Consider the following 72,089-nt stretch of genomic DNA (forward strand, 5'->3'; position numbering starts at 1 on the left):
ACTGGTGGTCCAAGGCAGCAGCGAGTCTAGTTGGGGTAGCAGCATCAGGTATTCGTACCTGAGGATCAGTCATGGGCAGCAGAGCAGCAGTGGAAGTGTTTGAGGACGAGATGGTTGCCGTTCGGCTCTGTCTGGTCGTCGTTATCAAAGGAGGAAGAATGTACTGCCATAGGGACGAGGTGGTTGTCGTATCGGCTCTGTCTTGATCGTCCGGCATTGGACTATGGTCCTCATTGTTTGAGGAAGTGTTCCTGTTTGCTTTGTGCATCCGTGTTATGCTGCTCTGCTGTTAAAATAATTGTATTATGCTAACCTGTTTTTTTTTACTGTTGATTGCTTATTATTATGCAGTTATTTCAGAGTTTGTTATTAATTGTTATTATGCTCCACTGTTATTTATTATACTTTTCATGTATTGCTGTTACTACTGTATGCTGCAAAAAATTTAGTGCTATTTTGGACTCTATTTTTCTCCTTAATTGTGTAAATGACTGTTAAACAGTATTTAAAGTTTTGATTAATTTGCCTGTTTTAAAGTCTTTATGTTAATGATTATTTCGTGTGTTTTACCCAGAACCTTGACTCACTGTAAATATGTAAATCTAATTTGTAATAAAACTAATATTAAGGTACTTTTTTTCAAATTTGTTCTGCTCCTCCCTCCTTTGTTTTCACCTCTCGTCAGTCATTACAGCCCAATTGTTGTTTTTTTAAAGAACCTGTCGATCTCAAAGGGATCACTAATCATATATGTATATATAATATATAAAATATATATATATATATATATATATATAATCATATATAAATATATATATATAAAAAATCAACAAATCTTATGTACAAATGGCAAGAAAGCTAACAGGACAAAAAAATAAATAAATAAATAAAAGCCTTGCCAAGAACGCGCTCCTATGTATAGGCCTACTTGACTCAGCTCCAGGAAGAAATGAGAATTTTCTCTTATTCAAAGAAAGAATGAGAATTTCTCATATCCAAGGTTCATTTTTATATACTGAAAGGACTCAAATTATCTCTTATTATAGAAAATAAACAATATTTTACAATTTTAACAGTATTACACGCAAAATTTTATCAAAGCTGACTTACACTCACCAAAAATTTACAATATAAGGACTCAAATTCTGAAAGGAAAAAAAAGTAAACACGCTCGTTTACATAGTGCTCGTATAAGAAAAACCTCGTTTTTACTGAATGAAAAACAGATTCGATTTTCTGAAGAAAAAAAAAATCAAATGGAGATTTACCTCAAATACACAAAGCTCATCTATACCTGTCAAAGGGGCCACTAATCAAAATTTACCTAAAATACAAAAAAACTGATAACCTGTCAAAGGGGCCACTAATCACTCTAAATATAATAAAAAAAAATACAACCCTTATGTAAATGACCAAGTCAGCAAGTAGTAAGGACCACCACCACGGTCATGCTTGATCGTCCGCCGGAGGAGAACTCGCCAGAGTTCCCAAGGGCGTCTCCGTCGCACGCTCGCCTGCTGTCGTCTGCAGGTGCCTCAGGGGATGGATGGATGGATGCAGTTGCCATAGACGAGAAATTGATTAACTTCAGGATCTATGGGAAACTTCTTCTTCTTTTTTTTTTCTTGGGCTTCTTCTCGCCGTGCCCCGAGCTATATAATGGTGTTGTTGTTGCTGCACGTACGCGCCTTTCTAAACGTACGGCTATGTACGTGCGTTTGTTGCACGACGTGTGTCTGTTGTACGGACTTCATAAGCGTGTCTGTTGTATGAACTTCATACGTGTGTCTGTTGTACGGACTTCATACGTATGTCTGTTGTACGGACTTCATAAGTGTGTCTGTTGTACGGACTTCATACGTGTCTGTTGTACGGACTTCATACGTATGTCTGTTGTACGGACTTCATAAGCGTGTCCGTTGTACGGACTTCATAAGCGTGTCTGTGGTACGGACTTCATAAGCGTGTCTGTTGTACGGACTTCATAAGCGTGTCTGTTGTACGGACTTCATAAGCGTGTCTGTTGTACGGACTTCATAAGCGTGTCTGTTGTACGGACTTCATAAGCGTGTCTGTGGTACGGACTTCATAAGCGTGTCTGTTGTACGGACTTCATAAGCGTGTCTGTTGTACGGACTTCATAAGCGTGTCTGTTGTACGGACTTCATAAGCGTGTCTGTTGTACGGACTTCATAAGCGTGTCCGTTGTACGGACTTCATAAGCGTGTCTGTGGTACGGACTTCATAAGCGTGTCTGTTGTACGGACTTCAGTAAGCGTGTCTTTGCGCGGACTTCAGTAAAGCGTGTCTGTTGTACGGACTTCATAAGCGTGTCTGTTATACGGACTTCAGTAGGTGTGTCTGCTGTACGGACTTCATACGTGTGTCTGTTTTACGGACTTCATAAGTGTGTCTGTTGTATGAACTTCAGTAGGTGTGTCTGCTGTACGGACTTCGGTAGGTGTGTCTGTTGTACGAACTTCAGTAGGTGTGTCTGTAGTACGAACTTCAGTAGGTGTGTCTGTTGTACGAACTTCAGTACGTGTGTCTGTTACACGAACTTCAGTACGTGTGTCTGTTGTACGAACTTCAGTACGTGTGTCTATTACACGAACTTCAGTACGTGTGTCTGTTGTACGAACTTCAGTACGTGTGTCTATTACACGAACTTCAGTACGTGTGTCTGTTGTACGAACTTCAGTACGTGTGTCTGTTACACGGACTCCAGTATTCGCAACGTAACAGATTCCGCTAAACAACAGAATTCACCTTTTATTTGTTTATTGCTTGTTGGCATAAATAACCGATGACAGCAGAATCAACTATTATATTCTCACAAAGCGTAGGAAACAGACAAATAAATTCCCTAGTGACAGTAACAGACATTTTGGGCCGGGGGGGGAGGGTGGATAAGCTCTTACAATAGCACAAATCTGCATAAACTCACTTCCTTTATCATGAAAATTCCTCTATTAAAATGACGCGGAGGTTTTTCTGATTCTTGCAAATATAACTATTTGTTTTTATATTATGGAAATACAGTAGTAATGAAACCATATGCAAGGTAACTGTATTGCTAAGCAATTTCTTTTGAGAAATGTGTAAATTTTCTATTGCTAGAAATTATATATTTCTTAAATGATGTAATAAATGGTCCAAAATTTTTTTTCAAGAAATTAATATTCTATTAAAAAAATTAGTAAAAGACACAAACTTTTGATTACATATATTATATATACATATATACATATATATATATATATATATATATATATATATATATAAACATTTAAAAATGCATTAGACAAAGCTAACACACTGACTAAAACACACGCGAATGCGCTTTAACCAAAGGGGGAGAAAAACCCCCTCATCCCCCAAAAAGAAAACATTCAACCGTTTTCCTGTTGACTCAGCCCCACCTCGAGCCCTTTCAAGCCTCGATCAGAAGGGCGCCTTATAGCCATTATTATTATTATCTCTGGAGCGTATCGCATTACCCTAGCTCATTAGGCCTATAGTCGTTTTCGAAGTCGAAGAGTTATGTCGTGTCGTGTTTTAAAGGTCATGTACGACCTCCCCCCTACCTCCTACCCTGGAGCAAGGGGGTTCCTAACAACCCCACCTTCCCGATCTCACCTGTTATAAACCAGTTATATTACAACTTGTTTAAAATATGACCGACTTACGGCCAGAAGCAACCTGTTGTGGGGGGAATCAACCTGCTGTGTGAGACTATATACGACCCAGCTCCGCCACGGCGTAAATCAACTTTCCGGCCGTAGAATCTTCAGGCTACTTATTCACGGTTGTTCTCTCTCTCTCTCTCTCTCTCTCTCTCTCTCTCTCCGGGGCAGATTATAAGTCGACCGTTTCCAAAGAAGGAACCATAATGACCAAACGACCGTTGTGGAGGAGAAGAAGAAAAAAAAATGGGGTCCCTACAAGAGACGATAGGGGCGGTACCGGGGGGTGGGAAAGGGATTGGGGGGGGGTGGAAGGGGGAGGAGGAGGGTGGACGAAGAAGGAACGGACCAGGGCGTGAGAAAGTCGAGAGGCGGAGACATATATGGATATTAATGCAGTCCTGCCTCAGGATCTCTCCTGTCTCCTGAAGGTGTATGCGGCGTCGGTATTATCCGAATCGAAAGTTGGCCTTTTTCATTATTATTTTTTTTTTTTGTCCGTGCCTCCGTCGTTAGCAACGGCAATAAAATAGACTAAGAATTTTTATCACGCCCTTTCTATGGACCAACACAAAAAAATTAATGTTTACAATCTCTCTGGTAAACGTACTACACCTGTAAGCGAGGGTGCATTCTCTGTGTATCACAGGAACTTGTGTGTTATGTATGTGTATGTGGAACGTTAGAAAGTATCTAGCTTCTATACAAAGTGTATAGGTAACGTTAGAAAGTATGCAGCAGCTTTTATACAAAGTGTATAAGGAACGTTAGAAAGTATGCAGCTTCTATACAAAGTGTATAGAGAACGTTAGAAAGTATGCAGCTTCTATACAGTCTGAGTATCAACGAAGAATGGAAATTTTAGACAGTCTGAGCATCCACAAGGAATGGAGCTTTTTTTGAAAACTCAGCATCTACAGAGAATGGATCTTTTCTGGAAAACTCTGAGCATCTACAGAGAATGGATCTTTTCTGGAAAACTCTGAGCATCTACAGAGAATGGATCTTTTCTGGAAAACTCTGAGCATCTAAAGAGAATGGGTCTATTCTGGAAAACTATAAGCATCTACAGAGAATGGGTCTTTTCTGGAAAACTCTGAGCATCTACAGAGAATGGATCTTTTCTGGAAAACTCTGAGCATCTACAGAGAATGGGTCTTTTCTGGAAAACTCTGAGCATCTACAGAGAATGGATCTTTTCTGGAAAACTCTGAGCATCTAAAGAGAATGGGTCTATTCTGGAAAACTATAAGCATCTACAGAGAATGGGTCTTTTCTGGAAAACTCTGAGCATCTACAGGGAATGGATCTTTTCTGGAAAACTCTGGGCATCTACAGAGAATGGATCTTTTCTGGAAAACTCTGAACATCTACAGAGAATGGGTCTTTTCTGGAAAACTCTGAGCATCTACAGAGAATGGATCTTTTCTGGAAAACTCTGAGCATCTACAGGGAATGGATCTTTTCTGGAAAACTCTGAGCATCTACAGAAAATGGATCTTTTCTGGAAAACTCTGAGCATCTACAGAGAATGGATCTTTTCTGGAAAACTCTGAGCATCTACAGAGAATGGATCTTTCAGGCAAAGTCTAAGCATCTACACAGAATGGAAATTTCAGGCAAAGTATAAGCATCTACAGAGAATGGATCTTTCAAGCAAATTCTGAGCATCTACAGAGAATGGATCTTTCAAGCAAATTCTGAGCATCTACAGAGAATGGAATTACTAGGCAACGTCTAACCATCTACAAAAATGGAACTTTTGGGCAGGGTCTGAGAATATACAGAAAGTCGAACTTTAGGGAGAAGTCTTAGCATCCACAAAGAACGGCATTTCTGTGCATCAATAAAGATTGGAACTTTTATGGAAATCTGACCGTCTACAAAATATGAAACCTCCCGGCAAAGTCAAACTGGCATATGACACCTTTTCAGAGCTGAAATTAAAAATGTTACTGAGTCTTAGCATAAGAATATATCCGATTCATATATATATACTACATTATAAATTTTGCTTAAATAAAGAAAGTCAAAACAATGCGAATTAGCATACAAAATATAAACATAATGAACACCAATCTTAAGAACCAACCCTGGGACCAAATTCATACAATTTACAAATGTAAAAGCGAAAAATGGGTATAAAAATCCTATTTACGAAAAATGGGTATCTCCATATTTGAGCTCAAAAAGTCCCGAGGTATGTGAACGATGCTCATTACAACTGGGTATATTTCCATAAGCAACTTTTGACTGAATAATCATAACCTAAGGCCACTGAAGATAAACAAACAAGTAAAAAATGCGCCGAAGTTTCTCCGGCGCAGTCGAGGTTTTTCCACAGCCGCTGCAACGTATAATCAAGGCCACCGAAAATGGATCTATCTTTCGGTGGTCTCGGTATAATGCTGTATGAGCCGCGGCCCATGAAACTTTAACTACTGTTCGGTGGTGGCCTATCCTTTATCGTTGCCAGAAGCACGATTATGACTAACTTTAACCTTAAATCAAATAAAAACTACTGACGAGGCTACAGGGCTGCAATTTGGTATGTTTGATGATTGGAGGGTGGACGATGAACATACCAATTTGCAGCCCTCTAGCCTCAGTAGTTTTTAGGACCTGAGGACGGACAGAAAAAGTGCGGACAGAAAAAAAGTGCTGACAGAATAAAGTGCGGACGGACAGACAAAGCTGGCACAATAGTTTTCTTTTACAGAAAACAAAAAAAGGCTTGTAGATAAAATCCCTTGTCACAAGCAATGAAAAATATTCTGTTACAAGTAGTTTTCTTTCTTGCACACGAGAGGATGAGCTGTGGAAGCTGGATTACTTATTAAATGCATTTTTATTGTTCCGTATAAGTAATAATTATGTTAGGATTCCAATTACAACAATTAAAATTGCAATAAATAATTACAAGTAATAACAAAACATTTACCCGTAGGAGGCCAGTGCCGTCAGTGCACCTCACGTGGTGCACTGCAGGCATTACTAAAGGTTTTTTGCAGCATGCCTTCTGCCCACCCCCCAGCTGCAACCCCTTTCATTCTTTTCACTGTATCTCCATTCACATCTTTCTTCGATCTTGCTATCCACCCTCTGATAGTGCAACTGCTTTGAAGTTTTCCTCCTGTTACACTTTTCAAACCTTTTACTGTCACTTTCCCTCTCAGCGCTGAATGACCTCATAGGTCCCAGTGCCTGGCTTGTGGCCTAAAGTCTATAATCCATTCCATTCCAACAAAACATCTGAAACTGGTTCATAAACGAAGCGAAGAGCAATAGGTGAATTTAGAACCAAATTTACATAAATATAATGTTACTTGAACAAATGAACAAGATTTTGAAGGAAAATATACTAGGTTAAATACAAGAATGCTGAAATATATACTTAAGATTTCTCGAGGTAAGGAAAAAAAAAGACCGTCTTGAAAAGAAAATGAAAAATAACTTGGTTTATGCCAGAAAAAAAAACCGCAATTTGAAAAAAAATAAAAATTTTAATAAACCAACAATACGGTTAAATATGCAAATAGGATATACTTAACATACACGGTTAATATCCAGATAGGAAATACTTGAAACAAAAGCGGTGATTTTGTGAACAGGCTAAACTGAAACTGAAAAGTGGCCCGCAATCACTTAAATGGATAAAAAATATATAGGTCAATACTTTCAATGTAAATAAAATAGGACTTAAAACTTCAGTTCAAAAAGCATTCACGAGTCAATATGTTTGTAATTTAAAGACATTATTTAGATGAATAGTAAAAACTGCAATGTAGTGAGTATACTTCAATTACTAATTCTTTTCATGTAACCATATTTTGATGTATATATAATATTACAAATTGTAAGAATCGTAGATGTAGATTTTCTTAATAAGAGAAAAAAAAGTCAGAAAATATGTATATTTTAAGTCTAAACAAAACAATAAAAACGATTACGCAAAACTTCGTGGGACTCATCACACCTGACCAATTTAGCCAGCTGCTCAATAATTAATCGGTCTTCGGCCTGACAGTGACGTACAGCGTGTCTACCTAACCGAATTCGCTGGCCCGGCCTCCTAAGCATCAATGTATGATTATAAATGAGGACGGGCAATTACATGCTTCAAAAATGCAAGATGTAGGACAGATAGCTACCTGATATACTATCTCATACTTCTGGTTTTTCATCGTCATCTTCTTATCTATCTAGCTGTCTGCCTACGTATACCTATCTACCCGCCTCCCAGAGAGAGAGAGAGAGAGAGAGAGAGAGAGCTAAAATAATACCTACTATTTATCAATTACAACATTCGTAATTATTTCCGTCACTGCATTAAGATACACAAAAACGATCTGTTAGCTTCCATTTAGTGAGGGTTGCAGAAACATGGCAAGGAAGTCAATTAATTAGAGAGCAAACAACTAAAAGGGCGCAAAGCTCATGAACCATTATGTCAAGACAGAACTCCATAGGCAAAAGGATCCAACATTTCAGTTTTCTGTCCGCCCTCAGATCTTAAAAACTACTGAGGCCAGAGGGCTGCAAATTGTCATGTTGATCATCCACCCTCCAGTCATCAAACATACCAAATTACAGCCCTCTAGCCTCAGTAGTTTTTATTTTATTCACGGTTAAAGTTAGCCATAATGGTGCGTCTGGCAACGATATAGGACAGGCCACCACCGTGCGGTGGTTAAAGTTTCATGGGCCGCGGCTCGTACAGCAATTCTGTTTTAACAGAAAGTATTTCACAGTTATATATATATATATATATATATATATATATATATATATATATATATATATATATATATATATATATATAGGTCCATATTTATTCATGTCCTAAATATTTTGTGACGAAAACCGGTCATTTTTTTTTGGAAATGTCCATTTCCGAGATTTTTGCACTTGCATCTGGAAAATTAAAAGCGCCAAGATCATCTTGTAACTTACATTACATTACAAATTGTTCAAGATTATATCCTAAGTACAAAATACTATCGAAATAATTTACGTGTTTACATAAGAAACAATGCTTACAATTCAAGGCTTTCCAATATAATATATGAGATTTTCACAAAAATACCAGCGTCAAATTGGATTGTCATAAAACTTTTCCAAAATCATTTTAAATACATAAACATTCAACCTCACCATTACCACCAAAGTTATTGTTTTAATAATAAAACTGCGAAGATTTCTATCTCACTCAAAATCTAATCACTAGTCGCCAGTCACGGGACCCTCACTTGGTATAACATTTACGCAAAAATATCCACACAATATTTTTGCGTAATCCTCCTGAAAACACACATAAAAAAAAACAAACTAATAATAAAAAAGTTTCTTTATCAGATGTAGTATCGTGAAGAACAAAAAAAACACAAACACACAAACACACACACACAAAAACAAGACAAAAGAAGCTAGCAAAAAACATTTCCTTATCAGATGTAGTATCCTGAACAGCAAAAAAAAAAAAAAAAAAAAACACCCACACACAAATACCGAAGATTAACTACGCACAAGATCAAAAATCTTTTTTTTATGAGCTGGGATTTCCAATAAAAAGCTTTTACTTTTCATTCAGATTAATTTACCACCTGTCAAGAGGCCATTTTTTTTTTTTTTGTCTGGGAATAATCAAATATAAATTTCACCTCAAAAAACCTTTTCGCAATACGGAGGCCCCGACGCCGTAAATCCCAATCTCCGTTTGAAATTCAAGATGATTATAAATCTTCGGTGAGGAAGCTAACGAAAAAACCAGTTTCTGGTTGGGGAACATTGTATAACAACCCAACAACAGAGGATCTTTGTTCAAGATGAACCCGAGGAACGAGACGGGGATTGAGGTGGGATGCTGGCAATAATAATAATAATAATAATAATAATAATAATAATAATAATATTATTATTATTATTATAATAATAATAATAATCATCATTATATTCATAATTATAACTATTTTTCTAATAATAATAATTATTATTATAATAATTATAATTGTTTTTATTACAATATCAAGAATAATAATAATCATAAGTATATTTATTTTCATTATTATCATTATAATAATAATAAAAGGCTCTATTTTATAATAATAATAATAATAATAATAATAATAATAATAATAATAATAATAATAATAATAATAATCACTATTTATCAAATGCAATGCTTTACACGAGCACAATGAAGACAAAGAAACGGCATAAAATATTTCTCGAGACAGAACTGCGTGAAACTGTGACATGAAAATAAAGACGAGTATATCAAAGTATATTCAACAGAACATAAATAAGCCATACTGAACAAATGAAAGGTGTATTCATTCTTCTTCGTTGTTAAAAATCAACAAATATACAAAAATTTTTTGAAGTACAAAAATATCGCATCAACAGGAACAGTCCTCATTCAACTAATAAGGCAGAAAATTCTTTTTGTTCCAGTCTGGTTAAAATATAAATATAGATTCAATGAAAATGCACAAAAATACAAATATTCTGTTTTGCTTTAGGTGAAAATACGGAATCAATATCAAAAGCATATATATTCCATTTTGCTTTAGGTAAAAATATGGAATCACTTCAAACGCACAAATATTCCATTTTGCCTTAGATAAAAATATGGAATCAATATCAAACGCACAAATATTCCATTTTGCTTTAGGTCAAAATATGGAATCATTATCAAAAGCACAAAATATTCCATTTTGCCGTAGGTAAAAATATGGAATCATTTCAAAAACACAAATATTCCATTTTGCCTTAGGTAAAAATATGGAATACAAACGCTCATGAATTGATAAAAATCCTCAAGCAGAGAGCATGCGAGCACGCACACCTCTATTCAGCTGTGAATTCATTCAAAATCCCAAAAACGACAACAGTTGTGTAACCAAAGATAAAATTCATATGATTATTGTCGGCGGCAATTTCACAGACCGACATTATCACGAATGGAAAACAGCAGGTGTTCCAGATTCTTCCTTATCAATCAAACCTATCGACAAAAGTCAAGATTTTAATCCGTGACGGTTCTTCATACTTCGGGGAAAATTACAAATGGACCCTCTCTCTCTCTCTCTCTCTCTCTCTCTCTCTCTCTCTCTCTCAATAAATCAAACTTATCGACAGAAGTCAAGATTTGAATCCATGACGGTGAAATATACTTTGGCGAAAATACAATTGGACCCCGCTCTCTCTCTCTCTCTCTCTCTCTCTCTCTCTCTCTCTCTCTCTCTCTCTCATAAATTAGCTACAGGTGACAAGGAAAAGTGAGACGTTGCGACGCCTTAGGACTAAGGGGACGTTGGTAGGAGGCGCCGTTATCAACACCTATGGTGAGATTCCTTATCTCAAAATCTAATCTCTCTCTCTGTGGACTGTGGCGGTCCTTAGGATCCTTGGACACAGGTGACAAGGAAAATTTAAACTGTAACTGCCTTAGGACTCGTTGTAGGAGGCTGCCGTTATTATAATGAATGAAAATAAATAAACAAAAATAAATAAAAAAAATGAAAATAAAGAAGTAAATAAATAAAAATAAATAAATAAATATAAATAAATAAAAAAATATATATAATGACGTTGTGCAACAGGAACCTCAAAAATTCAAGCGAAGATGCAATGCATTATTACCCTAAAACAATTCTCCTTCTATTTTGATAATTTACTTACGTTTTTATCTGTTTATTTATTAATCTGTCAATTTTTCTCCTTTCCTTAATAACTGATCTCTTCTTTCTGTATTTCCTATTACCTTCTGTTACTTCTGTCGAAGAACACCATATCCTTTGGAAGCCTGAATCTTAAGTCAGTGGCCCATTTGGGGTTCTGCCATATGAAAAAGGGTACATCTTCTAATAATAATAATAATAATAATAATAATAATAATAATAATAATAATAATAATAATGGCCTCTGTGGGCTTGCCCCATATGGATAGAATTCATCTTCTGAATAATAATAATAATAATAATAATAATAATAATAATAATAATAATAATAATAATGGCCTCTGTTAGCTTGTTCCAAATGAATGAGTATCATCTTGTGATCTTTCAAATGAACACCATATTCTTTGAAGCCTGAATTTCAAGTCAGTTGCCCATGTGGGCTTCTGCCATATGGAAAAAGGGTACATCTTCTGAATAATAATAATAATATAATAATAATAATAATAATAATAATAATAATAATAATAATAATAATAATAATAATAATAATAATGGTCTCTATGGGCTTGTTCCAAGTGAATAGGGTTCCTCTTCTGAATAATAATAATAATAATGGTCGTTGTGGGCTTGCTCCATAGAGTTCATTTTCTGAATAATAATAATAATAATAATAATAATAATAATAATAATAATAATAATAATAATAATAATGGCATCTGTGAGCTTGTTCCAAGTGAATAGGGTTCATCTGAATAATAATAATAATAATAATAATAATAATAATAATAATAATAATAATAATAATAATAATGATAATAATAATAATGGGCTTGTTAATAAAATAATAACAGCCTCTTTAGTCTTGTTGATATGAATAAGGATCATCTTGTGAATAATAATAATAATAATAATAATAATAATAATAATAATAATAATAATAATAATAATAATAATAATGATGATGGCCTCTATGGGCTTGTTCCATATGGATACAGTTCGTCTTCTGAATAATAATAATAATAATAATAATAATAATAATAATAATAATAATAATAATAATAATAATAATAATGATGATGATGGCATTTTCTGAATAATAATAATTGTTAATAATAAGGATACAGTTCGTGAGCTTGTCTTCTGAATAATAGGTTCATAATAATAATAATAATAATAATAATAATAATAATAATAATAATAATAATAATAATAATAATAAATCCATTTTTCCTCAGGCCTCCAATGCAAATGTTTCATTTCATGATGAATGCTGCCGTCTCGTGAGCTGACCCCTTCCACCACTTTCTAAAGCCACTCACTTTCCGATGATAATCCTTGGAAACCTGTTTCAAGTGTCAGAGTTTCGAACGTCATGTCGGAGGATAATAACTGAAGATTACACATCTCCTCGTTTCACATCTAAGGGAAGGAAGGCCTCTAATCTCTCTCTCTCTCTCTCTCTCTCTTTTCCTCCCAATCTGATCGTATCTGGGAGCTACTTTCTCGAGTACAGTGCTGTCATTGGTATCTGTGTCAATAATTACTAAGGCTAATGAGAGACTGCGAAATGGTAAGAGAAAAAAACCATATAGGGACATTATTACATCCACTGATTTTCTCTTTTTTCTCTTTGCCCCCAATCTGATCTTTATCTGACAGAGGGGAAAATAATAAAATAAAATATATTGCCACATTTTTCAGATCGTATCTGGGTGCCACTTTCTCAAGTATAATGCTGCCATTGGCACCTGTGCCAATGATATCTTCTGATTCATGAAAGAGGCTGCGAAAACAATAAAAAAAAATATAGGGACATAACAGCATCCACTGAAACACAAAGCCACTAAATATGCATCTGTGTTTATCTTTTTAATGATCAGATTGGCATAACCTCATATCAAACATTTGGCAGGGCATTCACAAGAGTCGGAAGCATTCAAACTGCAATGTGAAGAAACTATTTTTTTATATTAAATATAAAACTTGAATTTCACGAAAAAAAGTAGCAAGACGCTGATCTCGATGGAAACAAAATGAATCATTCTTATATGTCAAAAAACATGTGAGTAAATTTTTAAAAATTTGTTATAAATTGTGGAGATTTGGTTAACAGGGAAGTGGTTATAAATGAATATTTAACATTTGATATCGATCAAAAACGATGACCAAGACAAAACAAGAAAAGCACGGCACACGTGCACACACACACACACACACACACACACACATATATATATATATATATATATATATATATATATATATATATATATATATATATATATATATATAGTATATATATATATATATATATATATATATATATATAGTATCACTTGCACAATTGTTGTGTGCAATAATACAACTGATAACAGGACCTCAGTTAAATAGGATGGTATCCAGCGGAGATATACATTCAGAAAAGTTACAAGCTTTCCAGGACTAAAATGTCCTCATATATATGTGTGTGTGTGTGTGTGTGTGTGTATGTGTATAATGTATCTATGCATATAATCACCTCTGTAGCCTGTTTCCGATTCTAAGACACTTCAGCAATCTTAATCATCTGAGTCTACGGCACCTCATCAAACTAATTCCAGCCTGGCAGAGCCCAGGAGTTTGATTCCAAGAAACCCCAACTTATAAATCTATCCAACACCTCTGCTGTCTGACTCTGCAGTCTAATTCCAGTCTAGGACACATCAGTCTGATTCGCAGTCAACGGAACCTCAGCAGCCTGCGTCGTCCATCTCAGTTTACGGAACAGTACCTGCCATTTGCATGAGGAGGAAGCTCTACAGAGCAGGCGAAGGTGATAGATCAGACAAGAGAATCACAAGGTTTGAGGCACTGCCGTGTTATTTTTTTAGACCTTGGTGTTATCCATCGCCTGGGATATATATTTTACACTGGTTGGGGCATTTGTAGAACCCGTCACATATGGCAAGCTGCAAGCCGAAGTGATCTTTTGGGAAATCGAAGAAAAAAATTGCCAATTTTCCCTACCGTACCCCCTTCCACTCCGACGGCCGGGCTAGGCAGTCAGTTTCATACAATAACCGGCTTTTTTTTTTTTTTATCTCGCATCTCTCGAGAACCACCACCACCACCGCCGCCGCCGCCGCCGCCACGTAATGGCGTGTTAAAAGTAGCAGTTTACATGGTCGTTCAAGGGACGATTTTCCACTTTAATCTCGCGTTTGATCTACGACGCTCGCTGATGAAAGGGTCGAATCACAGGTGTGTGCTGAAGAGGTGGGGTGCTCGTTTACGCCAGACTTAGGCTATGGCGGTGTTATTTTCCCCCCCAATTGATACATACCTCCTCCAATTCCATCTCAGGACTTCGCGTGATGGTAGAAGGATCTTTTCCTCCTTTTTAGAGCCCACTCCTTTATTTTTCCTTACGTTTGTCTCTCCTGTCTTCCTCGATATACTCAACTATTCCTTACGTTTTCATTTTCCTTTATCACAGCCCATAATGGGCGTCAAAGATATACCAATATATGGCACTAGATCCCCGGGCATACCTAAATTATCAATGCCCTCTCTGTCTTCATTGCTAACCATAAGAGCTCATAGACTGGAACTACAAACGTTCACCTTACACTTCCATCCAGGCCAATTTTCAAGTTAGAATTGAAAACATATATATCTACACCTAAATTCATCTCATCTCATACCAAGCCCATCCATCCTATTTCATTTTTTCTCTCTCTCTATTCCCCCTTAAACGAAAAAGGGCCAAAGTTGTTGCTCAGGAGATAAAAATCACGACCTTCTCTTCCGTACGAATCTTCTCTCCCCATCGACCATTAATACGTGTTCTTTTCTCGTCTGCATCGGCCACGGTTATCATCAACGCTGTATTTATACCAATAGCCATCCTAACCATCACCTACTTGGCCCCTTATACGCGACCGCTCCTACCCCTATCTCGAGGCCAAGGGGAGACAGACAGCATTTAAGGGGTTAGTCGTAAGACAGAGAGATAGACAGACAAACAGGCAGGACGGACAGACGGCTATCGCTATCAGGGACGATCAACTTGCCACCTACAAGCTGTGATGATCACAGCCTTCAGCTTGCGGGTTTTGACACATGTGGGAAGATTTGTGTTTTTTTTTTTTACCACTTCTATCTCCTCCTCCTCCTCCTGTTTCTCCTCCTACTTCTTCTTTTCTCCTCTTCCTCCTACTTCTTCTTCTTCTTCTTCTCCTCCTCCTACTTTTCCCACTCCTACTTCTTCAACTCTTCCTCCTCTTTCTCATACTCCTATTTCTCCTCCTCCTCCTACTTCTCCTTCTCCTCCATTTCCTCCTCCTATTTGCCCTTCTTCTCCTTCTTTTCCTCGTCCTCCTCCTACTCCTATTTCTCCTCCTAGTTCTCCTTCTTCTCCTCCTTTTCCTCGTCCTCCTATTTCTCCTCCTGCTCCTACTTCTCCTTCTCCTCCTCCTATTTCTCCTTCTCCTCCTCCTTTTCCTCCTCCTCCTCCCATTTCTCCCTCTGTTCTTACTTCTCCTCCTCCTCCCCTAGTATCTCCTTCTCCTCCTCCTCCTCGTCTTATTTCTCCTTCTTCTCCTCCGTTTCCTCCCCTTATTTCTTCTCCTCCTTCTGCTACTTTTTTCCTCCTCCTCCTCCTCCTCCTACTCCATCTCCTTCTTCTTATCCTCCTCCTCTTCTTCCTTCTACTTTTCCCCCCCTACTCCTCCACCTCCTCCTCCTCCTCAACATCTCCCAATTGACGGACGTGGAGCCGACGTCTCTCAGGAACAACCCCCCCTCCCCTCCCCTCTCTCGAGATGAGAGTGATAAGGGCGCGACCTTCCCGACACAGTTCGACAGGTATAAAAAAGAAAAAAAAAAGGTAAATACCGGGCTCGCGATCATGGGGGGAAACCGCTGTGTTTGTGTGTTTTGAAAGAAAAGTGAAGCTATCATTACATGAAGCAATTCAGCCAATGGTCTTTCTTATTTTTTTTTTTTTTTGTCTTACCTTATATGTATGTTTGAACATTATTATTTATATATGGTTAGGAATCATCCAAAGGTCTTTTTTTTGGTGTTACCTCCCACGTGTACATTTGTACATTATTATTATTATTATTATTATTATTATTATTATTATTATTATTATTATTATTATTTGCAAGGTAAGGAATCAGTCAGAGGATTTTTGTCTTACCTCACATGTCCATTTGTACATTATTATTAATAATAAAATAAGGTTAGAAAACAGCCAAAGAGTTTTTTTTGTGTTACCTCACGTGTACATTTGTACATTATTATTATCATTATTATTTGTGAGGTGTACATTATTATTTATAAGGCAAGGAGTCTGCCAAAGGTCTTTTTTGTCTTACCTCACATGTACATTTCTATATTATTATTAATAATATAAGGTTAGGAATCAGCCAAAGGTCTTTTCTCTTTGTGTTACCTCACATGTACATCTGTATATTATTAATAATAATGAAAGGTTTGAAATCACAAGGGCACTCAAAGAAATTCGGTTTATCACCAGACACCGTCGGAACTGTCAGAATATACTTGTCTATAGCTACCACGACTTGACCCTAAGACCAACCGTAATATAATCTATTGAAAAACTCTAGTTTTGGTAATAGAAAAAAAAGTAACAAATGCGCCGAAGTTTCTTCGGCGCAATCGAGTTTTCTGTCTGTTTCAGCAAGTAACAAATGCGCCAAAGTTTCTTCAGCGCAATCGAGTTTTCTGTCTGTTTCAGCAAGTAACAAATGCGCCAAAGTTTCTTCAGCGCAATCGAGTTTTCTGGACAGCGTATAATGCTGTATGAAACTCTCAGCCACGGCCCATGAAACTCTTAGGCGGCCGTGGTGGTCTGTGTTGTTGCGGTGCCAGACGCACGGTAATGGGTATTTTAACCTTAAATAAAATAAAAACTAACTACTTAGACTAGAGGGCTGCAATTTGGTGTGTCTGATGACTGGAGGGTGGATGATCAACACACCAATTTGCAGCCCTCTAGCCTCAGTAGATTTTAAGGTCTGAGGGCGGACGGACAGACAAATAGTTTTCTTTTGCGGAAAACTAAAAAAAGATAAAAACTCAATCATTTGGTAATTTGTTTGGTGAAGTCGCAAGGAAGAGGGAGGACTGTAATCAGAGGTCTTCTCGAGACACCATCATATAACAACGGGAGGGGAAAGTGGGTGGTGTGTTTGGAGATTGCCCCCGCCGATAAAGCAAGGGTGTGGGGCCGGGGGGAGACCGGAGGACAGGAATTCGGGTGGCAAGGTCTTGGGGAGTGCAATGGGCGTGTGATGGTGGTAGCCGTGGGGGGGCATTGCAAAGGGTGTTGAGGTGTTTCGGTGCCGCCATTGCCGACACCGCTTTCTTCAGCTGTTGGTTGGTTAGAATATAGAATTTAGGGAAAAGGCCAGGCGCTGGGCATCTATGAGGTCATTCAGCGCTGAAACGAAAATTAACGGTAAAAAGGTCTGAAAGGTGTAACAGGAGGAAAACCTCACAGTTTCTCTATGAATCAATTGTTAGGAGAGGGTTGAGGAAAGTAAGATGGAAGATAGATAATGTGAACAGAGGTACAATAAAAGGAATGAAAGGGGTTGCAGCCAGGGGGGGGGGTTCTAAGGAAGGCACGCTGCAACGAACCTTAAGCGATGCCTACAGTGCACCGCATGAGGCCCACTGCCGGCACTATGCCCTCCCCACCCTTACGGCATTCTTCTTCTTCTTCTTCTTCTTCTTCTTCTTCTTCTTCTTCTTCTTCTTCTTCTGCCGTTGCTTCTGGTCGTCTCTATCTCCTCCGATTTCAAGGGCGCCCACCCAGCATCCGGTCGCGGAGTTGTCCCGCGCCCCTAACCACCGCCTCCAACCAGGACCACTATACTCCCTCGTCAGGCGCCCTCCAGATATTAGGAATGGTGATGCTGGGGTGTGCACAACATATTTACGACGCTTATTTTTTTATTCTTCGGCGTCTTGGGACTTCTCAGGAATTTTCTGCCATTATACTGATGGCTGGCTGCTGCATAGGCTACTAACACGGTGCTTATACCTTGGAACTAAGAGTCGATGCTGTAATGTCTATAATGAATATTAATGAAAGTATTAGACCGAATTTGACGTCATTAATACCCTGCAAAATAAATAATGCACAAATATATCCTATGAAAAAAGAAATGGCATTTTATCCAATTTCGACTTATCGAATATGTTCATGCAAAAACAGCCTGTCAATCATTTTCCTAGGCTCTTCTGATTAAATATTTTGATTACAGATTTGCAAATGAAGTGAGCGTTTATGACAGGTTTTATAACAAATTTATAGCTTTTTAAACACTGTCTTCCATCAAAGGAACCAAAGCGTCGAACTCACAAAGTATCTGTGATTTACAGGAATGACCTAATAATATATATATATATATATATATATATATATATATATATATATATATATATATATATATATATATATAGATAGATAGATAGATAGATAGATAGATAGATAGACAGACAGATAGATAGATAGATAGATAGATAACTTGAGCACAAAGAAAACATCTTCTGTCTGAAACTATCAATTTCAGAGAAAATAATTAATCGTTTACTGCTATCAGAGAAGTTTCGAACAAAATATCTTAACGTGACAAGATTATGCTGAGGTCTAAATCTTGATAAGCCACTTGAAAATAAGAATGAATTGAATATACAGAATTTAGGCCAAAGGCCCAGCACTGGGACCTATGAGGTCATTCAGCGCTGAAAAGGAAATTGACAGTAAAAGGTTTGAAAGGTGTAACAAGAGGAAAACCTCGCAGTTACATTATCCATCAATTGTTAGGAGAGGGTGGGAAGTAAGAAGGAAGAAAGAGAATATGAAAGGAGGTACGGTAAAAGGAACGAAAGGGGTCGCAGCTAGGGGCCTAAGGAAGCCGCGCTGAAGAGAACCTTAAGTAATGCCCACAGTGCACCGCATGAGGTGCACTTATGGCACTAGCACCCCCTACGGGAACGGAACATGAAGCACTACTTTAACAAACAAAAGCTGAAAATGCTAGTCTGAGCAAGAACACTTGAACAAAAACACAGCTCTTCGTTAATTTATGAATGAACTTAATGACCTCCAAGAGACGTAAGGGGCCCACAAACACCAAGTTTTTCATTAAAAAGACATTTGGCCTTGCTCCCAATGCCATCCACGTAACATCATCAAAAAACCCAAGATAAAAGAGACAAACCCATCAGCCATTTGTACCTGGGTATATGATCACGCTAGACAAGTTTTTCTAAGTTGTTCTAAGTTTTTCTGTAAGTGTCATATCCTGACCGGGACCTCTTGGACGAACAGTTATCCTAGTCTAAGCAATGAGCATCAGAGTAAAATACCAATATTCTGAAGGTTCACTCGACTGCTATGCAGAAGTAGTATAAAAAGAACTTGTTAAAGACACAAAGGTATTACTAACTAGAGCATCACAGTAAAATGCCAATATTCTGACGGTTCAATCGACTGCAAAGCAGAAGTAGTATTAAAAAGAACTTGTCAAAGGCACAAAGGTATTACTGACTAGAGTTTCACAGTAAAATACCAATATTCTGCCGGTTCACTCGACTGCAAAGCAGAAGTAGCATAAAAAGAACTTGTCAAAGTCACACAGGTATTACTGACTAATTGGGGCATTACACCTGAGTCTGGGAGGTACCGCATTCCTGCACTGCATGTATTCCTGCGCTACTGGAAACTTACGTACTGGTTTTTTTCTTAGAGACGATTAATAGCGCAGCTATTCAAGCGGAAAATTTGGAAGTTCACAATACTAATGCCAAGTTTAAGCAGTGGTAGTTTTTTTTTTGAAGTCTTGTAATGTGGTATATTAACCAATATAAGATAGCTTCGAACAATGGCGGCCATACTGCGTACAATCAAAGCAAAGATTTTCCATATTTAGCCACCAACGTTGATTTCCAGTCTTCCCACTTTTGCTACCTAAAATGCTGAAAAAGAAAATTTTTTCGGTGCATCTTTACTTAAACGAGTTTTCAGAGAGAGAGAGAGAGAGAGAGAGAGAGAGAGAGAGAGAGAGAGAGAGAGAGAGAGAGAGAAGAATTAAATAAATATCACACGCAAAGCTGAGTCGGCAAACTACCCTATTAAGCCAAAATTCAAAGGAAATTACTTTGAAAGGTCGACTTTCTATATACAAGTAACTCCTCGGGAAAATGCCCAATGAACGGCAGAAGCTCATGATGGAATTATATACGGAATGGCGATACGCATTTATATTTATATATATATATATATATATATATATATATATATATACATATATATATATATATATATATATATATATATATATATATATATATATATATAATGAGAAGACACACACACACACACACACACACACACACACAAACAAACAATCAGAGTTAGATTTTGCATGCAAGAAAATTCAGCGATTTACAAGTTTAAAAATAATTACAAGAACCAACCCACATGACGCATTAAGGAGTGTATTTAACAGCCCAACAACAAAACCCAATTCCACGACGACAACAACAACATAAACAACAACAACAACAACAACAATAAACGGGCAATCATCACTTCTCTCAATAACAATCGCCAGTATAACTGAAGAAGGCCAAGATCGGATTATATTCGAAGCTATCTATTTCGACACTGGGTTTAAAAAAGAACTCCTCAATCGCATCCACCTGCTCCTCCTCCTCCTCCTCCTCCTCCTCCTCCTCCTCCTCCTCCTCCTCCTCCTCCTATGTCCTGACCTATTTCTCAATAAGCCATTCTCTCCTTCAGTCCACTTTTATTTGGAACATCCTCTCACCTAAGTGCCAGTTTGTGACGTCACTGGCACTCGGTTTTTTTTTTTTTTCTTTACAACACGTGGAGGGATTCTCTCTCTCTCTCTCTCTCTCTCTCTCTCTCTCTCTCTCTCTCTTCCTTCTGTCTTCCTAGCCTTGTTTCTATTCAGTCTACTTTACCTATTGGCAACAGGTTCCCATCCACGCACAAATATTCATCGAATTATTATGCAGGAGTCAAGGAACACTGAACAATTTAACGAACTAAAATGGTGGTCAAATAAAAAAATTCGTTTTGGCTCTGGTTACTTCTAATCAATCTTTTTATTAAATCCTAACTTTCTTTGCCCGCACATGTTTACCTCTCTCTCTCTCTCTCTCTCTCTCTCTCTCTCTCTCTCTCTCTCTCTCTCGAACACCCTTTCCACACAAGTGACAGTTACACATAAAATCAAGAAGGAATCAGCAACAAGAAAGGCTCTTTATTTACTTGTTTCAAAATTACACCGGCGCGCGGGTGCGCACGCGCACACACATAAATATATACATACACACACACACACATATATATATGTATATAATTATACATATCTATAAGCGTATATATACCTTCAAAATATTTGCTGAACTCAAGTGTCTCGCACCATTCATATATCTAAAAATATATAAAATATATATCTCAAAATATATATAAAATATATACACAATTTCTGTATGGCTTAGCGTCTTTTATCTTCAGCAAGGATGGCTCCAGACTGCTATTTGTTCTATTTTTTTGGGGGGGGGATGAGGCTGCTAGCCCAATGCTATCTTCTCCACCCTAATAGAAGCCCCCAACGCAGAAAACATCAAGGAATCGAACCATTTTCACTTCTTCAGCACGTTCTCGGTCGCCCTTTCCTCCCAACTGATTACCTAGCAACGGGACCTACAGCTTATTGTGGAATCCGAACCACATTATAACGAGAAATGAATTTCTTTCACCAGAAATAAATTTCTCTAATTCTTCACTGGCTGGTCGGAGAATCGAACGCGGGCCCAGCAGAGTGTTAGCCGAGAACGATACTAACCCGTCCAATGAGGAACTCCTTTCCTCCAAAAAGTAACGATCTTTTGTTTTCTGTAAAAAAAAAATTGAGATGGCTTTGTCTGTCTGTCAGTACTTTTTCTGTCCGCTCTCAGGTCTTAAAAACTACCGAGGCTAGAGGGCTGCAAACTGGTATGTTGACCGTCCACCCTCCAACCATCAAGCATACCAAATTGCAGCCTTCTAGCCCTAGTATTTTTTATTTTATTTAAGGTTAAAGTTAGCCATGATCATGTGTCTGGCACCGCAACAGCACAGGCCACCACGGTTGACTGAGAGTTTCATGGGCCGTGGCTGAGAGTTTCATACAGCATTATACGCTGTACAGAAAACTTGATTGCGCCGAAGAAACTTCGGCGCATTTTTAATTTATTTATTTATTTTTTTTTTACTTTCCAAGAGACGCAATTACCTCAAAATAATATCGATTAACTTTCGATATTTTACTTAATTAAACTTTATCGTATCTGCATTTTCACACTTGATTCGTAAACTACTCAAAAGAACAGCTTCTGCCTTTAGTTCCCCCTACGCATTCCAAGTTTATTCCAATTCCTAACACCAAAATGACCAAGTTTTATTCCAAGACCAAGAAAGAACTATAGTGGTAGCAGAATGGCACCGCCTCACAATGATGTCAATTTGCCAACAATTAACGCAAACTTTTTCACTATTTGCGGACGTCATTCGTTTGACATTAGTGATTAATAGCACGAAGATGATATTTTCGTGAAGATACAATCACGTATGAGAATTAATCACTCAATGTAGACATAACCATATAAAACATTTTCCCAAAACCTCATAACTGCTCTACTAATAATCTCGATACAATTTTACCTCTTTCTCCCCCTGCACCTACCCCCTCCACCAATTCCGCTTCCCTGGCAACGTCCAATACCCCACGGATCCCCTATCCCCCTCTGAGGGGGTACGGGGGGGGGCACGGAGCGGGAGACGAGGTCCCTATTCAACCGACACACGACAACAATCCCTTATACTGCCGCCTCCCGCACGTCGGCCATCTGCTTGAGACATTCCTGCACTTGCCGCCTGAGAATATTCCCATTCCCAGACTGCGCATTCCCATCCGACCCGGTAGAGTCATACCCTTCCCCTCCCCCACCCCTCTCCTCCGGAGGAGGGGGGAGAGAGCCGAGCCATCCACTGGCATTACTGTGCAGGCAACCGTGAGATTGCGTGTGAGTATTCAGCATCCTATTTCTTCTCTCTTTTTTTTTTTTTTTTTAATCCATAAGACTTACGCTGAGTTGATGCTATTGACAATGGAGGAGATTGAATCTACGTCTGGCAAAAGATGTGTTTGCTTTGCTCTTTGTTCCTTTTGTGTTTTATTTGCTTAACAGGCGAATACGACGGGTCTGAGGTCCCTTGCTTGAGGGTGCATTCAAACTAACTGTCATTTATTTCGCGGTGGATTCAAACTGACTGTCATTTAGTTCGCATTTATTTTGAGTCATTGTTTATTTACATCAATAAATTTATATGTTCAGTTTCACTCATTTCAGGTTTTCTTATAAGTTCATTTTTAAGTTCAATTCATTCACTTAATAATTTTACGTATTCATTTTTTCTAATTTAATCTGGTAACTTTATAATATATATATATATATATATATATATATATATATATATATATATATATATATATATATATATATATATATATATATATATTACATATATATACTGTATATATATACCCGTTCTGTTCTTTGAAAACATTCTGCACAGGTTCATGACATTTACCCTGATTGTTAATAATAATAATAATAATAATAATAATAATAATAATAATAATAATAATAGCAACTGTAATCCTTTAATAACGATCGAGCTTAACTATTAGCAAGACACTAGCTAATTATGAAGTTACTACTATTGTCAGGAGCATCTAATAATAGTGACACACTCTATCTTTCTCTCTCTCTCTCTCTTTATGTTTGCGTGAGCAGTTTCTCATTTCCAGTCCTCCTTTAAACCAACTTTTCCCCTCAGACTTGATGGGAAAAGAAAGGACACTTGAGAAGAAGAAGAAGAAGTAAAGTGTAAAAATTCAAGGAAAGTTAACGGTCATAATATACACAATCAATAATTACCCAAATTACACTTTCCTTGTGTCACACAAACCCTTGTAATGGAATGGAATGGACTATAGAGTTTTGGCCGAAGGCCAAGCACTGGGACCTATGAGGTCATTCAGCGATGAAACAGAAATTGACAGCAAAAGGTTTGAAAGGTTTAACAGGAGGAAAACCTCGCAGTTGCACTGTGAATCAGTTGTTGGGAGAGAGTGGATATAGCAAGATGGAAGAAAGATAATATGAACGGAGGCACAGTAAAAGGAATGAAAGGGGTTGCAGCCTAAGGAAGGGACGCTGCAAAGAACCTTTCGTAATGCCTACAGTGAACCCCGTGAGGTGCACTGACGGCACTAACCCCCACGGGGACAAACCCTTGGATCCTTATCATAAAAATAAACAGGGAATCAATTTCTCTACGCATTTGTAATTTAACATTTCGTCCCCGTAGGGAAGGAGTGCCGACAGTGCACCTCATGCGGTGCACTGCAGGCATTACTTAAGGTTCTTTGCAGCGTCCCTTCGGCCCCTAGCTGCAACCCCTTTCATTCCTTTTACTGTACCTCCTTTCATACTCTCTTTCTTCCATCTTACTCCCACACTCTCATGACAACTGATTCATAGTGCAACTGCTTTGAGGTTTTCCTCCTGTTAAACCTTTCAAACCTTTTGCTCTCAATTTCCGTTTCAGGGGTGAATGACTTTATAGGTCCCAGCGCTTGGCCTCTGGCCTAAATTCAACATTCAATTCAATTCAATTTCGTGTTCTACGAGTAACTGCCTTGCTCTTTACTTCACGAGAACCATTAATATCACCAAAATGCTGCGGACATTTAGTGTGTAACATGAATTATGAATTTTTGTAAGACACGTCGGACCTTTTTCTTTTATTTTCACAAATATTAAGTCCCAAATATCGTTTAATCTCGAATTCAGTATACCTTGGGAGTAACTCACACCTGGGTAAAGTGGATGTGATATTAAACAATATATGTGGCTAAATATTTGTATATATAAATATATATCTATATGTTAGCCATCTTTTAAACGTATTCTTATAATTTTTATAGTAATTTTGCTGTATTATGTTGAATTTATTATAAGAATTTTATATATATATAATATATATATATATATATATATATATATATATATAAATATATATATATATATATATATAAATATATATATATAATATATATATTTTTTTATGTATATATAAAATATCTATATATACATACATATATATACATATATATATAGCCTCTCTCTAACACACACACATATATATACACATAATAAACAAACATCTGTAAAACATACCTTACGTATCATATAGTAAACATACATATACTGTATATATTACAACAGAATATGTTTATGTTTAGGTACCCACAAAGAAATGTTTACATGTGCGCAAGTGAACTCTGAGAAAACGACAATACTTCAAGTATTATAGATCATATGCTTCTAATCAAGATGTTTCTGATGCTTATAAAAAGCAATTGTAAACTGTAAATGTAATTTTATTACACGTCGGCCAAGAATTTCGATAAGCTTCTTAAATATTACCTTATTAAATCATCCGCTAAGCATTAAGCAATTACTGTTTCAATTTCTGTGTATAATATATATATATATATATATATATTATATATATATATATATATATATATATATATATATATATATATATATACATAGATATTATATATTTATATATATATATATACACATATAAATATATATAGAAATATATATATATATTTATATATTTATATATATATACATATATAATATATATATATAATATATATATATATATATATATATATATATATATATATATATATATATATATATATATATATATATATATATATATATACAAAGAATTGAAGTATACATCATAATCATTCTACCATAAAAACAAACGCCAAGACTTACAAAAACTTTTTTGAGAAAAGAAAAATATAAAAACAAAAAAATTGAAAAAAAAGAGAGAGAAGACATTTGAAAATTCTAAAAAAAAAAAAAACATAAAAAGGCAGATTCCTTGGGGAATCATCTGGTCAGAGCTATTGAAGCATTTCGCCCGAACCCTTTCCAACCTATAGATCTTCACATACATATTTTTTTTTTTTTTAAACCTTCCATACCACTTTACATTCAATAGAGCCACCGTCCGGGCCGCCTTTACATATGCAAATGGGATCCGGTGTGAACTGCAGCAGGTCCCTAGTCGCCGCCTAGCGGAACCCCACACCTTCGGGAGCCGACCAGATCACGAGGTATTCTCCCAACCACTTCTCCTTTTTTTCTCCTTCTTCTTCTTCTTCTTCTTCTTCTTCTTCTTCTTCTTCTTCTTCTTCTTCTTCAAAGGTACAGACAGGCAACAGCAGGGCGACCTGATCCTGACGACTCCAAGATGAAGATCTTTATCCCTTCTTCTTCTTTATGACCCTGGCGAGATCTTATATTAGGCGAGAGAGGTTTACGTCCGCTGGGGAGCTCCAGCTCCAGGTGAGCTGTATGGGTCGATGGCACTTCGCCTATCGTCGCTCCTGGTCTCCAATGAAGGCTCTATAAGCTCTATTCGCTACGGCTTTACAGCTCTAGCAGATTATTCAAGAAGTTACATTCCTGAGAACAGCTTTCTTTTTTAAGTGTAGTTACTGACATTCTCAGGGGAAACGTTCATCTTTTTTTTATATCTTTAATTAAATTCTTGAGCTAATACTTTACATTCTTTAGTAAAGCTTTTACATTCTTTAGCAAAGCTTTAGTTTGCGAGCTGGAAACTTTTAGTTTCATGTCTACACGTTCCTAAGCAACAAATTTACTTTCTTAAGCAAAGCTTTTAACTGTAATACCTTTAATTCTTAAGTAAAACCTCTCATCTCTATAATATCTTGGCATTCTAAAGCAAACAGAATAATTTGTGTACACACGCACACATATATACTGTATCTATATATCTATATCTATATATATATATATATATATATATATATATATATATATATATATATATATATATATATATATATATATATAAAAATGCCAAAAATTGTCCCAAAACAATCAGTGACTATACGTTAATTAACACTAACTGTTTCTTTCTTCATTTTAACAGATGTTATTCTTTAGTTTTCATGACCCCGGCTAAATATAAATTTCCAGAAAGAAAGTTCTTTTAACATTATTTAGTTTTATACCTTTAATAAAAATGTTCATGCATTAAAACTTTAATTTTTCAAAGAAAATCATTACGGAATAGATAATAAAAAATACACTTATATACGTCATAAATAATTATCTTGTGATATATGAGGCCTACTAAATAACCAGTGACTAAGGCCAAAAAGCTGACTCTTCAGTATTAAGATAATAATGAAAATAAGATTGATAATATATTTCGACAAAATAATTTGTGGATTTCACTTTTTAATAATAATCGATGGAGCTTACTTTGCGAGACTTTAAGCTTTTTCATGACAGTTGATTCTGAATAATAATAATAATAATAATAATAATAATAATAATAATGTAATAATAATAATAATAATAATCAACAACCTTAAACAGTCAGTATGATAAGGCTCGAAAGCTAAAATTAAGTAGAGTTCCATTTCAAAATTCTATGTATATTTTCATTTTACACGTCAAATGACAAATGTGACAAGATATGGAAATGATAAGATTATTAAATCTTATTTCAAAGCTTAATTCTAGACTTCATATTGATTATTCATGCGTACCGGGTAATAAAGAAAGCTTGAGTGCATGCACACAAATATATATATATATATATATATATATATATATACTATATATATATATATATATATATATATATATATAGTTAATTAATAGTGCGTGCATGAGCTTGCACAATGTGCCAGGTGCTAACACAAACTGATACGACGACTGCTTTTGAAAAAGGGAAATGAAAAACGAGTCAAATTGCCTCAGGCAAATCCTCCACCATTCAAATCAACTCCCTGAAGATATAGCAGACCTCAAGAGGAAACGCAAGATGGCGACAGATTCTGGGAACAGGAAGTTGTTACTAAACATGTGAGGAGGGGATCCTCCCCTATCCCTACCCTATAAACCCTTCCCCTCCTCCTCCTCCTCCTCCTACCTCCTTCTTACAGAACCAGCCACCTGCTACCTCTTTCCCACGATTCTGGGAATCTTCCCACGTCCAGAAGGATATGCACGTGAGGGCAGCCCACACAATCTTGCCCGTGGCAGCGCGCGTGGGGAGGCGTCGAATGCTGAAATTTACTTCTCGCTATTATTTTTTTTTTTTTTCGCGCGCGCGCGAGAACCTAAGATTGCGCTTTCATAAACAAACACAAGCAGTGAGTTTCCCTTTGTGATATCATCAAACAAAAGCAGTCAATTTCGCTTTATGATATCATCATATAAATCTTAAAAAATTTCTTCACTCTATAATGATTTATTGAAAGGGTATACTGCTTCTTCATTCAATATCTATATAGAGTCCTACAGATCCTACTGGTGCTGCTCTTCCCGCCAAGGATCTCAGGACATTTTCAAATTTAAACGAAAGGACCCAGCTGCGCATTTAAGCCCTGGGTGTCCTTTTTCCGCTCAACTCGACATCCGAAAATCAAATCTCTCTCATGCCGCGATGATGTAAATTCATGGGCCCCGTTTTATTGTACCCAGTTCTTCTTTAACTTCTATAACAATTTTTAGTTTGTATTAATATGTTTACAAAGTTCCGATGGCCCCTTTTACATTAAAAAATCTATTTTTTACCTCTATAAAATCTCAGTTCGTAACAGCGCATTTACAAATTTCCAATGACCAATGATATTACCCAGTCTATCATTTCACTTCTAAAAAAATATATTAATATTAATAAATTCATACATTTACAAAGTTCCAATGGGCCCTTTTATATTACACAATCCATTCTTTTACTTCTATAAAAGACTCAGTTTGTACTTGTATACATTGGCAAATTTCTACCGATAGATTTTCAATAATATATATTTTACAAAATCCTTCCTTTCTTTTTACCTAAAATATCCGTATAAGAATAGCGGCTATGTAGCGACAGAAGTTATATCCCGAAAATAAAGCCCAATAAATTACATAGAGAGAGAGAGAGAGAGAGAGAGAGAGAGAGAGCAACTCTGTTGATACATTCTAACTCCATTGATTTTATTTGATTCATTTTCGGTTTTGCAGTGTTCGCATTGGTGTGATAATCATGTCTTACTTTAAATTACCGATTTCCACATTTTATAATTCTCTTTCTATTTACTTATAGTTTAATTCCATTTATTTTTATATTCTTTAATTCTTATTTTCGCTGCTAATCTTTTTTATTCATTTCTCACTTTCATATGAAATTTTCACAATAGAAAAAATCTTAACTATCTTAGGCATCAATTATAATAATAAAAAATGTTACGGACTGCTCTATGAGCAAGAACCCGTGCTGGCATAAAACCAGCTCAGTCAACTCTTAACAACAAGATTATAATCATTTTCCTCTGACCCTAATAATAATACACCAATTCCTTAAAAAAAAATTTCCATTCCTAAAAAAAAATAAATAAATAAAAATCATCTTCCTTCATCCCAAAGCGTCTCTCGATCCGACATGCATCTGCCAGCACCTGCTATCTCCCCCTCAGCCCCACCCTCCCCTCCCCCACCACCACCACCAGCATAACACCCCTTTTTTCGGGGTCTCCATGGAACATTCCCTCACGGTACCTGGGAGATGCATATGGGTAAAGAGACAAGTTGCAAGTTGCGCAACACTTCCTTTCAATCGATGCAAAATCTTGAAGAAAAATACGGCATGGGGTTAGCTGATGTTTCTTCTGGGAGACTTGCCTGGGAAGGGGAATATATGCGCTCTTGGTTTACGCGCTTTAGAGTTTTTATTGGATTAATGACTATGGGAAAATGTATGCACATTATGTATGCATGTATGTATGTATGTATGTATGTATGTGTACGAAATAAAGACAAATTATATATCATCACGTTCCCATATTTTCGTGATTCAGTTATACGTATGCATGTATGTATGCATATAGATATAAATATATATAAGTATATATAATATAAAGTATTTATATACATATATATATTAATAATGTTTAAATACACACACACATATATATATATAATTTATATATATATATATATATATATATATATATATATATATATATATATATATATTAGATCTCTGTATTGAAATCAACATCAAATTCAAAGGTCAAACACAAAATAATGCGGAAATTTTCCAACAAAAAACTCGTAGTTTACGTAATTGCAATTCCAAAAAATTACTATAAATATACATATTCAAATCGAATAACTTCCCAGGCTTCAAGAATGGTATAGTGGTTGGTGTCGTGGCATGCCACTCAGATGTCGCGGGTTCGCTTCTCCCCCAGGGCGACGAAAGAAAAATCACTCTCCGTATCATGATCAGTTACTGCTGCAGTGTTTGGTCTGCGGTGGGAGGTTGAAACCAACATTCTTTAGAAGCTTGAATTTCAAGTCAATGGCCCCTTTGGTGGGCTTGTTCCATGAATAGGTTTCATCTACTGTAATAATAATAATAATAATAATAATAATAATAATAATAATAATAATAATAAGAAGAAGAAGAAGAAGAAGAAGAAGAAGAAGAAGAAGAAGAAGAAGAAGAAGAAGAAGTTATTCGAATACTTATTTTACCTACGCGTTCGAAAGGCTAAAATTATAACTGCGGGTGAATACAGTCAATTGTAAACGTCTTAATATGAAGATACTGTACGCTAATGCATCGAAAAGAAACAAATCTTATATATCAATTCTCATTTATTCTCTTTTTTTGTATAAGAGAGGTAACATACATCATGAGTAAAGGAAAATACATTCAATCGAATATTCCTTATTTTCCACAACCCAAAAGGATAAATATATTGGCAGGAAAATGTATTCAACCTACTTATGTTGTTGTTCTGCATCCAGGAAAGAATCAGTTTAATATATATATACACACATAAAATACATAATAAAACAATGTTTCTGGCTTAATATTTGTGAATCTAATTCTTGCGTTTATAAGTGACAAAATTTCATGTTTACACACATCTACAGTATATATATATATATATATATATATATATATATATATATATATATATATATATATATATACATAATACACACACACACATATATATATATATATATATATATATATATATATATATATATATATACACACACATACATACATACAAAAGAGAGAGATGTGAGGAGTACGTATACTGAAGACAAATGAAAAACTACTGTACATAAAAAGAGGAAAAAACTTCCCTAACCACGAGAGGCAAGAGCATCACCACCTGCTGCACATTCCAGGAATTCCAACGCCCGTTCCCAATCCCGATTTCAGTCTACAGACAATAGTAAGAGGGAGGACGCCCATCTGGAGCGGTGTGTTTCGGGATGGGTGGGTTGGGAGGCGGGGAGGGGGAGGAGTGGGTTAAATCTCGTGGCAGCGCGCGTGTAGACAATATGGTGGACAGGGTTGCCACGTACCACCAGACGCAAATGGCCATCGATTATAATCCTTTTTTGTTTGGTTATTTTTCGCAAATGATTTTGATGAGATTTGAATTTTTTTTTCTACAGTTAATATTATTTTTACTTATATAGAAAAGATGAAATGTTTTATGCCATGTTTACAGTAATTCGTCAACTTGTATTTAGTTAAACAAATACACTTTCACGGCCGCTTAGTATATTTTCGTTTCTTTTTATCTTTCCACACTTTTATTCTGTTTTCACTCTTCCTTCTAGAAAGGAACATTAACTCTCAGCACCACAAAAAGCCGAAACTAACTGATAGTTTTAATGAAATAACTGCATGAATATAACTGGTGTAATAAAAAAAATTTTAATTTCCCAAATTACTTCGCAAGTTATATGATGAAATCCGATAGATGCTTTTAGCACAACTGTGGAACAACGCTAAAAAAGGCTAGTAAGATAAATTACAAAATGAAAAACAGCAAAACAACACAAATATAAATCAATAAGACACATTACAAAATGAATAACAGCATCGCTTTGAAAACAGCGAAATGACTGGCCATGTGGACTTTAACCTATGCTGTAGTCAAAAAGATCTTCAGTAAAGGTAGGATTAAAAATGTGATTAGCTCTTCAGACCTAAATGCTAAGTAATATTCATTAACTGGTTTCGTATCATTAGTATTACTGCAAACTACATTATCTATTTATCCACATACTTGTATTGCTATATATATATATATATATATATATATATATATATATATATATATATATATATATATATATATACAAACATGTATATATATGTACATATATTTGTGTATATATATGTCTGTGTATATGTAGATTTATATAAATTTATACGTATATATAATGTGTATAAACGTGTATATTTATAAATGTATATATATAGTATATATATATACATATATATGTATATATATATACACACACAAGTATATATATTAATATACATGCATATATATTGATAAGTATATATACGTATATATATACTATATATCCAGTAGCGAAAGCAGATGTATCCTACACAGTCAAAGAAGAGAAAAATCTCCCTAACCACGAGGCGAGAGCACCACCACCACCTGTCGCACATTCCAGGAATTCCAACGCCCGTTCCCAGTCCCGATTCCCGTTTGCAGACAATAGTAAGAGGGACACCCAGGTGGAGCGGTGCAACCCCCTTGGGTGTGCGTCGGTATTTGGGGTTGGGGTGGGAAGAAGGGGGTCTTAATAGGGGAGGGAATTCTCGTGGCAGCGCGCGTGTTGACAATATGGTGGACAGGGTTGCCATTTACCACCAGACTCGATCGGTTATCTTTGACACTCGCAACACGACTGCACAGAACCGGTATTATTATTATTATTATTATTATTATTATTATTATTATTATTATTATTATTATTATTATTATTTATTATTATTATTATTATTATTGAGTTACTGATGACCCATTACAGAGACATGTTTCGAAGGTGAAAACTTCTGGAACACAAAATATTAATTATAACATATATATATATATATATATATATATATATATATATATATATATATATATATATATATATATACGTGTAAGTGTGTGTGTATTTATATACATATATACTTATGTATGCACATAATACACATATGTATGTATGTATGTATGTATATATATATATATATATATATATATATATATATATATATATATATATATATATATACAGGCATTTTGGACATCTAAAACTAAACAGAAAACATATGTGAGACTATTTTCTGCCATTTATATATGTCCAACGGTCAAGGTGCTTTTGATTCTCATCTTTAGACACTAGTCTGATGAGAAATAACTTACACATTATTAAGAAAACCCTTACGAACATCTGTATAAATGCTTGTTAACAAACAAGTTCTTCGTAACTGTGAAAGATTTCCCTATGGCGTCACACTCACGTGGAGAAATTTTAGGTACACGAAGTTTAAACTTGCAAGGAAATCTTAGATGATCACAAACGTTTCTGATGAGTTAATTTTACGAATGATTATTATGTCCTATAACCCCTAGAAACAGCATTTATTCATATATATAATTTTAAGTACTTACTCATATATAATTTTAAGGTCGTTTCTTCTCTCTTGACCGTAAATAGAAATTACATTTACATAATTTTAAAACTTTAAGTCACAATATTCCAAACAATGTTTAACGTCTTAATTTTTATCTACGCTTACATTATTATACTATATTTAGGTAATTTCAAAACTCTCACTCTGTTGAATTGAATATACAGAATTTAGGCCAAAGGCCAAGCACTGGGACCTATGAGGTTATTCAGCGCTGAAACGGAAATTGACAGTAAAAGGTCTGAAAGGTGTAACAGGAGGAAAACCTCTAAGCAGTTGCACTAAGAATCAATTGTTAGGAGAGAGTGGAAAGCAAGTTGGAAGAAAGAGAATATGAAAGGAGGTACAGTAAAAGGAATGAAGGGAGTTGCAGCTAGGGGCAGAGGAGACGCTCCAAAGAACCTTAAGTAATGCCTACAGTGCACCGCATGAGGTGCACTGACGGCACTAACCCCTACGGGGACATAACACTGTTAGCTCAGGATATATATATATATATATATATATATATATATATATATATATATATATATATATATATATATATATATATATATATATATATATATATATATATATATATATATAATCTGACAGTCAAACAGTTAAGTCTCTGAAGAAGGTAAAAAACTGATACATGGGAATACGATAAAAGAGAAATTCGAGAATGATTAAGAGTACCAATATATTATGAATGCCCTAGTAACTGTTTATCAAAGCATTCTAATATACTGCAGTCGAAAAGTTACTGGGCTACAGAAAAATAATATCAGAATTTCATTTCACTACACTGAAGGGTTAAGGTTACAATTAACTATATATATATATACACACAAATATATTATATATATATATATATATATATATATATATATATATATATATATATATATATATATATATATAGAAATCATCAACACACAATCACGTGTGGAACAGAAATAAATTTCTGACTCACGTCGGGGATCGAACCCAGGTCTCTCAGGTGAAAGCAAGGGCGTTATCCACTGGGCCCATACAAGTCTAAAAAGTTGGAAGCTGAGGCAACTGCACGAGGTGATTACCTGGGCAAGCTATCTGCTTGCATACCGGCGGAGTTTTCCCCAACTTCCCGACTCAGCAATGACCCAATGAAGGACATTTCGTTTCGAATTGTCCTTGAGATAATTCGGAATGAAAATGTTGTCTATTGGGTCATTGCTGGTCTTTGGGCTATTATATGCAAGCAGTTAACTTGCCCAGGTAATTCGCAGTGCAGTTGCTCTCGGTTCCAACTTCTTTTAGACTTAATATGGCCCAGTGGATAACGCCCTCTTGCTTTCCACCTGAGACCTGCTCCGATCCAATCCCCGACGTGAGTAGAAATTTATATATATATATATATGTATATATATATATATATATATATATATATATATATATATATATATATATATATATATATATATATGTAAATATATATATATATCTATATATATAATATATATATATAAAACGTCATACGCATTATACACATTAGTATGTGTACAGATTACACACACACACATATATATAAATAACCTATATATTTACATATAATATATATATATATGTATATATACAGTACATATACATACACATAAATACAGTATATATAATTGTGAGTATCTCAACGCTCCTACCAAAGACTGTCGGTGTGGAAAATTCCCACACTCACCCACCACCACCACCTGTCACGCATTCCAAGCATTCCAACACCGATTCCAGACAGTGATTCCATATGACACAACAATGGCGGCGGGGCACAGTGAGATAGATGCTCGTGGTACCTACCACACGTGCAGCTGCTGCAGAGTTGCCAGGTACTGTTTTATGTGTCGTCAATGTGGCCGCTTTAGACTTATAACAAAATTATGCTGCTATTTTTTAATTCAGTTTCCGTTATTACTGGCTGTATATAATTCTACATATGTATATGCATATGTATACACACATATATTATATATATATATATATATATATATATATATATATATATATATATACATATATCGCCGTACCAACACGCACTGAACACAATAATAATTGAAGAAAACGTTATACACCCCTGTACTGTATATATGAAATAGAAAGTGTCAGAATCAAGCGGTCTTCAGTAGTTCTTTTCTAATACTTTTTTATATATATATATATATATATATATATATATATATATATATATTATATATATATATATATATATATATATATATATATATAATATATATATATACAATATATATGTGTCTATCTATCTCTCTCTCTCTCTCTCTATATATATATATAGTGTATATATATATATAACATATATAGTGTATATATATATACTTATATATACATACACATAAGATCCATCGTGTGTGGTCTCGCACAAAGCATGTATACCTAATTCAACCTCCCTCCCCTCCCCATCCACCTCCCACCCTATAAAACCCCCAAAAACAACTCTTACGGGAAGATTCTACGGCATAACGAAATCAATCCGCTTAGGCGAGCGAGCGAGCGCTCAATTAGAACCATCCAGCAATGGCCGTTCCGACCGCATTCCGGATCGACAATGCTATCGATGGCTCATCAGGAGGCAAAATCAGCTAACCTGTTCTTGCCCTTCACAAAAGGAAGAATCATTCCAGGCATTGTCATTCCCGGAGAACCCCGGGAGGAGGAGGAGGAGGAAGAGGAGGTGGGGGTAGGAGGAGGAGGACAGCTGGATCAGAGCGTGTAAAGCACGTGCAGGTGTTGTTGAGTTGGGGAGGGGAGGGGTGTGGGAGGCTGGGAGTGAGAGTGGGGGAGTTGCCAGGTACCGCTAAGTCAGAGTGCGTTCGTGTTTGAAGTCCATAGTGGCGCAATTATGAAGAGGAACAAATATATAGATATATATAGACATATATATATATATATATATATATATATACATATATATATATAAATATATATATATATATATATATATATATATATATATATATATATATATATACTGCATGTATATATATATATATATATATATATATATATATATATATATATATATATATATATATATATATATATAGTGAGCATATGCGCCAGTGAATGTGTTTCATAAAATATAAAAGAAAAAATTCTGTTAAAAGGACTTTTTAATTTTAAAATATAATCTCGCCTCAGCCCTTACATAAAGATGAAAATTAGACAACGAACATTTCATATACAATGTGATAGAAAGAAGCGAATCGTGTGCTTGGGAAAACTGTAAAAACTGTTTTGCTACAAGTGAAAAATGAATTGAAATATACGATGCAGGAAAGAAGCAATAAAAATCTGACGAGAGAAAAAAAGGTCAAAATCATCATCCGGTAAGATAATCTTACATTCAAGAAAAAAAATTCTAAAAATATCACAGATCTCTTTCCCAACGAAAACATATGTAAATATATAATTAATATATATATATATTATATATGTGTGTGTGTGTGTGTGCAAACAAAAACTGTGCATGTATGTATCCGAAAGGACGCCACCATCTGAATAAATGTTTATCAAAATCCGTATTACTGGGTAGAACGTGATTCTTCTGGAACCACTCGTTTAATCAGAAAATGCTGAATACCGAAGGATTAGCGAGGACGCTCAGAGCTTAAGACTTCACTGCAAAATTTCTCTCTCTCTCTCTCTCTCTCTCTCTCTCTCTCTCTCTCTCTCTCTCTCTCTCTCTCTCTCACACACACACACACACACATAAATAACGAATAAAAACGTAAGCATTCACGAACAAATAATTGTGCACAAAGAATTCCCCTCTGAACAAACAGGAAACGACAATGTTACTGCATTATTGTAATTATCGTACAATATTAACATAATAATAATCCTGTGAATTATGAAAGAAACCCTCTATCAAGGTGATATCAACTATGTATGTATGTATGCAGTAAGTTATTATCATCATTATTATTATTATATTATACTGAAACAGCCAAGAGCCATATAGCACTCACAGTCAATACTTTAAGCAAATGTTCACATAAAACACCTTTATTAAAATAGACAAGATGCTCACAGCAATCCAATTTAATATTTGTAACCAACCTCCACAAGAAGCATCTATCAAGAACCCTTCCACTCCAACCCCCACCCCCCCATTCCTCCCCTCCAAAAGTCGGTTAAAATCTTGCCGACGAGAGACTAAGATCCTTGCGGCTTTCAAAAGGGAACGGTTCCAGCCGACAAAAGGAGGAGCGAGGCACTCGTGGGAATATTCCCAGTTCCCGGTTTCGAATTCCCAAGGAGCCCGGGACAGATGCCCGTCACGTGTTGTCTCTAGGGGTGGTGGTGGCCAAACGCCGCCACCTCCCCCCCCCCCCAAAACACTAAGGGTAATCTCGAAATGTTTAGCGGTGTTTCTCTCATTTCAGAAGTCTCGAAAGATCGAGTGTAGCTTCTTGCGTTTCAAAGATGGTGGAGACGTTAGATGCTATAATAATAACAATAATAATAATAATAATAATAATAATAATAATAATAATAATAATAATAATAATAATAATAATATTGTTTTTACAGTGAACTATTTTCCCTTTTCAAGTAGTAAAGGTAAAATACATTTTTAACTGAAGGGCTGGGAAAGATACTTTAATTAAATAAGGATACATATAGCCATTGAAAATCACATGGATGAAGTTAGTTCATTACATACTGTAATAAAACTGGGCAAATGTGCTTCGTATTATTTCACACTTTATAAAAGTGGCAGAGGAACTGCATAATAACTCATGTTTTTTTACATTATAAGCTTTGCAATCTTCATATGTGAAATTACCAATGAAACTAGAGATAAAAAAAGTGTACACCTGAGATAGAAAATGAATTAATATAAAGTTAATTTGCTTCAGTTAATAGAAAATTAATTAAAATGCGGTTCAATATCCCTCAATTATATATATGTTTTAAAACAAATGGTTATTAATATATAAACTGTACCACTCAAGTAATCACATTGAAATTGATTACACTGAATCCTTGAATTAAAGAAAAAATTCTTATGGGAAAAACTTTAAAAGTACACCATTTATGCTATAATAATAATAATAATAATAATAATAATAATAATAATAACCAATAATAATAATAATAATATGTAATAACGATTATTATTATTATTACATGGTAATAAAATTTCAAAGTCCTAAAAATACTTAATGATGGTAAAAACATAGCAACAAAAAAGTGACTCCTAATAATAATAATAATAATAATAATAATAATAATAATAATAATAATAATAATAATAATATTCTTTTACCTCAGCAGTGTTGAAACACTGAACGCACAAGATCTCTGAGAATGCTTCCTAAACACATGTCTACCCCATCTTAATTCCTAGGAATGCGGGCATCTGGCGACCAATCCAACGGTTCCCAGGAACCCCCTCGTTCCCAAGACACCATTCCTGCCTTGGCCGTCGTTTAGGGAGGAAAAATATTCTTTGGCCGATACATTGGGTACATCTGACCATGCCCAGCTGTTCTCTAACGCACGTGGTACTGATAATCACTGACGACTAGTCATGGGAAATATACTCTAATACTTGTGGGTACCTAAGTTTTAGATTGTTTGCTTTTTAAGTAGTATGTATATATATATATATATATATATATATATATGTATATATATATATATATATATATATATATATATGTATAATATATATAAAGATCAACAGAAAGGAAAATTGAAAATGGAATGGAGCGATTGTGAATGTTATCTACTACGACGAATTCTTGGGTTGATGACTTCAGAGGACACCGGATGACGAATTACCAGATATAAATTTTCGATGATAAAAAGCGAAGTGAATCATGTAAATGGATCGCCCAGGGATCTTTCTTATCTAGATCAAGTAGCGGTTCAGAGATAAATATATCACTACTTGATACGGGTGGAAATACCCTGGAATTTATTTCGGGTGGGAATACCCTGTTATTTATTTCGGGTGGAAATACCCTGTTATTTATTTCGGGTGGAAATACCCTGGAATTTATTTCGGGTGGAAATACCCTGTTACTTATTTCGGGTGGAAATACCCTGGAATTTATTTCGGGTGGAAGTACCCTGTTATTTATTTCGGGTGGGAATACTCTGGAATTTATTTCGGGTGGAAATACCCTGTAATTTATTCCGGGTGGAAAAACCCTGGAATTTATTTCGGGTGGAAAAACCCTGGAATTTATTTCGGGTGGAAATACCCCGTAATTTATTTCGGGTGGAAATACCCCGTTACTTATTTCAAGTGGTTATAAATCCTATTAAAACAATTTTTATGTCATTTTGATTTAAAGTGCCAAATATTCGTTCGATAAATACGAAAAAATTGTGAATGCGCATTACATACTTATAGAATATATACAACTGAATATAGAATTTAGGCCAAAGGCCAATTACTGGGACCAATGAGGTCAGTCAGCGCTGAAACGGAAATTGACAGTAAAGGGTTTGGAAAGTGTAACAGGAGGAAAACCTCTAAGCAGTTGCCCTATGAATCAACTGTTAGGAGAGGGTGGAAAGTAAGATGGAAGAAAAAGAATATGAATGGAGGTACAGTAAAAGGAACGAAAGGGGTTGCAGCTTGGGGCCGAAGGGACGCTGCAAAGGACCTTAAGTAATGCCTACAGTGCACTGCATGAGGTGCACTGACGGCACTAACCCCGTAATATATCTCATTAAAAGATACATAGCAAGTATTATTAGTGTCAGTAATTCACATTTCATTCTACGGATTCTGAAATACGAGTATAGAAGAAGTATACCTTAGCTTAACCAGACCACTGAGCTGATTAACAGCTCTCCTAGGGCCGGCCCGAAGGATTAGACTTATTTTACGTAGCTAAGTACCTATTGGTTACCTAGCAACGGGACCTACAGCTTGCTGTGGAATCCGAACCACATTATACCGAGAAATGAATTTCTATCACCAGAAGTAAATTCCTCTAATTCTTCATTGGCCGGCCGGAGAATCGAACGCAGGCCCAGCAAAGTGCTAGCCGAGAACGATATCAACCAGCCCAACGAGGAACTTTAGAGATATAGTACATGAATTACATAACTATACCTCTGTAATTCCAGTATGCACCTCATACATTTGTAGCATATGAGAGACCTATTGCAATACTGTTGTTTTCATTAAAAAAAAGAAACATAAGCCAATAGGCCTTTCGCGTTAACTCCTGCCTTTTATCTTCTGTTCTCAGGCCAGATTAATAGTGGTTAGTGTCGTGGCATGCCGCTCGGACGTCGCGGGTTCGCGTCTCCCCAAGGGCCATGAAGAGTCACTGGCTCTGTATCATGATCAGTTACCGCTGCAGTGTGGGGTCTGCTGCTGCGGTGGGAGGTTGAAACCAACATTCTTTGGAAGCTTGAATTTTCAAGTCAGTGGCCCCTGTGGTGTGCTTGTTCCGTGCGAATAGGTTTCTAATAATAATAATAATAATAATAATAATAATAATAATATACTGCAAAGGTGGACGAGAGAGAGAGAGAGAGAGAGAGAGAGAGAGAGGAAGGTTAAACCCCGCTCTCTTGAGAAGTCAGAGATTATGGTCAGTGGAGAAATGGCGAAGATGGAGAGATTTCCAAAGCACGAGAGAAGGAGGACACAAACGCACAACAGCAGAATTCAACAGGATAAAAGTGGAAAGTTATTCCGTGGTGTGGTTTCCCTACACCGTGAGTTTTCCGCACACACAAAATCTTCTGTATGCGGAGATTGTCATATACATCTGAAGTCATCTTGAGTATGAGTGTGAGCAGAGAATATTTTCCTTCGATTTATTCTTAGTTCTCAATCGTATTATTTTTATTGCCATAAAAATAAAATTATACAAGCACAGAAGTACTGTTTTTTTAAACTAAATAAAAATGATGCAATAATTACCTGTCAGTTGATGATGATGATGATGATGATGATGGTGTGTGTGTGTGTGTGTGTGTGTGTGTGTGTGTGTGTGAGAGAGAGAGAGAGAGAGAGAGAGAGAGAGAGAGAGAGAGAGAGAATAATTATCTGAGAATTTATGTTTGTGTGTGTGTGTGTGTGTGTGTGTGTGTGTGTGTGAGAGAGAGAGAGAGAGAGAGAGAGAGAGATGAATGATTATATGAGAATTTCTATGTACGTGTGATGTATGTAAGAGAGAGAGAGAGAGAGGAGAGAGAGAGAGAGAGGGAAACGTATCAGAGGAATTTACAGTATATGTGCCTGTGCGTGTGTGGAAAGAGAGAGAGAGAGAGAGAGAGAGAGAGAGAGAGAGAGAGAGAGAACGAAACATCCACCACCAACACTTCCCAAGCAAGAGGCGAACAATGCGACGTGGTAATTGGTCGGTCCGCGGTGACTGGTGTTATGGAGCACAGTAATTTTACACGAGGCGCAAATATGTGTGTGAACAGTAATTTGCATACTGATTTGAGTTGGGTGGGTGAGTGGGTGGATGCTTGGCGAAGTTGATCAGTGGGCGTGAGTGCATTGTTGCTTTTCACGTACGTAAAAAAAAAAAAAGCAGTACATGATTCGCTTTCAGTAGGAAATCGGAGGGAGGGTTTTTTGTAATCAATTTCGCTCGACCGTATACTGCATCGAATTTAGTAATATTTATACAAAGAATTCGACTTCTAACCAACGCAATAGCTACAATAGTATTAACGTTACCTCTATAACTGATATTTTTCACTCCTAACGATAATATTAAAATAAGCATCGTGCGTATTTTAATATTAAAAAGTACTGAAGTTACAATCTGGAGACTGCACAAGTCACAAAACGGACAATAAATAGAATTTAGTGTCATTAATCAATTAAATAAATAAATAAATAAATAAATAAATAAATAGAAAGAAAACTAAACAGGTTAGACTGCTGCTGCACAAATCACAGATTATAAGATAAATTACACAATAATATCACATGCATTTAATTCCGACAAAATTCCCGTTACTTAGACCAATATCCCATAAATACAGATTGCACAGTCTTCGGTGCTACGCAAACAGCGCTTGGAAATACTCAGGCATATTTCAATGAGAGAGAGAGAGAGAGAGAGAGAGAGCAACAACCGTGAAATGAATGAGCCCTGACAAAAAAGAGGTCTACTGATAAGATCCAAACCACCGCCACGAACGCGTGAGAACCAGCAGGCAGAGAGAGAGAGAGAGAGAGAGAGAGAGAGAGAGAGAGAGAGAGAGAAAGAGAGAACCTTCAACCCCAATCAAAGAGGTTATCGCCGATCAGGACGGAAGTTATCCAGTTGGCTTCACCCCTTGCAAGAGGAACAAGTACAGTCTTATCAAGACATACACAAATCCACTCCCCAAAGTCTCACTTCTCGGTCCTTCCTCAACTAAAAAAAAACCTACAATCCTTTCTTAAACTATTTACACACCCACACTACTGTAAGACTAAGACTTTCAAGTCCCAAATTTCCAACGTCTAAAAACTTTTACAGCCCTCCTAATATATATAGGCCTATCATTTATATGTCTTTCAAAGCCTCTTTAGAGTCAACTCAAAAGTCTTTTCAGCAACCTAAAACACACACATCCACATACACAAACATACGCACAAACACATGACAGGTTTTCATGCCTCCTTGATCAGCAACCCCCTTTCCACATGCACAAACACATAAACACACACACACACACACACACACACACTCCACCCACAAGCCCTTCGGTCCTACAGCTCTTTTGCATGAGAATTTATCAGCACAAAAAACTGTTACATGGTAAACGGACCCTCCCTATTTTTTTCAATATAGACAACGGCCTCAGCCCGAGTCAGGGGAAACAGCACCGGGGGAAACATGGACACATGAATCTTGTCATGATGCCACCTATAAAAATCTATTTAAAAAAAAAAGGAGAAAGAGAGAGAAAAAGAGACCTATAAAAGCACGGACTAAGCAAGCACCTCCGCCCAGCATTGGCAGGTTGGATGATTAGTCAGTGGCGTGCCATCCATACGCATCCACACCCTCCATTCATTGCTAGCTCTTTGCACATTCAAGTGCACATCGACCTGTTCCGTCCCCTACCCCTGGGCCATCCATCCCCTCCCCCTCCACTTCTCATTCTCGTTTCTCTCTCTTTCACTCCCTCCCGTCCTCCCCTCTCTCTCTCTCATTGGCTCATCCGGTCACATAACACTAATTAATGCCTCAATTTCCGGCCGTGATTGGTAGGCTGTGTGAATCAGTGGACACGGATGGGGGAAGGAGAGAGAGAGAGAGAGATTGGGGGAGGGAAGGGAGGAGTCAGGGTGCGTTTTGGGGAGGGAGGAAGGGGATATGCTCATGAGGGTCGAACACGATTCTTCCGGTTGTTTTTATGCTGATAGCATGTGATTTCCCGAAGTCATGACCGGCCGAAGCAAGCAAGCACAGGTGAACATGATCGGTAGAACAGGTAAGTGTCCTTGTATGACCTCTGGAATTCATTATATATACAGTACATATATATACATACATATATATATCCGGAGGTTTATATATATATATATATATATATATATATATATATATATAATATATATATATAAACCCCTCCGGAAGCCATTATATATTACATATATATAAAAATATTATATATATACATATATATGACTCAGTTCACTGTTCACCAGACCACCCACCGTGACATACGAATCGAGGTCACATTTTCCGAACCTTACTCTGTTAAGTACCTCCTGACCCCTATAACGTCGAGGGTCAAGGAAGCTGTATCTCAGTTCAATGAAGACTCGGGTGTTGCTGTAATACTGGGTACAGAGTGTCCGTACACAATATAGTTTTTCTTTCTCTCATTTTCTTTTGTATTTACGTATTAAAAGTCAAAATTAGATTTCTCGGTCTGTTCAGGATCATTTTGTTAAGTCTATAATTTACAATATATGTAATTATTCGTCAACTGATCAACTCATTTTCTATCAACAGTGACATAATGACATTGTACATCTTTGAAATTCATTTGCCTTTTTTTGTTTAAGAACCATTATTATTATTATTATTATTATTATTATTATTATTATTATTATTATTATTACTCAGAAGATGAACCCACAGGGGCCATTTACTTGAAATTCAAGCCTCCAAAGAATATTATGGTGTTCATTTCAAGTCATAATCCACAATATATAATTACTCGTCAACTAATCAACTCATTTCACATCAACAGTAACTAATACTGACATTGTAAATCTTTGAAATTCGTGCAAAAGAACCTGTTCTGTTAAGAAACCAGTTATTGGACTAATCGAGCTGATTCGTAACCGCGTAATTACGCTGCACGTGTGATGTATAACGCCAGCTCATCTCCAACTAGGGCACACGTACACACGTGCACTCGCCAAAGTGCACAACGACATCCACGTGCAGAAGAGCCGGACAGCGCATGATAATGAAATCAGGGCATGACGCCTGAGGAGAATGTATGATGGGCCTTCCTCCTTCGGCGACAGAATATGATGTGCTTATCACCATCGCTATTTCAAATCTCAGTGCCCCCCTCCCCTCCCACCTTCCGTCCCCCCTTCCCCCATAGGGGCCGCCATTTCCACGGCACAGGCCAAAGACGAGAGAGCGATTATTTCGTCGAATAACTCTTGAAGAAATCCGCAAATACGACATAACGTAAATACGGCCATAAACATCGCGCAGTGGTGGTGGTGGTGGCGGAGACTTCTGGGAAGGGGAGGTGGAGGGAGAGATGTGGTCATAGGCTACTCCCTCCCCTCAGGGGTACCTCCCGAGCAACACCCATGTCCCGTCTAACTCACTTTTCTCATTCACACGCTCCGGCAGAGGCAGCAGCAACAGTTTTGGAAGGGGGCCCTGTGCTCTTCTAAAGGCTTTCCCATTCTCCTCACCTGTACTCTCTTATTTGCCTCGTTACATGCTAATAGCACGCTTGCAATATGCTTGCTACTCTTCCTATATAAGGTCTTCACAATGACTGTGTTACCAAAAGCGTAAAGAAAGTAGGCGCTCAGGGCGGGCCGCCAAGACATGATGCGAAACCATAAACCGATGTACGATGCCTTCGCTTTATTTTCGCCTCCCCAATTACCAAAGGGCGACCAATCTTACAATTTTATCTCGAACTGCCAAAGTTCATATGCCAACAAAGATGCGATAAATCATGAAAACTCCACGAAACAAGACTCATTCCAGAAGTTACAGCCATATTTCAGAACGTGGGAACGTCTGACAGTTAACACTGCCATCTTACAGGACGATTTTCCATTTTTTTTTTGAGTGGGTAAGCGAGCGCCCTTTAAATACAAGTACTTTATGAAGCATGCACGCATTCGCGACTTATCGCAAGAGGAAAGTGTAGACGAGAAATGTTATCAGCGTTCGGTAGTTTCTCCATTATCGTATGCAATAACAGTCCGTGGGCACTGGCAGTCGACAGTTGTTCTACATCCACGTGGAAGTTGTCAGTTACCGCTATCTTGCGCCATCACTTACATTTCATCTCACGGTGACGGCCGCTTAGATAAAGGGCGAAGACTCCTACCTCTAACTTAGAATAAACAATATCAGAAGGCTGCAAGTCGAGAAATAAGCAGGGTTAATAAAGAGGTGTAAGAATATATCATTATATGTATTATGTATATATTTTTTATATATACATGTGTAATTGTAATAGCCACAATGCCCTCTTAACTTTTCGAATTCGAGAAGTTAAGAGGGCATTGGCTATTACAATTACATATGTATCTGGTAAAAAGTGACCAGTTTATTCTACACACAAAAACACACACACACACATATATATATATATATATAGAGAGAGAGAGAAGGCATGTGTAATTATAAAATTACACCAAGTATATACGAGAAAAGATATAAAATAAATAAAAGTAGATGCGCACGTGTACTTTCCCTTCTCAGAGTCAAGTCCCGCAATGATAATCGCAGGTAAATAATACAATATTAAATTTGCTAACTCACAGGTGCTGTTTTTTCAGAGTACACACACACACACACACATATATATATATATATACATATATATATATATATATATATATATATATATATATATATATATACCATTAAGTTGTGATTCTTAAATACAAATTCATAACGAATAATATCAAACTCACTCACTATCTATCTCTCTCTCTCTCTCTCCATCATCTGGTGCGTGTTCCAAATTAGCCCGAGTTGAAAAAAAGAAAGAAAAAGAAAAAAAGCTGCGACATCGTTAAACTAAGTGACACCATAACAGCAGTCAGCCAGCCACCAACCGTTCAACCTGTAGTCCCACGCTCGCCACCCCAGAGAACACCCTTCAATAAAACGTCTTTACTAAACACCCTTTTTCCGCCTTCTTTATTCATTTCTATTCCTCTCGTTGCCACTTTCATGAATCTTGTTGGTGTGGCACCATTACGGAAAATGCAGTAAACTGTTGGTAAATATGGGGAATGAGCGGTAATAATAATATACGTACTGAGTGCTTCATAGAGTCTGGCACCGGCGAGGTGCCGCTTACCGCTTTTTCCTCCATCTAGGCGGGACGTCAGCCCGATCCCCGGGCCCGCTCGCCATCCTGGCCCAGTGCCAATACGCCTGGGAAAGCAATTCTCAATTGATACGTTTTCAAACGGCATCAAGCAGAATCGCTCTGGCGGCGATATAAATGCCGCATAAACCGAGGATATCGCGACGTATGGCAAAGAGCGGGCACGAGTCTAGGGTGCAGGTGTGTGCTCGGGCAGGGTGTGGGAACGGGCTGTTTCCCACGGTGCACCACATTCCGACAGACGACTGCCAAACTTCGCCAGTTCTCGCTCGTTTTCGTCTTTTATTTAAACCATATGGCAAATACTTTGAAGAGTAATGTATTGAAAGTATTCTATACGAATGTCTTAAATGATTCCTAACAATACTCGCAAAATCTCCGACCCGCACACGAGAAATACGAGGGAAAGTACCGATTATCGGGTGCGGAAATTCCCGCAGCGGCAACTCCCCCAGCGCGTATAAAAGTGGCAGAATCGAGCCAGGATACTCATACTCTCGCTATACTCGCTGGTAGCAGCTCTATCGTGCCTTAGTGATTTCTGTGCTCTACCACACAGCGACATTACGCCGACACTCGCCATGGCGTCAACTTACGAAGTGAACATTGAGGACGTGGAGCCTATGTCCCGCACTTACCAGTACCGCAAGGTGATGAAGCCCATGCTCGAGAGGAAGCGGAGGGCGCGCATCAACAAGTGCCTCGACGAACTCAAGGACCTGATGGTGGGCGCCCTGCAGTCCGAGGGCGAGACCATCACCAAGTTGGAAAAGGCAGACGTCCTAGAGCTGACAGTCCGTCACCTCCGCAAGCTCAAGCAGCATCACGCCCTCGCCCTCCCCTCCCACAACAATTCCCACGACAAGTTCCGCGCTGGATTTACCCACTGTGCAAACGAAGTGTCCCGGTTCGTGACCTCTGTGCCCGGAGTCGACATGCACGTCTCCACCAGGCTGCTCTCCCACCTTGGAAGCTGCATCAACCAGATCGACAAGATCTCCAGCCCGCAGCCCCCTCCCGCGGCACCCGCGCCGCCCCCAGCAGCGCCGATGACTCCCTCGACGACGCCCGCGAACATGGTGCCCATCACAGTGACAGTGCCAAGAGTTTACACCCCGCCCGCAAGCCCGGAGTCCAAACCCGCCCTTCCCATCATTGTGTCCCCGCAGCCCACGGCCGTCAGCCCTAAGCCCACCACGCCCCAGCAGCCCGTTCCCGTCGTGGGCGGGCGAGTGGGCGTGCCTGCAGGAAGTCCCGTGTGGCGGCCCTGGTAGAAGGACACTCAACGCCTGACGGTGCTGATTGCACCCCTTAAACGTACCTGAAGCGGCGTGCCCCCTGCAGTGCCTAAACTTGTAATTTAAATGTAGATTTAATACTGTGCACTATTCTGTAGAAAGAAAACATGAATCTATTTTTAGAAGCTACTCTGTAAAGCAGAAATAATCTATTCTATAGAAGCAGAACGACGTGAAGAAGAAGAATAAGAAGGGCCGTCTTGCGCTTGCGCTGTGATAGAACACTGTGATATTTGTCTTTCAAAACAAAGCCAATACTAAATACATAAAAAATTATTTATTTTTTGTTATGTTGTTAATAAAAACAGTTCCGAACTTTACCACAATCTTTCTGTTACTTCTTTTTTCTTTAAGTTAAGTTCTTGTAGAAAATAGAATTCCTGCCTTGATATTAAACAGAAAAATTAACACATTTTAATAAGAAGAGTAAAATCAAACTATGCTGGTATTTGAATTATATTGTTAAAATTTCTGAATGAAGAAAAGATCTGGTTTATATAACAGTGGAGGGAAAATCTAATTAATAATTTATATACTTGAGAAAATTAAAAAAATATAAAGTTTTCAGAAAATGAAATATAACAATCTTTCATCATGGAAAAAGTTATAAAAGGCTATATGCAAAATCTTCATAAAAATGAAGGAATTATGAAGGAACTTGATCCAGTTCATACAAATTACTAAATATTTATATCAAAGTATCTGGAAATGACGAAAATATAACTCAAGAGTTGTTTCAAAATGAGATTATATATAATTCAATCAAATTTCTAAATGAAAGAAAGGTTTATATAAGAAATTTAAGAGTATGATGCTCATTCTAAACATAGATATTGAGTTTATGAGAAATGGATACTTGTTTAAAACTGAGAAAAGGATTTTATCACGTATGTGGAAAATATTTAAAAGGAAAATCTTAAACAATGCTATATACAAATATAAATGACGACTAAGAAGTAATATTCACTATGTAAATATGTATTGCAATAGACTCTAAAGCATGGCAATTTGAAGAAATAAAATGAAAAATAGAGTTGACACACTTACGACCAAATATACGTAAGTATATTCCCAGCAAGATTTAAGTTATATGTTCTCTTAGGAAATTACCGTACATGAATACTGGTCAAGTCCATTTCCAAGCAACGTAAACCACTGAACAGGATGTCTGAAACAACAAAATAAAATATTTAAAAGGTATTAAGAGGAAAAAGTCAAAGTTTTATCAACTCCAAACCATCTACTACAAAAATTCATTCATGCGCAGTACTACTTTCACCCTCAAGAAAATGGTGAAGTTACTAAGTAATATTTCAATACAATTCCAGGGGCTGATGTCAGCCTGTCCTTAGCTTTCAAAATAATACCTTTTCATCCAAGAATATACTTGAGATCACACATCTGTAAATGTGTATTAGAGAGGTTTGCCATAAACAATACAAAATATCATTAATACAGAAAAAAGACTTAATTTCGTAATGTACTTAACACATCAACAAATGAGTATTAGCAAAGCCTGCCTAAAACGAATCAAAATATTAATAAGACTAAAACACTAATCTCATATACGGTAAAATGCTGTGTGTGTGTGTGTGTGTGTGTGTGAGAGAGAGAGAAACAAAAGCAAACTCTGAATGTCTAACATCCCTCGAGTGACCTTGGGCATAGTGGCTGGTGGCTCGCCTGTTGAATCATCTAATATCTAACTCGTCTTTGTAATAAGAGACGAGAATAGACACCAGGCCAACTCGGCAGTAGGCAGTGGAAGTACGGAGGAGGAGAAGAGAGGGAGAGAATTCCAAAAAATTTCGTATTTAAATGCCACCTATAGTAATGTTTATCAATCATAAAGATGCCAATATGGAAAACAAAGAGTGAAATAAAGAAGCATTCTTCTCTCTCTCTCTCTCTCTCTCTCTCTCTCTCTCTCTCTCTCTCCTCTCTCTCTCTCTCTCTCTCTCTAAAGACTGATAAACTTCACCCACTGAGTTTTACAATAGTAAGCAGCAGCACACACTCATACGTGATAAACATGATAAAGTTGAAATATAAAATAGTATGAAATCCGGCTCTCTCTCTCTCTCTCTCTCTCTCTCTCTCTCTCTCTCTCTCTCAAGACTGATAATCCTCAACCACTGAGTTTTATAACAGTAAGCAGCACACGCTCAATACGTGATACACATGACAAATCTAAAATATAAAAAGTATGAAGTCAGCTGGTTAGCAATAGAGGGCAGTATGACCATTTCTTATAATATATATATATATATATATATATATATATATATATATATATATATATATATATATATATATATATATATATATATATTATATATATATATATATATATATATATATACTATATATATATATATATATATATATATATATATATATATATATATATATATATATATAGGTATGTGGGCATGCATTAAAACAAGACCATCTGAGACTGCAAACCTTTGCCAAGGCTGAGTAATCCACCCGGCCCCCAAAAATCAAGGTCGCTAATCCACATCCGATTTAATACAGAATCTATTCGACTGTAGCCAGCAACAAAGATAAAATTTAGTAAAATTCTCCCAAAAAATCCACGCGCCATATTCTACTCAACACAAACAGATCGAGCTAAGAATATAGCCTCTTCGCGGTGGTTATAAATCTGAGTATAGCCTCTTCGCGGTGGTTATAAATCTGAGATAAGAAAGGGCATGCTAATGATTGTATACCTGTCCTCCTGACAGGAATACTACCTGTCCGCCTAAAAGGAATACACGATGTGGGAATAAAACCATAAAAATTCACAGGACAACAACTTCCAATAAACTTTACTAAAGGGACGATGAGTCGGTCATACATTATGCATAATGTTTATGCATTAGTGTGTCCTTGACTGGTAGTTTTTAACGAGTTTTTTTTTTTTTTTGCTGTTTGCTAAAATGCAAAATTTCTTTTGCTAATGTTTGTTAAAATGCCTTTTTTTTTTTTTGCTAATGTTTGTTAAAAGGCAAAATTTATTTTTGCTAATGTTTGTTAAAATGCAATTTTTTTGCTATTGTTTGTTCAAAGGCAATTTTTTTTTCTAACATTTGTTAAATGCAGAATTTTATTGGTGTGGTCGAAGGGCTAACGGAAGGAAAGCATGAATTCTAGGATTGCACTCCGAGGATGCCAGGATATTTCATCATATCGTCCCCGTTTTGACGAGCTGGCATATCCCATTTTTTTATTTATTTATTTTTTTATTTTTTTTTTTAGTTTTTGAGTTTTTCTGTCGAAGCGCCACAGTTTTTGACACTCTATAACACATCAAAATTTCAGCTGTCTGCGTTGTCAGATTTGCCAACAAAATTTCCACAAAAGATGAGGAAATTTGAAGCTGGATAATATCAAGATCTTCGAAGCCTATTTTCTCAGAACGAGGAAAAAAATGGCTTACGCCAGTTCGTCAAACTGTGGACGAGCTGACTAAGTACATGGCAGTCAAGCGATGCAGACATATAATAAAACCTATTTAGACAAATATATAAATAAATATATATACATACATATATGTATATAATTATAATGAGAGAGAGAGAGTTTCGAGTCCTAGGCTCGGACGGAGCGCCGTGGGAACGATCCGTTACTTGCGTCAGAATGTAATTACAATGTGTCAATTTCAAAACGCTACAACAGAAGTAACTTTTAGAAATGGGTGTCATGGTATTATAAAAAAATATCTAAGATGATGCAATGCTACTTTAAAATTAACGTCTAAGAAGAATGAAATGCCACTTTAAAAATAAATCTAAGGTTTAAATGCTACTTGAAAAATAACGTCTAGGAAGAATGACATGCTATTTTTAAAATAACGTCCAAGAATAAAAAGCTACTTTAAAAATAACGTCAAAGAATGAAATACTACTTTAAAAATAACGCCTATGAAGAATTAAATGCTACTTTAATACTTATACTTAACCTCTACGGAGGCTGAAATGCCTCTTTAAAAATAACTTTTAACATACAATGAAATGCTACTTTAAAAATAAAGTCAAAGAAGAATGGAATGCTACTTTTACAATAACGTCTAAGAAGAATGGAATGCTACTTTAAAAATAACGTCGAAGAAGAATGAAATGCTGCTTTTAAAATAAGGTTTATGAAGAATGAAAAGCTACCTTAAAAATAACGTCAAAGAAGAATGAAATGCTCCTTTAAAAATAACGTCTACGAAGAATGAAATGCTATTTAAAAATAACATCTGGCAGAATGAAATGCTACTTTAAAACTTAATCTCTACAAAAGCTGAAATGCTACTTTAAAAATAACTTTTAACATACAGCGAAATGCTACTTTAAAAATATTGCCAAAGAAGAATGAAATGCTACTTTTACAATAACGTATAACACAGAATGAAACGCTACTTTAAAAATAAGGTCTACGAAGAATGGAATGCTATTTTAAAAATAACGTCTTGGAAGACTGAAATGCTACTTTAAAAATGATGTCGAAGAAGAATGGAATGCTATTTTAAAAATAACGTCTTAGAAGAATGAAATGCTACTTTAAAAATGACGTCGAAGAAGAATGGAATGCTACTTTAAAAATAACGTCGAAGAAGAATGGAATGCTGTTTCAAATATAACGTCTAAGATGAATGGAATGCTACTAAAGAAATAACATCTAAGAAGAATGAAATTCTACTTTAAAAATAACATCGAAGAAGAATGAAATTCTACTTTAAAAAATAACTTCCAAGAAAAATGAAATTCTACTTTAAAAGAACGTCTAAGAAGAATGAAATTCCTCTTTAAAAATAACGTCTAAGAAAAATTAAATTCTACTTTAAAAATAACATCTAAGTGAAGTGCAAAGCTACTCTTAGAAACTGTTGAATTATAACTGATGAACGTTTACGATGGCCCGTTAGTACTTTTACAATAATATCACATGGTTCAATAGTACTTTTAAAATAACGTTTCAGGGAATAATGAATATGTGTATATTCTCAATAATAATAATAATAATAATAATAATAATAATAATAATAATAATAATAATAATAATAATAATAATAATAATAATATTCACTAAAACGAAAAATAACTAAGGAAAATATGCCTTCAGAATCTCGTTTAATAACAGCATTACTTTATAACGAATGTGATCATAACACCCATCTTGAGTCATTTCTCAACCTCACAAAGAGAGAAAATTAATCACTACTTGACGAAACATCAATCAAGACGATAGGCTTAATCAGTAGATTGCAAGATACAACGAAAACTGAATAAGCACCCGTATGTCCACATCATCTTACGCCACTTCAGCTATCTGTATTTATGCCAACATCATTATCATTGATGACAAATGAACTATACTAAATTGTACAAATTTGAAATCATAGTCAAAAGTAATTTGGAAACACTGGCAATATCTGTTGGCCACAGAGTGACATTCACATATTCTCCGGTATTCTATCAAGCTAAACTGATGTCTAAAAAGGTAACTGACTCAGGAAACTTGGTGAATCCAATTCTTGGGTCACTAATAAAAGCGACTGTTCTTCTCCACTCAAGTGAGTTTGGAGTAGCTGATAACTCATATACAGCGAGCGAGACTAACTGAATCAGCTGGGCCAAAGTACACTACCCTGCGGTACCTCCCACGTCAGAATCACGAGCAAAAATATTAGTCTTAGCATAACTAAATTTTACCTCTCTCCCTCTTTACTTACATCAAACAGAAGTAAGCGAGCGAGACTAACTGAATCAGCTGGGCCAAAGTACACTACCCTGCGGTACCTCCCACGTCAGAATCACGAACAAAAATATTAGTCTTAGCATAACTAAATTTTACCTCTCTCTCTCTCTCTCTTTACTTACACCAAACAGAAGTAAGGGTAACATAAGGTTGGGTCAACGCTCCCACTTCCTCTAATTTTGGCAGCTGGGCCATCTCAAGTGCCACATTTATTGGCCTTATGCCGGTGCTGACCATATAATCAACATTCTCAAACATTAGCTTGTGCCATAGCTTGGGCACCAAGGCCTCACACTAGCTTGGGTAATGAGTTCCTGCCTTAAAATACCATTGGGTACACATTCCTCTTTTCACTGTGTACTTGTGTAACAAAGCTACTAATCTCAGTATTACCTAATTTTGCATCTCTCTCTCTCTCTCTCTCTCTCTCTCTCTCTCTCTTAACATATACCAATCCATTCTGTGGAAACTTCCTGTACAATTAAATAATAATAATAATAACAATAATAATAATAATAATTATTATTATTATTGTTATTATTATATACTCGAAAGCCCTCGTTTGGTATATATCTTTAACATATATTTACATTAACACCACTGTGGATTTCTTCACTATTATTATTATTATTATTATTATTATTATTATTATTATTATTATTAATCTAGGAAGCTCTCGCTTTGTATTGCATATATCTTTAATATATATTTACACAGACACCATTGTTGATTTCTTCTCTATTATTATTATTATTATTATTATTATTATTATTATTATTATTATTATTATTATTATTATTATTATTATTCTCGAAGGTTCTCGCTTTGTATATCTTTAATATATATTTTACACTGACACCATTGTGGATTTCTTCACCATTATTATTATTATTATTATTATTATTATTACTATTATTAAATTATTATTATTATTATTATTATACCAACAAGTAATACCTCCACGTACACCGACAGAATCCCACAGTGAAAAAAGGAAGATCACACGACACTTTACGATGACAGATCACAACGAGTGAGACAGGAAGTAATTATGGAGGTGGGCGAGGTCAAGAGGTCAGGCCTTACCTGGTCTCACCTTGACCCTATGGTCACTGGCGGTTAATTGCGGCGTTCAGCACAATCCAGGAAAGGTAACTTCGACAGATACTCAGAAAGAATTTATTAATTTATTTATTTATTTATCTAGCTATTTATCTACTTGTTTATCTATTTACCTATTTATTTGTTTATCTATTCATTTATCTGTTTAATTATTTATTTATTCAATTGTTTTGACGTTTTATTCCAACTCTACCTAATGCCAGTATATTTTACATATTTTACTATGCAAAATTATGTTCTGATTTGTTCTTCTACCTCTGCATATATATATAAATATATAGTTCTTAACTTATTCATCTTAATTTCTGTTCATCTGTATTTTACTTATTTTACTACAATTATCTTTTCTTCGTTCTATTTCCTGAAATCTTGGCCAGCAAGTTATTGACATTACTTTTTTTTCTGTATGTCAGCATATAATAATAATAATAATAATAATAATAATAATAATAATAATAATAATAATAATAATAATAATAATAATAATAATAACGTCTAGACATGTCAAGTTTTCTATGACAGTGAGTAAATTTCAGAATGTAAGAATATATTCCGAACACCTAAACAATCATTGCTCCTGAAATACAAAAATCAGTCCGCATCACTTTTTATAACTTCACAAATTTGCTTAAGAACCAGTCACAGGTCAATCTCCAATGTTATTTCCATTTCAGCGCAGAGAACAACGTCGCTGGGTGGCGCAAACATCGTCACTTCCGGTTTTATCGTTTCCCCGAAAATGTAGGAAATTGCAACTTGACATTTCCGAGATATCACGAGGCTTTAGAGTTACATTACTGGAAAGTGACAATCAAACAAAATAATAAGTCTGCGTTACGTTCACTTTGGTCATCTAGATAATCTGGGGATTATTTTGTACCTACCCGAATGCAAATTCCTGAGATGTATGCTAGTATTGCACCAGCCCCGGTTTTTCTGCCATTGACCCTAGGTTAGGTTAAGTAAGGTTGGGTTAGGTTAAATGATCATATCTAAAATACAGTGGGTGTGGGAAACATAATGAGTTTATTTTCAAGAAAATTCTATGGTCAGTTGTTAAGATATGGCGTCCCGCTTTTTTCAAGGAAGGGTTCCGGTACTCGGTTGCATCACGGGAAAATGCTTCCCGAATAAGTTTGTGTTATATTCATTTTGGTAATCTAGATAATCTAGGGACTATTTTGTACCTTCCTGCTGTATTTCTTACACATCGGAAGGATGAAGAATACAGGAAATTTCATCAACATTACATGATATTAAAAATTATTCCTCTTAAACACATAATGGCTTGAGATAATCATCTCTTACGAAGAGAAGATTTGTTACCATGATAAACAAAACAATTACTTTCACCTTCCTTTAAGAAATAGGCTCCGAACTGTCTCATTCAATAAAAATACAAAATGGCATCATATAATCAAGAGAGAAATAAAAAAAAAAAAACACAAAAAATAGGCTACAATTATCCACTCTCGACCTGAAACTTTTCTACAGAAACTCGAACCAAACTGCAATTTAATTATCGACGCCGAACAAAATGCGGTACCAGTTCACCCACGTCTATAGATGAAACCTCTCCGGTCCTCTCTCTCTCTCCCTCTCTCTCTCTCTCTCTCTCTCTCTCTCTCTCTCTCTCTCAATACACTTGTCTATAAGGTCGATGTACTTTTCATCAGATTCTGATAAACAGGTCACAATCAATTTACGAGATCTATAAAGATGACTTTGCCAATCTAGCTGAAATACAACAACGCTAAATACGAATTATTCCATTTAAATGCGTACACTCTCCCCCCGCCCCCAACCCAAACCCCGTACCCGCCTCCGTCCACAGACTCTAATCTTAATATGCATTTTTGGAGTGGCTCTTACGAAGATGTCTTTTGTTTTATGTCCCTAGTTGAGCCAGGTGTCCTTTAAGAATGTGCATAACATGTGACAGTCTGGTCAAACAGCACGTGGGGGCAAGCTGGACATTCAAGGGACAATGTTCACTCTGGAATCCAGATGACATATGATCGCGGTGTGAGTGTGTGTGCATATATATAATATATATCTGTACATATAAATATACATATGCATATAAAATATAAATGTATATATTTATGTGTATATATATATGAAGTATATATAAGAACACTATTTACAGTACACGACGAAGAACCATATATTTCGACAGACATTCTTCAATCCTAATCAATCGGAATTTAAGGTTTTTGTCATGTATACAGTTTTTATGGGCCTTTTAAACTTCGTAGAACACTGTTAAGTTACATATACATTATACATACATATATATTTATACATATATATGTATATATATAAATCTCTGACTCACATCAGGATCGAACCCAGGTCTTTCAAATGAAAGACCAGAGCTGGCCCGGTAATTCCTGGGTACAGTTGTACTCAGGTTCCAATTTCTTTCATGACTTGTGTGGCCTGGTTGGCAGTGCTCTGTTCTTGCATTTGAAAGACCTGGGTTCGATCCTGATGCGAGTCAGAAATTGATTTCTGTTCCACACGTAATTATGGGTTGATATTTCTAATACATATATGTGTATGTATATATATATATATATATATATATATATATATATATATATATATATATATGTGTGTGTGTGTGTGTGTGCGCGAGTGTGTGTGTGTGTGTGTGTATGTGTGTGTATGGTTTGAGAGAGAGGGAAAAAATGTTCTAAACGCCAAAATTCTTCTTCAACGATACTATAAATATAATTAGCACCACTACAAACACACAAGCCAGTATTATCCAACGGCAAAACTAATAACAATCCAATAGCAGAAACGATAACAATGTAACAATCGCAACAATAACAATCTAACAATAGAAACAATCCGCGCAAATCCATGGCTCCCCTGAGCATGGAACCTCATTCCCCACCCCCTCAACCCCAACCCCCCCACAGGATGTGAAATAAAACTAAAGACAAATAAAAGACTAAGCTCATTTACTTGACAGATGTGGGAAATCCCTTTATGCCGTAATCGGAAGAGAGAAACAGATCTCAGGGCGATTATCATTTCCTTCGTCTCAAGGGCGAGGTGCTGCTGACGAAGAAGAAGAAGAAGAAGAAGAAGAAGAAGATGATGGTGATGGCGATGATGAGAGCGCCGGCCAAAAAATAAATAAATTCCTGAGTGGTCATTGAGCCGACGGGCCTGCCACCGCTCTTTCCTTATCCGTTTCCATTTCCTCCTCTCTCTCTCTCTCTCTCTCTCTCTCTCTCTCTCACACACACATACATACAAATCGTTATGATAAAGAAATAATCACCTCATATACGCTATTTGCTAAGCAAAATTCGGTGGATGAAAATCTTCTCTCTCTCTCTCTCTCTCTTCTCTTTCTCTCTCTCTCTCTCTCTCTCTGTAGCAAATACGATGTTTCTTATAATAAGAAAACAATCTCCATATATATACGCAATTTACTACAAAATGCTATGGATACAAATGATTCTTTCTTCTTCTTTCTCTCTCTTCTTCTCTCTCTCTGTAGCACATACGAGGTTCCTTATGATAAAAAAATAATCACCAATACGCAATTTACTACGCATTAACCAATGGGAAAAAATGACTAAATACAGGTCCCATGACTCATACGCTTCTTGTATCCAGAACTGTCATCGTCATTGTATGATTAAGAAGGCCCCCCAAAAAAAATAATAATAAAAAGAAAAAATATTCTTACCAGAATTATCGACCTATTCCCTTCATTGTATGATTAAGAAGGCGACAAAAAAGAAAAAAACATTCTTAACAGAATTATCAATCTATTACCTTCCATAGATAAAATTCCATATGTTCCGCTACCAGCGTATCAAAATAGTATTTCTAGGCAGAACACACTGTGACTAATTTCTTTCCAGGACTGGAGAGAGAGAGAGAGAGAGAGAGAGAGAGAGAGAGAGAGAGAGAGAGAGAGAGAGAGAGAGATTTATCAACAGAATTTTGCATAGTACACTGCGTATGGTTACGATTGTTTTTTATATATATATCATAAGGAACTTCTTGTATGTTGTAGAGAGAGAGAGAGAGAGAGAGAGAGAGAGAGAGAGAGAGAGAGAGAGAGAGAGAGAGAGATTTATCAACTGAATTTTGTACAGTACATTGCGTATATTTATGATTACTTTTTATATATATATCATAAGGAATATGTTAGAGAGAGAGAGAGAGAGAGAGAGAGAGAGAGAGAGAGAGAGAGAGAGAGAGAGAGGCCTTTCTCACTTCCTATTCCATCTTTGAGAGAGAGAGAGAGAGAGAGAGAGAGAGAGAGAGAGAGAGAGAGAAAAGGAAGGAATTTCGCAGGAATGGGGAATAACTGGAAGCCGGAGGGTAGGGAGGAGGAGGAGGGATGGAAGTCAGAGAAGGAAGGAGGGAGAGAGGGAGAGAGAGACGAAGGGAGGAGGGAGGGAGAGGGAGAGAGGGAGGCAGTGCATCAGACTAATAAGCATATCGCACGGCCCGCGCGCACCGGAACAAGCCACCGCGCTTGAGGTCTCTGGCAACTGTCAATTTAAGACGCTGTGGGAAAATCCTCACGATTCTGTCTATGGGAAACCACCTGCTCAAGACGTCGTGGCCTTCGGCAGCGCCTCCTCAGAGCCATGGCCACTGCGGCAACAGCAGCACCACTCCCACCCCACTTCCCGCCCCTGCCCTGTCCTGGGTCTCTCCAACACCCCCAACCCTCCCGCCCACGGGAAAAAAAGGGTAAGAGGGGAATAGATTAAATATAACGAGGAAGAGGAGGGGACAGGAATAAAGAGTAGGCAATTCCCCTCTCCCCAAAAAAAGGGGGAAAAGGGGAATAGATTATATATAACGAGAAAGGGCAAGGGGACAAGAATAAAGAGTAGGCAATTCCCCTCCCCCCCAAAAAAAGGGAAGAGGGGAATAGATTATATATAACGAGGAAGAGAAGGGGACAGGTCCCCTCCCCCAAAAAAGGGAGATGGGAATAAATTATACATAACGAGGAACAGAGGGAAGGGGAAGAGGACAGGAATAAAGTGTACGCAATTCCCCTCCCCCCCCAAAAAAAATGGAAGAAGGGAACAGATTATCTATAACGAGAGAAAGACGAGAAAGAGAGGTGGGGAATAAGACATGAGTAGTAGGCACTTCCGATGACTTATGCAAATTAAGTGTCCTTACTTAAAGCTCGTAAGTGCTGAGAAACCACACTACACTTACGTAAATGAAAGATATAAACGACCTTTTACACAAGTATGTATCAGTTCAATTTCTTCTTGTTGTCATGCTGTAATACCCTTAAATCATAACACAAACTTCTATAATGACGATCTTAATGAAATGTGAACTTTCATTACAGAATGTGAAATGTCATTATAAAATGTGAACTATCATTATAAAATGTGAAACTTCATTATAAAATGTGATATTTCATTATAAAAGATGGAATTTCATAATAAAATTTGAAACTTCATTATAAAATGTGAAATTTCATTATAAAATGTGAAACTTCATTACAGAATCTGATATTTCATTGTTAAATGTGAAACTTCATTATAAAATATACTTCATTATAAAATGTGAAACTTCATAATAAAATGTGAAACATTATAAAATGTGAAACTTCATAATAAAATGTGAAACTTCATTATAAAGTGTGAAATTTCAGTGCTGAATCAATCTGGGGCATATGACAATTGGTCACAAAAGAAGGTCGAAAAGCCAAATGGGTATGTAGGTTAAAATATATGATAAATGATTTTCCATTTTTTATTTTATTTATCACCTTTTCCTATAACATATCTCTCTTTGCAGACTGACCTTTATCGCTTTTAGAGTGTCACCCTCGTAAGAGGGTAGTACCGTCAGTGCACCTCATGCGGTGCACTGTAGGCATTACTTATGATTCTTTGCAGCGTGCCTTCCTTAGGGCCCTAGCTGCAACCCCTTTCATTCCTTTTTACTGTACCTCCATTCATATTCTTTCTTCCAGCTTACTTTCCACCCTCTCCTAAAACTGCTTTGAGGTTTTCCTCCCGTTACACCTTTCAAACCTTTCTACTCTCATTTTCCCTTTCTGGCGCTGAATGGCCTTTGGCCAAAATTCTATATTTCATTTCTTATACCGTGTCACCAACAATCTTTACAGAAGTTTAAGCACAGGGATTCTGATATTTCCAAGGTTGTGCCTTGTGAGAAACATGGACGTTAAAAATCCTTTCCTCTATTAGCTTTGATTTTATTCACATTTTTTGCGCAATATGCCGTCCTCGACTACACAACCGCTTGCACGCGTCGCGGGCCGAAGTTTCCTCGGCGCAATCGAGTTTTCTGTACAGCGAATAATGCTGTATGAAACTTTCAGCCGGTAGTAGTGTCCTGTTGTTGCGGTGCCAGATGCTCGATCATGGCTGGCCTTAACCTTACATAAAATAAAAACTACTGAGGCTAGAGGGCTGCAATTTGGTATGTTTCATGACTGGATGGTGGATGATCAAAATACCAATTTGCAGCCCTCTAGCCTTGGTAGTTTTGAAGATCTGAAGACGGACAGAAAAAGTGCGGACGGACAGTCAAATAGCCATCTAGATAGTATTTTTTTTTTACAGAAAACTAAAAAGAAACTAGCATCCTTGCTTGAGTTAGCAGCAACATCAACAATATTAATACTAGTACTGCTATTACTAATATCAGTAGTGGTATTCATAAAACGCGAATTACTTCTTTCTTCACAACGAGAAATCTTAATAACAAAATAGTATCAGCAACAGTTGTAGTACTGATAGTAGCTTCGCCATGTGTGAGAAAAAAAGAGGTTTTTCCAGATTTGAAATCTTTATCGATGATGATGATGATAATGATGACGGCAGAAGTAGCTCCCAACTGCTTTTTCAGAATAATAATAATAATAATAATAATAATAATAATAATAATAATAATATCAGATTTATTTACAAGATAAAAATTACTGTTTTTTCCAAAACAAATAATGGGAATTAATATAATAATAATAATAATAATAATAATAATAATAATAATAATAATAATAATAATAATAATAATAATAATAATAATAATAATTATCACAGTAATAATAATGGTAGCAGTAGTAATAGTAGTAGTGGCAGTAGCAGCCCTACTTTATAGAAGCGGGCCACTGCTTTTCCCAGTTAGCAGTGGACGTGAAAGAGGTTGCCAGAGTGATATGCCTGGACCAGCATCTTTTGCTACTTCTATCTGAGCCTGTTGTTAACCTCTCAATCGGTCGCCCCCCCACCCCCAACCAACCTCCCACCCAACGTTCATATTCAGCCATGGTTTCAAGCACAGTGGCCTGTGTTGCAGAAAATGATGCCTTAGCTTTAAATTGAAAATCGACCTCAAACACCCCCCCCCCCCAACCCCATGGTGGAGGGGAGACATAGAGGCTATGGACCAATTGTGATCCAGAGACTTCTCAGGCTTCTGAAAACCTTGTTTTCTTTTATTTAACACCTTCAACTGACAATATCTGCGTTATTTTCATTATATATTTTCATAATTACCACTATAACATCAATAACAAAAATTTCTTGCAGGTTCTACAACAATTTTTTTCCTTCATTACATTTTCAATGTATTCTTTCCTAAAAAGTTCAGTCATTCTATTTCGGAAAACTAAAATTGCTAACACCTTTAAACTTATAGTTTTCCTGCAGTTCCATACAACAGAGCATCATCCAGTTGACTCTGGAATTTTTTCAAGCGTGGTACTTCTACCTCCAATTCCCCATACATCGTGAAAAGCCATTTTAGTATCGTAATTTTGAGTTTACGTTAGAAGACCGCCTCGATGAAAGGTTCATGTGATGAAGTCATTGATACCGATATGCTTTTCACGCCATTTCTGAAACATTTCAATTTAAAATGGCTAGGTCTATTTGAATTTCATTTCTTCATAATACGCTTCCTTACGCTTTGAAAACAAGGAGCAGGTGAATTCAATATAATTCAAAGGAACATTGGCACGCATTTACCCCCTACAAGGACAGTCTTAATCGTACATGGTATTCAGAGAGAGAGAGAGAGAGAGAGAGAGAGAGAGAGAGAGAGAAAGAGAGAGAGAGAGATCTTACCATACATTTTCCTTTCGTTTTAAAGGAGGAAAGAGTATTTATTCTCGTAAATATTCCTTAGAGAGAGAGAGAGAGAGAGAGAGAGAGAGAGAGAGAGAGAGAGAGAGAGAGAGAGAGAGAGAGGGTTGCCATAACTGTTCTTTCAGTTTTGATAGAGAATGTATATTCTCGTAAATATTCCTAGGGTTTTGAGAGAGAGAGAGAGAGAGAGGGTTACCATAACTGTTCTTTCAGTTTTGATAGAGAATGTATATTCTCGTAAATATTCCTAGGGTTTTGAGAGAGAGAGAGAGAGAGAGAGAGAGAGAGAGAGAGAGAGAGAGAGAGAGAGAGAGTTACCGTAACTTTTCTATCAGTCTGGATAGAGAATGTATATTCTCGTAAATATTCCTAGGATTTTGAGAGAGAGAGAGAGAGAGAGAGAGAGAGAGAGAGAGAGAGAGAGAGAGAGAGAGAGATAAAAACGCAAGACGTACAGATTCAAATATAAGCCCTGGTGAGAGAAAAAAAAAAAAAAGGATTCATCAGCAATGCATTTTTAGGAATTCTGTGGGGAAAAAAAAGGAATCTGCAGGAAAGTCAGGTTCAGATATTTGAACTATGAATTGCAAACACTTGGGGAAAAGGTTAAGTCTAATCCAAACATGTTCTGAATAAACACGGCAAATGCAAATAGGTAGTTCCAGGGTTTGTTTTCGTTCAAGTAAATAACAAATAAAGGAAGACTAGACAGATTCGAAAATCTATCAGTATGTTGCAGTTTCTTGCCAAAGGCAGTGAAGTGTTTGAAATGTATATATTGTTTGTTTTTTGATTTTTCATTTTAATATTATGGTCAATTACTGTAAAATTTTATATAATTTTCCTTCCCCTCAAAAAGAAATTATTTTACTGCCTATGCGTCTCCAAAATATGTGTAAATACATACAAATGTATAAACACATGCACACACATACAAAATGTACATACACTAACACACAAAAACGTAAATACTCACAGACAAAAGCTTACACACTCACACAAAACATGCACACACTACCACACACACATTACATATAAAAACGTACACATACACACACTGGCATATAAAAACGTACATACCCACAGACAAAAGCCTACACATTCACACAAAACATGCACATACTACCACACACACATTACATATAAAAACGTACACACACACTGGCATATAAAAACGCACACAGAAACAACCACACACAAACTTAACACTCACCTAGGAACGGAAGTTCTCACACACACACACAAAATCTATGCGTAATCACGAATTCAGTTCGCACGTCTATTAAAAGGAAAACTCCCCCACCCCCACCACCACGCCCCATACACACTTTGACCTGCTATGCCACAAAGAGCGTCCCTCGGACTGTCCACCTGCAGAAGGGGGGAGGGGGGCGCGGGGGAAGAGCGATTGGAATAATAAATACGTTCGAAATAAACAGGTGGGGGATGGCTGGACCTTTTTTCAGGTGGTGAAAAGGATAACTCCATATTCATTAATGACTGGATTATGGAAAGGGCCTCTGTCTCCGCTGAACTTTGTCGAGAAGGTCACTCACTCAGACTATTAGTTTCTCAGGCCACGTTGTAACCCTCATTGATGTTCACACCAGCCTTCTAAACATCAGTGCAAGATTCAGTGACATGAATCAAACCCCATCTCTCTTATCCGGGCTTCGGATTCGCATTATTTGGGGAGGCGAAAAGTGGTTTTTCTTCTGATTTTTGGAAAGGGGTTTAGCTACCCCAAAATTTAAGTAGAAATTTTTAAAAAATAAAAGAAAAAATAAGAACCAGTCGACTGGCCTGGAAAAAAGGTGGCATGGAATGTCTAGCTACCCCAAATTTTAGGTGTAAATTAACAAAAAAATTAAAAGAACCAGTTAGGCTGGGAAATATCGGAGAGTGGGGCAATGGATTTTTAAAATAGGGGAATTCTAGTTATACAGAATAGGGTGGGACTAATTGTTTCTGTAGTCACAAAGGGATAGAAAATAGGGCCCAGATTTAAAAGGAAGAGAAAGACAGAAAACATGACGACACAGAAGCTGTCATCTATTTAAATCTTTCTTCCAAGCAATCAGAAGTGCTATTTAATTTTGAGTTAATTATGGATATTGTTGTGAGTGTTAGTCTTCTCTCTTCTTTCTTTCTTCTCTTCTTCTTCTCCTTATTTAATCTGTTTCCCCTTCAAAGAAAATTAGAAAAAAGGTATTTTCTTCAAAGAGGAAACAAATTAAGTACGAGAGAGAGAGAGAGAGAGAGAGAGAGAGAGAGAGAGAGAGAGAGAGAGAGAGAGAGAGAGATTCACATGCACTCACAACAATATCCATGCATGCAAGCGTCGCTGATCATGCAATCGATCCATAACAGACGTGACATAAGGTACACGACAGAGAGAGAGAGAGAGAGAGAGAGAGAGGGGGGGGAAGAAGGGATGGGTAGGAGGGGAGGAGGGTAAACTGATAAGGGAGGAAAGAGGAAAGCACACACAGAGAGAGAGAGAGAGAGAGAGAGAGAGAGAGAGAGAGAGAGAGAGAATGTTTTGCTGACGTGTGCAAATGAGCATCGACGACGATGACGCGGGGCGCCCTTTTAGTATCTCGAGTAGCTCGTCGCAGTGGTTGGAGGAGGCGGTGGCATGCAGCGCGAGACATTTAGAAGACCGGGAGAGGGGAAGGGTGGGAAGGGGGGAAGGAGGGGCGAACGGAGGCGGGAAAGAGAGCAGGGGGAAGGCGATCCCCCAGAGGGAGCCTGTGTGGGAATGTGTAACGCCGCCACAAGCATGGCTACCCGAGGAGAACCGCGTCCTTCCTCGAGCCAGCTAGCGCCGTGGGAACGTCTTGAGAGCTCCGCTGCTATGGGAACACACCTGCTCGCCGAGGCCAAACCCACGGCCTGCAAAAAGGGCGTGGGCGTTCAAAAAGGGGAACTGGGGAAGGGGTGGAAGGGTGGGGGCAGGGATAATGCTCGCTGATTGAATCAAATCTCAGGGCAACTCGGAAAGGGGTGTTGCTCCCTGATTTCTGAAGAGAGAGAGAGAGAGAGAGAGAGAGAGAGAGAGAGAGAGAGATAACAATAAAAAAAAAACACGCATCTCCCGGCACTCCCGGGGTTTTCCATAATGAAAAGACCCCTGGGCAATGTGATTCTCATCATCATTAATTGGATTATCTCAAGCCATGAGTCTCATTTCCAGGATTATTATTATTATTATTATTATTATTATTATTATTATTATTATTATTATTATTATTATTATTACGGCCGTTACCATCAATTACCAGCGGTCGACTGGATTCCTCAATGTGTCCTGAGAGCTTCTAACCTAACTAGAACTAGGAACCGTATTTTTGTCTCCATTGTACCGGAATTCTGTATACGACCCTAAGCTGACATAAATTGTTTTATTATTATTATTATTATTATTATTATTATTATTATTATTATTATTATTATTATTATTATTATTCAGTGAATGAAGAACTAAATGTATTATCCATTCGTGAATGCAGAATCAAAATACATTCATTCGTTTCAACTTTACCATTAAAACATGTTGCTGATCATCTCCTTGAATATATGACCCTATTATTATTATTATTATTATTATTATCATTATTATTATTATTATTATTATTATTATTCAACAGTGTACAAAAGAACCAAATACATTCAGTCACTTCAATATCACCACTGCAACATGTTGCTAACCGTCCCCTTTGAAAATCCCCGTTCACAAGGAAAATAAACCTGAAGACGAGGAAGCAGCGACGCCAGAGGGCAAACACAATCAAACGGGGTGACTCCTCCCTTTGAAGTGAGCCCAGAGCGTGTGTGTTTATATTGTATTACTGTACCACATACCTTGGAACTAGACTCATCACTAACATGAGCTCCCCTTACCACCCCTCCCCCGTCCCCTCTCTCTCTCTCTCTCTCTCTCTCTCTCTCTCTCTCTCTCTCTCTCTCTGCCATCCCTCCGTCTGGCCATCAGCATTCTCTCTCTCTCTCTCTCTCTCTGTGCGTGCGTGTGTTCCATCCCTCGGTCCGGCTTTCAACATTCTCTCTCTCTTTCTCTCTCTCTCTCTCTCTCTCTCTCTCTCGATTCGGCCATCACCATTTGCCTGGGCAGCAAAGGGAAAGGGAAAGGAGGGCTATCTCCTACTCTCTCTCTCTCAGACAGGACGGTAACCCCTAGGTCAGCAGTTGAACAAAAGGAGCAACCTCTTGATGGAGATCAGATGATCATCACTGAGGGAGGTAAACAATCTCCTTCGGCAATCACGTGCGTCTAAGACAGGCCAGAGGGTTAAAAATAATAATGATCACCTCAACTGATTACAATGAATCTTACGACCTGATAACGTATGGGGGGCAGAAGTATACGATGCTGATAAGAGCAGTTCAATTTGATATAGACTCAAAACACTAGTACTAGGTTTCAATCAAACCCGCTGAAAAAAATAATTCTTCTTCATTTTTCCTCTTCTTAAAGTCCTAGACTGCTGGTTCATCCCTCCAGTCCTCACGCCCAACGGGGTAACAGGTTTTTTTTTTGTCTATACCTATGCAAACAGTAAACCTTTTATTTTTATTTTTGCAGTTCATAAAAACATGTTCATGGCAGTGGTAAGGCACAATAAACTCCTACATTTAAAACTCTATACGGAAAAATTAAAACAATTCTTTAGGAAATAATAATAATAATAATAATAGACTTCTTCAGCCCGGACTGATAAGCTAATATCCGCCTTAAATTCTCCTTGTCTAAACTTCATTTTCTTCGAGCTCCCCCACCCCACCCCCTTCTGTCAGCTAGTATACTGGCTCTGTTCTATCCAATTCTGCTTAGCTAAGAACGAAGTTGACACCCATAACCTACTGTATATTGGGTCCATAAAATGTCTTGCTGTGAGTTTTATATAACAAACTTCACGAACCTTTTGACCTGCTCTCGACCGTTAGGCGTTGTCAATTTAAAACTTCAAACTTGTTGGAAAGTTGACCCTGAATAGGTCTCGAAATCTTTGATAAAATATATACATATATGATATTTAACAGGTAGATAGCGAAATGCACTTAGGGACATTTGAACACGGCGAAACAGTGACACGCCTACACTGTTTCGTCGTGTTTAGTACTAGCCCCTGGGCAGTCAAATGTATTTCGCCGTGTTTAGTACTAGCCCCTGGGGGATCAAATGTCCCTAAGTGCATTTCGCTATCTGCCTGAAATTTCAGGCAGTTCGTGAAATGCCTGGTTTCGCTATCTGCCTGTAACATATATAAAGATTTCACCCAAATACCGTTTACAGCCAAGCAATGAGAAAACCATTTATTTGATCAGCATTTGGACGTGCAAACAAAAACTAATCATATATCCACACCGACATATCCGCAATTTTTCAAACAAGCTCAGCAAAAACTTGCATTGATTCTCTAGGCGTCCCAGAGCAACAGGACTGAAGATCTATCAGTGGTCAACTTCAAATCATATACAAAAACAATCCTGACATTTACCCTCATAATAATAATAATAATAATAAATCAGCTTCATACCAATCTCGCAACCTACACATTTTTACGGTGGCGATGACCGTAGTTATTGCAACGCCAGATCATGTAAACAAATCAATCAATTAAACATCTTCAACTTATTCATGTCAATTTCAATGTTTCCACGTCTACAATTTGCTTATCAAAAGCAACACCATCCTATTTGCACCTTACCAATTTTACACATTTCACTAATTAGGCAACGTTTACTTCCTTTCATCCCTCATTCTTTTTTTATTCTCTAACGGATATCGAGAGAGAGAGAGAGAGAGAGAGAGAGAGAGAGAGAGAGAGAGAGAGAGAGAGAGCCTTATCACGAAACCGACACCAAACACATTTCCATAAGACTTCTTCAAGTTGCCGCCGGCGACGGCAGCAACAGAAGATCCTGGTGCCTTCAAAACCCTAGTCCCATGTCTTAAATCTACCTCATTTTCCCCTTTTCCTTTTTTTAACGTATTTTATTTTTTCTCATTCCGGCGTCTGTCATTCCTCCTAGCCCTGAGGCGGCTTACACAGGGGCTCGACCCCCAAGGAAGAAATATTTGGGGAGGAGGAGGATGGAGAACCGGAAGGAAGTGTGACTAAGACGCTGACGAAGGACATCTCATGGCTCCTGAGAGGAGACGGTCTACAAAAGGCAGGGAGGATAAATGGTGGAAAGGCTCTTCCTAATGATACAGTAAAGAAATATGGAGAAGGAAAAAGGAACAATTTAAATAAGTCAAGTGTTGACAGCTGTAGAAGATGCAGCTTGAATTTCAACCACTCTTAATAACTGTTCCCTTTATCTTACTTCACAACATTTGGTATATATCCGCAATGCCAGTGTCTTACAGCACACTAAGGATAGACTCATTCAACTCTTCATTTTTTTCACAACCCGGCATTAAATCTGCATAATTATCACTCACCATCTTCAGTCCTGTCGTAAATAATAATCTATTATACTTTGGCTTCCTAGAGATCAGTTAGTTCTGAGTGACAGTTTTAATTTCAAGACGACTGTCTTATTATACACTTCAACCAAATTCATCCACTTGATTTTCTTCTCAACCCAACATTAAATCTACGTAATTATCATTCACCATCTTCAGTACCTTAGATAATACTCATATATTATACTTTGTCCGTCTGTTAGCTTCCTACAGTTCAGTAAAATTTTATATAATCTGTGGGTTTCATTAAAAAAAAAATACATGTGCTCGCGAACGTGCATATAGGCATTTTAGCTTTAAAGGACGGCAACCATGGCATAAAGAGATTTGATTACTTCAGGATATACAGACCGCCCCTTCCCCATCCAACGCCCCCACCAAAAAAGGGAAAAAAAAAAGGGCCCAACCATATTTGAATGAGAACCTTTAACAGCGAACCATTTCCCGCCACAACGGACGTTCCCACCAGCACGAGCTTTTGGCGGGAAACGCGAAACAGGAATCCTTAAATAGAATACCCGATTCTCGCACCAGTTCCTCAATGGGAAAGAGGCTTTTCTACCTCCTACCTCCTTCTCCTCCTCCTCCTCCCCATCCTGCCTCGCCTGCCGGAAATATCTACTTCTACTACGGCATTCGAAAAACGGACTTGGTTTCCCGTGCCCGTGACAGTTAAGAGACCTAAATGAATGGAAGGGATAGAGAAATGCATAGAATTCCTAGGCCAATGACGTAATCCTCGATGGATGTTTGATGCGCACGTAGATTATTCGCGGATGCGAGCTTTTTTTATTATTTGATCTCTCGGTGTTTCCCCATACAGGACGAAGCAAAATGGCTTCTTCTCTCCAAGTCATATCCTGTTCGTTTAACATTATCGATACGAAGCCTTGGAAACGGAGCCCAACCTCCTTTTCCTGGCGTGTCTCCAAAAGCCAAGTGCAGGGTTACCTGTACACAAGATGGCGGGAGGGGGAACTCACACACACATAAACACTCGGAACATGGCGGAGGAGGGAGGGTTGAGGGTGGAGGAGGAGGAAGGACTGAAGGTGGAGGAGGGAGGAATTAAGGTGGGGGTGAGGGAGGAGGAGGGAAGGGAATGATTAAGGCACGCAGGTACCGCGGCCAGGCTACCTGTTGCTGTCAAGCTTCCTGTCTTGGCGGAGGTTCCCACGCTCGCACAAGCCAGGCATGCGCTTCGAGGCCGAAGTGGCCTGGGACCCCACGGATGGTGGCCCAGTGGAGCCCACAGGCGGCCAATACCTGTACGTGCGTTCGTTCAATGACGCGCACGCGCGTTCTGTCTCTGTCTACTCCCACCCCTCCCTTCTTCCCGATTCATTCAATACGCCTTATCCATCATCCATCGATATATTTACTCCTGAATATGCCCCAAAACGCCTTTTATCTATGACTGAAATATTTATGATTAATGTCTTGGCTCGAGAGGACTCCGCTGACCTCCATTGAACGCTCCAGACATCAAACAGGAAGGGGGAGCATAACGCGTGAGAAACTTTTTAAGACAACTGCTGGCATGACTTAGGGAATTATTGAAGCAATCGGAGAAAACACCCGGGGGTTGTGTGAATGTCGGGACGTGTGC

The 72,089-nt window shown here is 37.0% G+C and overlaps 1 protein-coding gene across 1 annotated transcript; it reads left to right on the plus strand.

Annotated features, from left to right (window-relative positions):
* The first annotated feature begins 47,881 nt into the window (after positions 1-47,881).
* On the plus strand, positions 47,882-49,302 carry LOC136838463 (enhancer of split mbeta protein-like). The gene has a single exon (XM_067103416.1). The coding sequence runs from the start codon at positions 48,266-48,268 to the stop codon at positions 48,956-48,958; it is 693 nt and encodes a 230-aa protein (XP_066959517.1). The 5' UTR covers positions 47,882-48,265; the 3' UTR covers positions 48,959-49,302.
* Positions 49,303-72,089: the final 22,787 nt, after the last annotated feature.

Source organism: Macrobrachium rosenbergii, chromosome 5, assembly GCF_040412425.1.
Source record: "Macrobrachium rosenbergii isolate ZJJX-2024 chromosome 5, ASM4041242v1, whole genome shotgun sequence".
Lineage (NCBI taxonomy): Eukaryota > Metazoa > Arthropoda > Malacostraca > Decapoda > Palaemonidae > Macrobrachium > Macrobrachium rosenbergii.

Coding starts and splice junctions, on each gene's coding strand:
- LOC136838463 (XM_067103416.1), top strand. CDS start 48,266: ATGGCGTCAACTTACGAAGTGAACATTGAGGACGTGGAGCCTATGTCC.